The 59928-nt window shown below is 42.1% G+C and overlaps 11 protein-coding genes across 11 annotated transcripts; 5 read left to right on the forward strand and 6 right to left on the reverse strand.

The window, feature by feature from the left end:
• Window positions 1-1688: 1688 nt before the first annotated feature.
• On the reverse strand, window positions 1689-4611 carry LOC131267015 (zinc finger protein 771-like). The gene is made up of 5 exons (XM_058269757.1): window positions 4503-4611; window positions 4317-4443; window positions 4053-4236; window positions 2979-3989; window positions 1689-2897 (listed from the first exon to the last, which is right to left on the reverse strand). The coding sequence occupies exons 1-5, from the start codon at window positions 4532-4534 to the stop codon at window positions 2788-2790; spliced, it is 1464 nt and encodes a 487-aa protein (XP_058125740.1). The 5' UTR covers window positions 4535-4611; the 3' UTR covers window positions 1689-2787.
• A 547-nt stretch (window positions 4612-5158) lies between these two features.
• LOC131264673 (methyl farnesoate epoxidase-like) lies at window positions 5159-6823 on the reverse strand. Its single transcript, XM_058266943.1, has 3 exons — window positions 6736-6823; window positions 5978-6642; window positions 5159-5917 (listed from the first exon to the last, which is right to left on the reverse strand). Exons 1-3 carry the CDS (start codon window positions 6821-6823, stop codon window positions 5159-5161), a joined length of 1512 nt encoding a protein of 503 aa, XP_058122926.1.
• A 2512-nt stretch (window positions 6824-9335) lies between these two features.
• Window positions 9336-10996, forward strand: LOC131264674 (probable cytochrome P450 305a1). Its single transcript, XM_058266944.1, has 3 exons — window positions 9336-9426; window positions 9488-9740; window positions 9814-10996. The coding sequence occupies exons 1-3, from the start codon at window positions 9336-9338 to the stop codon at window positions 10994-10996; spliced, it is 1527 nt and encodes a 508-aa protein (XP_058122927.1).
• Window positions 10997-11776: 780 nt separating this feature from the next.
• On the forward strand, window positions 11777-15438 carry LOC131264675 (probable cytochrome P450 305a1). The gene is made up of 3 exons (XM_058266946.1): window positions 11777-11864; window positions 13925-14174; window positions 14262-15438. Exons 1-3 carry the CDS (start codon window positions 11777-11779, stop codon window positions 15436-15438), a joined length of 1515 nt encoding a protein of 504 aa, XP_058122929.1.
• An 864-nt stretch (window positions 15439-16302) lies between these two features.
• On the reverse strand, window positions 16303-24771 carry LOC131264676 (basic helix-loop-helix ARNT-like protein 1). The gene is made up of 11 exons (XM_058266947.1): window positions 24476-24771; window positions 22810-23037; window positions 20767-20838; window positions 20360-20690; window positions 20046-20163; window positions 19146-19331; window positions 18886-19063; window positions 18245-18723; window positions 18055-18171; window positions 16946-17203; window positions 16303-16873 (listed from the first exon to the last, which is right to left on the reverse strand). The coding sequence occupies exons 1-11, from the start codon at window positions 24769-24771 to the stop codon at window positions 16737-16739; spliced, it is 2400 nt and encodes a 799-aa protein (XP_058122930.1). The 3' UTR covers window positions 16303-16736.
• An 11270-nt stretch (window positions 24772-36041) lies between these two features.
• LOC131267020 (nitric oxide synthase-interacting protein homolog) lies at window positions 36042-37327 on the reverse strand. Its single transcript, XM_058269763.1, has 5 exons — window positions 37101-37327; window positions 36821-37035; window positions 36431-36740; window positions 36247-36355; window positions 36042-36180 (listed from the first exon to the last, which is right to left on the reverse strand). Exons 1-5 carry the CDS (start codon window positions 37274-37276, stop codon window positions 36109-36111), a joined length of 882 nt encoding a protein of 293 aa, XP_058125746.1. The 5' UTR covers window positions 37277-37327; the 3' UTR covers window positions 36042-36108.
• Window positions 37328-42509: 5182 nt separating this feature from the next.
• Window positions 42510-44234, forward strand: LOC131267016 (b(0,+)-type amino acid transporter 1-like). The gene is made up of 4 exons (XM_058269758.1): window positions 42510-42987; window positions 43075-43345; window positions 43409-44052; window positions 44134-44234. Exons 1-4 carry the CDS (start codon window positions 42510-42512, stop codon window positions 44196-44198), a joined length of 1458 nt encoding a protein of 485 aa, XP_058125741.1. The 3' UTR covers window positions 44199-44234.
• Window positions 44235-44521: 287 nt separating this feature from the next.
• Window positions 44522-52632, reverse strand: LOC131267012 (uncharacterized). Its single transcript, XM_058269755.1, has 4 exons — window positions 52528-52632; window positions 50822-52086; window positions 47058-47236; window positions 44522-46943 (listed from the first exon to the last, which is right to left on the reverse strand). Coding segments are annotated over exons 1-4 (2214 nt in total). The 5' UTR covers window positions 52530-52632; the 3' UTR covers window positions 44522-46175.
• Window positions 52633-53772: 1140 nt separating this feature from the next.
• LOC131267017 (cytoplasmic tRNA 2-thiolation protein 2) lies at window positions 53773-55119 on the forward strand. Its single transcript, XM_058269760.1, has 2 exons — window positions 53773-54766; window positions 54833-55119. The coding sequence occupies exons 1-2, from the start codon at window positions 53773-53775 to the stop codon at window positions 55099-55101; spliced, it is 1263 nt and encodes a 420-aa protein (XP_058125743.1). The 3' UTR covers window positions 55102-55119.
• A 157-nt stretch (window positions 55120-55276) lies between these two features.
• On the forward strand, window positions 55277-56559 carry LOC131267019 (probable malonyl-CoA-acyl carrier protein transacylase, mitochondrial). Its single transcript, XM_058269762.1, has one exon. It carries the CDS (start codon window positions 55300-55302, stop codon window positions 56488-56490), a length of 1191 nt encoding a protein of 396 aa, XP_058125745.1. The 5' UTR covers window positions 55277-55299; the 3' UTR covers window positions 56491-56559.
• Window positions 56560-57028: 469 nt separating this feature from the next.
• Window positions 57029-59579, reverse strand: LOC131267021 (leukocyte surface antigen CD53). Its single transcript, XM_058269764.1, has 3 exons — window positions 59481-59579; window positions 57400-57903; window positions 57029-57338 (listed from the first exon to the last, which is right to left on the reverse strand). Exons 1-3 carry the CDS (start codon window positions 59577-59579, stop codon window positions 57192-57194), a joined length of 750 nt encoding a protein of 249 aa, XP_058125747.1. The 3' UTR covers window positions 57029-57191.
• Window positions 59580-59928: the final 349 nt, after the last annotated feature.

Below are 59928 nucleotides of genomic sequence, written 5' to 3' on the forward strand. Positions count from 1 at the left end.
GTTTTCAGAAGATTCTTCTGTTTCTTATAGTTGTAAAACTTATTATTACTATTGTGTACTAGATTGTAGTTGTAAGATTTACTAAGTTAGTGTATACTTACTGCTCCTACAGCACAGCATCGCGAATATATTGTTCCGGCGTGTTTTTTCTCTTTTTTTGTTTTTACTCGATTAAAAATGGTCCACATACGTCCCCGGAGTACTCCTCGTACCGTCTATGTACTACTTAATAGCGTCCGGTGTTGTTTTGTTTAGTTTCCCTTACCAACTTTTGTTTTATTATTATATTCGCAATAAAGTCGTTAAAATAAATAACAGAAACCTTTAAACGCAATGGCACGGGTGGGATAATGGGCGGGATGGATGTTCGTACGGACATGTGGAAAGAACGTACCTTCAACAATCAATTGCACCATTGGAGAGTGTTTTGATGGACAACGGCAAATCGGGAAGGCGGAAAGCGGAAGAAGATAACAATAGCTTTAGAGAGTACGGGGAGAAACGCATTAACCGCACATCGAGTGGATGGAAGTATATTAATAAACCTAAGAAAACACAAACCCTTATCTAACGTTAAAGATATTTGTTGCATGCGAGCTCCTCCTAAAGTAGGTGGATGTATAAAATTGAGAATCCGTCACAAAAACATAGAAAAGAAGTATAGAACAGCAAAGTCAAGGGAGCGAAAGTGAAAAGAAAGAAAACAAAGTTCATCAATTACTTTCAAAAAGTATATAATTTTATTAACAAGGTTTTTTCGATGCGTGGGGGAATGGTTTAAGGTTGAGCACGATCGAGCGAAAAAAGTAGGTGAAAGTGTTTTAAAATTGGGTCGCCGGAACGTTCTCGGAGAAAAACGTAACGAATTCTCGTACAACTAGGTTGAAATCGAGCGGAACTATCGAAAAAGGTGACACAACCCGCAGTTTGCGGCTCTTTACATTGTACATTGGTTTTTCTTGCTTTCACTGTCCGTTTTTCGAGTAAGCTACCTGTTAAGTTTTGTGGTAATATTGCAGAGTATATATACAAACATAAATGAATATAGTATAACAAATCAGTTGTAGAAATTACGTGAAGAAGAAATATATATATATACATATACATATAGGTGAACTAAAAGGTAACATTGTAAAAGATTAACAGAGGCATACTGTAAACAAAAATCACTTTTTCGATGAACCGAAGGAAACGAAAAATCGTATAAAACAATGGAAAGATGTAACAGAATAACACAAACAAATAGTAACACAGAATGCAGTGAAAACATCTATGTAATCCATATACTTTCCTTTCGAGAAGAGATAACTTCAACTCAATGAATACATCACGAAACCCATAACAAAGAGCAAAAGAAAAATATATTTTAACAGAACCATGCAGAACAAACTAAAAATAGTCACCATGGCAGAGAAGAACGAACTACAGGACCTGCTAGAGAGTTAACTTTGTTTTCCTGTTTTCTTATTTTAGAAGAGAAGGATTAATGTGCAGTGAATGGTTGGGAAGCAAAACATCGTAAAAAACATACACACACACACACTTGTACACAACTGGAGATACCATCAATATACTTATTTTTAACTTCATGTATTTAAAATACAAAAGCAGACAAGGAAGTAATAAAGATGGAAAACAAATCAAATGGAAGCTTTTATGCATTGTTTATCTTACTGAATTAAGTCTCAAACAACACATCTACTAAGATTCAAATGAATATTCCATTATTTTACATAATTTTATGTCTCAAAAGAAATATTTACCGGTCAAGACTAGACTAGACTAAGACTAATACGATTCAAATCAAATGGTTCTTATTTATTTTTGATCAAACATTGATTGGCACAATATTTTAATCATTGTGTTTTAAATTCATAGTCCAAATAATCGTGTTAATTTTGTAAATGCCTTTTCAGAATTTTAATTACGTCCATTTAATCCTAAGGTCTACGACCGCATACTCGTATGTCGTTTGGAAATTAATAATCCGGTACGTTCGAGACATACGATTCTTGTGTTTAACGCAAAAACTCTGTACCGCATCACCTTTTTCATAAAATCTCTCTAGTATTTTCGAAGTATTATATCAATAATATTTGTTTAAAATAAAACAAGTGTTGTATTACAATTTTTATGCTTCGAAATAAGTCAACTAATATTTTTTTTATATTAAGTAATGATTTAATCTCTGTGTCTGTTATGCTCATCTGCATATCTGCTTCCAAACAGGTATTGATATTCCTTTTTTGAATTTATTTTATCAATTATTTTAGTACTGTATGTAACTCTTTGAACCTCTTAAGCGCTAGAGAAAGCAAAATTTTCAAATTTTGTCTCAATATTTTCATCAGAAAGCAACCCCATACGAATTCAACAGATGGGAATTTCGAAATCAGTACATAGTTGCAAAAGAACGTATTCCCGTGTATTATTATCCTCCATATTTGGAAGCAATAATGTAGGAACCATAATAATTCAGTTTTCAAAGGGCTATGAGTAACAGGTGTTTAGCTGGTCTTATACATCTTTTTTTTTTGAGTTTTTTGTTCGGCTTTATGTTTGAGATAATGCCTTTACAAATGTGGTTCATACGTTTTAATGCCTTTACTGATTGGTGTGATTGGATGATGTTTATTCGATCCTTTTCATTACGGAATTACTCCAGCCAGACATTTTTCAATTCTAGTAAATCGAACTGTATTTGATCATTTCGCTTGAAAATAGTATTTCATCAACATTATCGATTTAAAGACATACCTGCCGAAAATACGATAATTCCGTAAACTGCTAGTCAATTTTGAAAAACTTTTCCTCGATGTGGGTTTTAAGATGATCCATCAAGCCGTTCTGGCAATAGAACGCGTGTGAACAAACGTGACACATGTAGGGACGTTCGCCTAAAATTTAAGTAAACATAATTAACTCTAACATGTTGAAGCATCCAATATGTGCACAGATATAAATGCTATGCTTCCTACCCGTGTGCACCCGAATGTGCCGCTGAAGGTGGTGCACATCGACGAAACTTTTCGAACAATGGTCACACGTTAGTGGCCGTTCGTCCGAATGCAGCCGCGAGTGGTTGCGCAGATTCGATGTACTATTAAACCGCTTGCCACAAGTATCGCAACTGTAAGGCTTTTCTCCCGTGTGCACACGTAGATGTTTCTTCAGATTGCACTCCTGGTTGAAGCTCTTCGGACATACGTCGCACTGGAACAGACCCTGCGGGCCATGCACACGCATGTGCGACTTAAGGTGTGCCTCGCAGTAGAACTGTTTGTCGCATTGCTTGCACGAGTATGGCTTTTCGCCGAGATGCTTCCGAATGTGGTACTTTAGGTTGTTTGCCTGCACGAACGTCCGGTCACAGTGCGGACAGGGGTGCTGCTTTTCGATCCGATGCAGCCGCATGTGCTCGCGCATGTAGGACACGGTTTTTCCGCAAACCTCGCACTGCTCCGGAAGGCCTCCTTTTTTCTTGAGACCTTTTTGATGCGTCGCTGTGCGGCCGCTTCGGAGTACTTTTCGCCGTACCGTTGGGTTGCGTTCATCCTGCGAATCGCTATCGACACTGTCCTTACTTAACCGCTCATCGCCATCCGTAACATCCGGTTCGTCCATCTCCGACTCTTGTTCTTCATGTGGAAGTCTCTTAGCATCGTGCGAATCGAAGCCACCTTCTCCTGAGCTGTCCCCATCTAGGGATTTTCTCGTTTTCCGACATTCCCTATGTTTTAATCGATTTACTTTTTCCATAACTGTTTGCTCATTTGCCAACTCTTCTTGCTTCAACATGACAATCTCGGTAGAAAGCTCCACTGGTTTTTGCAATTCTAGTTTCACTTTCGGTGGTCTTCCTGGACGCCTTCGCGTTGGAAGGGTTTGTGGCATGCTCTTCACAATATTAATGGCTTTTCTGTTGATCTTTCGTTTATTTGGGCGTCTGCCATAGGTAATTTTTACATCTATATCATCTTCGGAATTATCTGAAACAAGAAATAATGCAATAAGCAGATCCAATCGAATTGTGTCCACTTCTTCACACTCACCTTCGATTGCCATTGGATCGGTCAGGTTGCCAACATTAAGTGGATCGTAGTCTAATGTGTCGTCGTCCAGTTCAGTCTTGATGACATATTCTATCACTTTCGGTTGCGCATGTTCGTCGTACTCATCTATCCGCCGATGGCACGCTTCACATATTGGAGAAATCAACCCACAAACCGGGGTAACCTGCAACAATACCAGATTTTAACGATATAATGGCATGTTCAAACTATAAACGATAAAATGGCGTGCATTTATCACATTACCTCAACACGTGTGGATTTATATATTTTGTTCAGCATGGCCGTATCTTCCGCGTTGCAGAAAATAGATTCCATTGGGCCATCGGTGGCACCACAGATTTTGCAGCATTTTTCCTTTTTTACAAACGGGCTAAAAAGACATGTTTTTTTTACAGAGCAAATTTTCGCAAAGGATACGGTTTCCTTTACCTATCGATGTCGGTTTCAGTCGTGCCACTCATGATCGAATTTGATCAATTATTGGTCAAACCTAAGTTAGACCGGGTCAGAAATCCTAACATTAACAAACTGTTTTGATTGCCAGTATAAAAGCATAATATTTACCTTTTGACGAAGGTTACTTTAGCAAAGCTACTTTGAACACCAAGGTTTACAACTTGAAGTTAAGTGGTGGAGTGTTAAGCAATCTTGGTCGTGGTCCTATTTTCTTGCACACAAGTATTTAAATGAACTGTTTGAGAATGCCGATGCAAAATAAATCATCTTCTTGATGCGAATAGTCAAAACTCCATTCAAAAACGAAAAATAGTTATTTTTAATAAGAAAACTGGTAACGAGTTATGGAAAAAAGTGATTTAAATTTTAATTTAATTTCATATATGATCTTAAACATATGAAAATCCATTTTGGGTGAATCTTTGAATGGATTATATAAAACAATTTGTTTTATTGTATTGAGCGGTTTATTTGAATACATGATTTTTTTATTCTACAACTATTTTCGTCTGAAAACGTGGCTCAAAAAAGTGTTCAGTATTGACGTTAAAAATAAAAGTGGATTTAGTTTAAATAATTGAAATGGCAATATTTTTGTAAAATTATAAGATGAGTACTCGTAAGCGATCTCAATAAATATATCTATGTTCTGTTGAACTTTTCGCGGTGATTCTGATATTATACGGCTGCGGTGAGAGCGTTATCCCATCAATCGGGTTTAGCGAAGGAAGCTCGTGGTCAGACGACTCGATCGTAAAGCAGTGCATAATGCTGGTAAAGAAAAGGAAAATCGCGGGTTTTGCTAGTGCCTCCCCGAGACAGCGTCTACGTCCTGCACCAAACGGAATGAAAAGATCATGCTGCACTATCCGTTCACCTCCTTCACTGAGAAACCGTTCCGGTCGGAACACGTCTGGATCAGTCCAATAGTCCTTATCCATCTGCAGCGAGTATAACAGTGGAAGGACGATCGAGTCCTTCGGAATGTGATACCCACAGAGCTCCACATCGTTCATGGCCCGGTGTACCAGTCCCGAAGGAACGACCGTAGCAATGCGTTCCACCTCCAATATCACCGCCTCGCAGTACGGAAGCAATGATCGATCGTCCGCTGTCGGCAGCCGATTCGGTCCAACGACCGAGTGTAGCTCTTTTTGTACTTTATGCATCACGTGTGGGTTGTGGAGCATATACAGAAAGGCAAACCCGAGCACACTGCTGATCGTCTCGATGCCGGCCTGAAACAGATCCAAGCATAAGCTGACGAGCTGAGCTTCGGAGAAGGAACTGTGGTGTTCTGCTCGAGACATTTCCACCAGGAAGGCCGAGATCAAGCAGTCACGGCGGTCGGCGCAGTGAGGATTTCTCCGAATCAACTCGATCGTTTCCTGTGAAGGTAGCGGTGATATATAACGTCATTTAGAAATACTTGGCCGAAGGAAACTTACTTCCAGGAAAGCCCACAAAGGTTTTAGCAGTCGCATCATCGGGCCATACCCAGAGCTTTCGGGGCACACGTGGCGAAGCCACGGAAACCGGTTCAGTGTGCCTCCGGAAATATCGATCACGTGGAACGTTTTATGGATGGTATCTGCGAGCCACTTTAATCGTGCATTTTCGAACTCATACCGCTGGCCGGCCATCATCACCCACACTACATTCAGCAGGGCAATGTCCAGTGAGCTACTCATCGGGAACACCTCTCCGGTGGCCGCACGCTGGCGGAAGTTCTCGACCAGCTCATGCACTTCACGCTCGATAACCCGCACGAACTCGTTTCGTCCCATGCCGAGCTGCTTCATCGTACGCACGGCAAACTTACGTTGCACCTCCCAGTTCGGACCGTCGGCAAGGGCCACACCGAGCCGCTGCCCGAACGAGCGCATCCGGAAGAAGAATCCATCCGGTCGACCATCGAACTGCACCATGGAATACATTGTCCGGATCGCTTCCCGTCCGGAAACGATGATGATCCGATCCTGGCCGAACCGAACGCCCACGATCTGTCCATACTGCCGACAAAGTGTCATCCACATTAGATGAAAGTACTTCAGGGAGCGCACCATCTTTACCACTACCAATCCACTACCCAACATTGGCCACCATGCTGGACCTAAAAGGGTAGAGTATACGGAGATAAACAAAATATCTATTAAACAAACTGCTTCCTACACTTCCAATTGGGTTTCCCTGGAGTCTAACTCACCGGGAGGAAATTTTTTCGGCTTTTGCACATCACAGGCACAATACACTGCCATCAGCAACACAAACATTACCAGAACGGGGATCCACATATCCTTTATCTTGGGAAGAAACTAAATGAAGACTAACACTGTAATAGTCACTGGCACAAAAGTGAGGCCAATGCAAGATTCTGAATGGGTGTAAAGCAAACGCAAAACACCACCACACAGTCCAACGGGAACTTCGGGAGTGAGACCGGATGTTTCATGACCTGGACGCTTTATACCTACCGAGACAGAGGCTGTCCAGCCGTCAGTGATCACTGATCATCCGGTACCTTATTGTTTGTCATGTAAATCTTAGTACAAAAACATACACACGATGGAATCTATTTTTACATGCACTTCCCCAAACGCCTTTTTTCATAATCTAAACAAAGTTACGTTTCCCGACAACAGTGTTTGTTCTTTTCCGGTAAGTCGTAATAGGGTGCTGCTTGTTGTTGCTTTGCACTTATAATAGGATATGAGTTCACTAAGCGAAAGATTAGGAAAATTTAAATTGGAGTAATGAAACTACCATGTGATGTTTTATCTTGCTTGCCAAAAATAGCTTGAAAGAACGAGACACCATGGGAAACGAGACTATGGGGTACCTTCGGAGGCCGCAAGGTTAGAATAAGACACAATGGACGAAGCTCCATTCAAGTCTAACACCGTCAGTCGTCCGTATATTCATTCACTAAACTACTGCGGTTTGAATACGAATCTAGTTCCTCAATAGATTTTTTAGGTAACGAAATAACTTAAAGTTACCTAGCGGCAAAAAAAAACTTCTAAACAACATTTTAACCAATATTCCTCAATAAACCTCAATAAAACGCTAAACAGTTTTCCAAATAAGCTGCTCTTAAACTAAAAATACCTGTACCGGACAGACTAGAGTCGCCATAACAGCGGCTAGTGACTAGAGTCGCCATAACGACTGTGGTGATTTCATTTGTCTATTTATTTATTCGTAGTGAGATCTAAACACAGTGATGCTGACCATAACCTTTCCCATTAAATATCTCGTTGGGAAAAGCCGGATGGGGTTCCGCTCATCAGTTTTTATCTCTTGAAAATGCTTTACCCTGGGTTGGGCCTAGAATGACTGTTTAGGAATTAGGCAGCACCGAGACAATGCTGCAAGAATGGTGGATACTGATCTGTTTATCATTTTACGACCCCACATGCAGCAAGCATTGTTTGGAAGATATTGAACAAGAAAGCGATAAATGAACACAATATCTGGTGAAATTGATAAACGGAATTTGAAGTAAAAACATGCATTTTAAAAATGTTTTTGATGCTACTCCTAGAAAAAAAATCTTGCTTTCCATTTTTTTAAGTGCAATATATTTTCCCAACATATAAAATACAGTAGATCCCTGCAGTACGCTATACTCGATATACACTATTTCACAATACGCGATTTTAAAAATATGACAGTTCATAGCATTTACCGTTGTTGGATGAGTTCTGTTTAGTAATTGTTGCTTTATTTTGGTAGAATGAAGATTTAAATACACAGTTTTAAACAGCCATGGCTACAACGGGCAGAATTTCTAAAAAAATGTTTTCACAACCATTACACGTTGGTTCTTGTTTCGTTAAGCTGGACTATAATTTTGAAGCGATTAATATGGCATCAAATAATAAAAATAGTCGGAAGAAGTATGCTATAACAATTTCAGAAAAGTTAAAAATAGTCAAGATGTTCGAAAAAGGAAAGAGTTATGTAGCAAAAGCCCGGCAAATAAAACGACTTCAATAAACAGTGCGGACCATCATTCAAAGCAAAGATAATCTGTGTAATTCTTTGAACGTAATTTCATTGGTCACTCGGAAAAGTAATGAGATAGTAGAAGAAATGAAACGCCTATAAGTGATTTGGATAGAAGAAATGTAAAATATGCGAATTCCTGTCAGTTTCAACACTTCAATATGAAGTATAAGCGATATGGCAGGGAAAATCTGCAATTCGCGAAAACTCGGTATACGCTATAGTGTTCGGTTCCAAACATTAGCGTAAAGCGGGGAGCTATTATACACTAAAATTGGTTACACTAATTTGGTTTTTTAGCTCAGATCATAAAATTTTAATCATTAAAACATATGTTAAAATCTTGATCTTGAAAGCCTTACTTTGTTAAATATATGAACTTTCGAAACGAGCAACAAGCCACGTTAACTCATTGACATATAAAACAAACATTGACAAAATTTGAGATATAAAGTTTAGTTTCAAACTAGATGATAATATTAACTTAGTATATTAAGTTCGCAGACATTCATACTGCTGGTTCTAGATACCCAAAGAACGGTCGTCACGCTTAGTACATGTTGCGTGATGAAACTGTCTGCATGCAACCCATGCGAAAGGGTATTGAACTGAGCGTGTCTTCCAGATTAACCCATACGAGACGAGCTTACACAACGTAGTTGGATATTTAAAGGCTTGTGTTCTGTGGGGGTTTTATCAGAGTTCAAGTTAGCTTAGTAGTGAATACAGCAACTAGCAGAACCGAAAACTATTCCGAACAACTTATTCACCGACATGATCATCGACTTATTCGACAACATGATCACCGTAGTGTTGGCAACAGTTGCGTTAATCTTGGTCGTCCTTTTCCTTGCAAAAGAACTCTATCGTCCGGCCAACTATCCTCCAGGTAAGGATCGGAAGCTCCGTAGCGAATTTACGCCTGACACAATACTTACCATTTTCTCCAGGTCCACGATGGCTTCCGATCGTAGGCAACACACCGTTGGTACGAAAAATGGTCGCTCAGAATGGCGGTATGCTTGCTAACGTCTGCGACAAGCTGGCCGAGTCCTATGGAAGCTCAGTTATTGGGATGAAGCTCGGCCGGGAGCGAATCGTAGTTTGTCTCGGGTACAACGAGGTGAAGGAGGTCCTCTTGAACGACGCATTTCAGGGAAGACCCGATAATTTCTTCATCCGATTGCGGACTCTTGGAACAAGGTAACAGAGACGAAGGGAGATTGTGTTCCCATGGAGATAATATTAACGAAAGGGTTATGTGATGTGTCTACAGGCTAGGGATCACTTGTACCGACGGGCAGTTCTGGAGTGAGCAAAGAAGCTGCGTAACACGCCACCTACGCCAGGCTGGTTACGGACGTCAGGCGATGCATGTGCAGATCCAGAAAGAATTGGAGGAACTAGTTGACGTTATTCAAGCACGCCAGGAAGAACCTCTCTGGCCTGACTCGATCCTTGCGATCAGTGTTATCAATGTTTTTTGGATGATCGTCACCGGGGAGCGAGTACCACGGGAAGATGACCGCCTGCATAGGTTAGTGAGTTTACTTCAGATGCGCTCGAAGGCCTTCGATATGTCCGGTGGAACGTTGAACCAGCTACCGTGGCTTCGTTTCATCGCGCCCGAATGGAGTGGATACAACCTGGTGCGTCGTTTCAACAAGCAACTGATCGAGTTCTTTACGCCTACCATTGAGGAGCATCACCGAAGCTTCAGCGAGGACAGTGCCAACGATGACCTCATATATGCCTACATCAAGGAGATGCGCGAACGAAAGGACGACGTGGGAACAAACTTCACCGACCTGCAGCTGACTATGATCATCCTGGATATCTTCATCGCCGGTGGTCAAACAACTAGCACCACGCTCGACCTGGCCTTCATGATGATGCTAGCGCATCCGGAAGTGCAAGCTAAAGTGCACGAAGAAATCGACTCTAACCTAGCGCTGGAGGCTACACCACATTACGATGACCGTTTGAAGCTTCCTTATAGCGAGGCGGTCCTGCTCGAGATCCAGCGATACTTCTCTATCGTTCCACTAAACGGACCGCGTCGTACAACTAGCGATTGCACCCTGGGAGGCTATCGTGTGCCGAAAGACACCACGGTATTAATGGGATTGAGGAACGTACACATGGACCCGGCGCACTGGGGTGACCCAGAAGTGTTCCGACCGGAACGCTTCCTGGACGAGAACCGGAACATCGTCAACACGGAACGCCTGTTGCCGTTTGGACAAGGAAAGCGGCGCTGCCTCGGGGAAACGTTGGCCCGATCTTGCTTGTTTACAATCTTCGTCGGTGTGATGAAGAACTTTTTTCTGCATAAACCGGAGCAGAGCTCGGAGTCGGACGACATGGCGCCATCGTTGTTGCTTAAGCCGGGAATAACTCTTTCACCCAAACCGTACCATGTCGTGTTTAAACCGAGACATACAACTACACCACATTGAATGGGTAATGCTTATCAGAACTATGCGCCTTTACGGACATTTTCTGTCAGTTGTTGGGAACCTCCCTTATTTTGGAATACGTTGAATAAAAAATGTATGTAGGCCTTTAGATGTCACTGTTGTGTTATTTAAATTCCAAATCAGTGGCCAACCGATCGCCGAATATTAAAGATCTTTTCCTTTACCAAAATCCACTTTAACATATCAAGGATCTCTACGGATCGTTGAAGATGATCAGCTGTTGCATAACTTCATGCAAATCATCTACCATTCATCCGAGGTATCAGAAGAACCATTCCTATCAGCAGCATCGCCTGACTACAGCCCTGTGTGGCTTCGGAACATTCATTATGAACACTTCGAGTTCGAGTAGTCGCGGCAAATCATCGTCGCCCTCATGTTCAGTCTGCGTTGTGCACTCGGAAAGTGCGGTCGGTTCTAGTCCTCGGTCCTTTTATTTTGTGTCCCGGTCGTTCGAATCCCGTAAGCCTCCGTTAGACAATAGAGAAGTGTCATTTTTGTATCAGATATTGAGGAAATTGTTGTTACCGGAAGTTTTAGGTGGGACGGGATCCATTTGGATCAAAGTGATTAAAAGTGCGCCACGTGTCTGGAAACGATTTACTTTCATAGACCAGGAAAGCAATAGTAATTCGTCTGCGAAATTGTGATCAGCGATCAATTTCATCGTTGCAGTTAGTTTTGTTATGCAATACCATCGATCGGTACAGGTACCATCAAGTTGCGTGAGAAAACCTACGTGTGTGTGTGTGATTGAGAATGCTCGCCATCCTTGTGGGCATTGCAGTGGCATTGTTCTGTACCTATCTCATCAATGAATTTCGTCGGCCGGCCAACTATCCACCGGGTAAGTGTAAGGCATCAGCAGTAGCAGTAGTGCACCTAGATACAGCGACTGCCATTACACAATATGCCGTCGTTGTTTTATTTCCGCCATCGATCACCCATCACCAAAGCTGCCACGAGAGCCGTCACAGACGCCGCCACGAGCCGCTCGTGACACATTAAGCGGGGAACACACCAGGAAGTGATAAGGGGTGCCGCAGTGGTTGCCTCCGTACACCACATTACACTGTTTTCAGGGCCAATTCGTCGGCATCAAGCTGCTCTTTGTTGGTAGTAGGCAGTCAATTGCACGCGCACGGTTTTTGTTTGGCATCGTTAGGAAACACTTTGGGCTTGTTAAGTTTAACTTTGCCATTATCGGTAGCAACATTGACGCGACGAGAAAAGGTCGCGTTGCTGTCGCGTTGCTGTCGCGTTGCTGTCGCGTCAATGTTGCTACCGATAATGGCAAAGTTAAACTTAACAAGCCCAAAGTGTTTCCTAACGATGCCAAACAAAAACCGTGCGCGTGCAATTGACTGCCTACTACCAACAAAAAACAGCTTGATGCCGACGAATTGGCCCTGAAAACAGTGTATCAAAGACGCACCACTATCATCGTCTCCGGACCACATCGCGTTCGCTGCGTTCGAGAAGCGTCATCAGATCGGTCGCTGTATTGCATCTTTTGGTGCTCCGACGTCTGGTGATAGTTTTCGCGCTTATCAAATCACCAACACTACCAAACCCTTCAGTCAACTAACTGCAACCCCCCATGCGATCCAATAAACGCTGGGGATCGCTTCCATTATTTATAGATGTAGAAAGGCGCAGAACGCAACACGCACCGTCGGCCGGCTTTCGAAACAGCTGACATTGCGCGTCCCATGTGTTGAGCGTAGCGCACGCGGCGTCTCCATTACAGCTACCAACGCGTTAAATTCAAATGGTTGCCCGCGTCAGGAAAAAAATGTTGGTCGCAGTGGTTCGAATTAACGCAAATTTTCCCACGCACGTGTACATGTTGTCAGAATGTTGCCATTGTTGCGATGGTGAATGAATTGTAGTCAATCTTTGCGTGATAAGATAATGTGTCACTCTGCGGAAAAGATTGCTATTCAAAACCAGTTTAAAAGTTTATTTATTATACAGTCTGATTTAAGGACATACGAGGCAATCAATTTAAGAAATTTTCTGTCCATCTGTAACTATGTTTATTGTCACGGATAGCCATAGCTGGGAGGTATTATAAATTTATTTTAAAAGGTTAATATTAATGCAGCGTAATGAAAACTAACATTGAACATTTATAAACAATTAACTGTTTTTCTGGTAGGCATAAGTTTGAAATTATTTTTACAAATTCCAATAAGATAAAACTCTAGTACTAGATTCTAATAAACCTGTACCTGTGGTATTTCTGTAGAAAACATCCGCTATGTATAGGTGATTGAATTATAATGGAAAAATTAATATTTTTTAAGTTCTTAATACTTAGCTCTTCAGCGTACAGAGCTGTTTGAAACTGAAAACTTACTAATGGGAAGTTTTACCTTGCTAATTATATCAATTGAATTATTTTTATCACGATATTAAATGGCAGATTTTATTAATTTATTCTTCGATTTAAACATTCAAATAATTTTGCTCATAATTTGTAATTGAACTTTGAACTGTTATGCAATACAATAATTACCCAAGAAAGTATTAAAGGGTGGTTAATATAATATCTAAGTTGTATTTATGCTTGCGAAGTGGATCGTATACGACCCAATTTATTCACGTAAATTTCATGTTATTATTTATTTTATTTTATTAAATTATAAAAGAGTCGTGTAATTCAGCCTTATGGTCTAGACTAGAATTTGAACGACTCTTTGCATCAATTTTGAGATTTTGTGAATGCGCAACATTGATGAAAAGCTTACAATTCCAATAAAAACTCAGATGAAGATCACATACGTGCATCGTATGCATAAATACAGGGTATATTCCGTATAATCTTAATTTATTTTGCCTAAACAATTGCATCGATCAATGCAAATAGAAGTTAACGGATGTTTTCTATAATTTTCACCTCAGGCCCACCCTGGCTTCCGGTAGTTGGAAATACGCCGTACATAAGGAAACTAGCACGCCAGTATGGAGGCCAACATAAGGTGTTCGAACTGCTCGGCAAGTCATACCAGAGTGATGTGATCGGATTGAAGCTGGGCCGTGAGTATGTCGTCGTCGCCCTCAACTACACCGCCGTAAATGAGGTGCACCGCAATGATGTCTTTGCCGGACGACCGGACAACTTCTTCATCCGGCTGCGAACAATGGGAACAAGGTTTGTGGAATTTCTCGTACGTCTTAATTAAAGTTATAAATTTACTGACTATCCATCTCGGATTTGTTTGACATTGTTTCACTGCAGACTTGGAGTGACATGCACGGATGGCGCGTTCTGGGCAGAACATAGAAGCTTCGTGACGCGCCATCTGCGACAAGCTGGTTACGGTCGTCAACCTATGCAAGTGCAGATTCAGAACGAGCTGAATGAACTGGTAGACGTAATTCGCGAACGTAGGGGCGCACCAATTTGGCCCGGATCGATCCTTTCGACAAGCGTCATCAATGTGCTGTGGACGTTTGTTACCGGAACACGCATCCCACGAGACGATGACCGACTGCAGCGCCTTCTGACGCTGCTGCAGGATCGTTCGAGGGCTTTCGACATGTCGGGCGGTGTGCTGAGTCAGCTTCCGTGGCTTCGTTTCATTGCGCCCGAGTGGAGCGGCTACAATTTGCTGCGAAGGTTCAACAAGCAACTGACCGAATTCTTCACCCCTACCATCGAAGAACACCATCGGAATTTTGGCGAGGAACGGGCAGGCGATGACCTGATTTATGCCTACATCAAGGAGATGCGAGAACGCAAGGACGATCCGGAGACAACCTTCACCGACCTGCAGCTGACGATGATCATCCTGGATATCTTCATCGCTGGTGGACAAACGACAAGCACCACGCTTGACTTGGCCTTCATGATGATGCGCTTGCGGCCCGACATTCAGGCTCGGGTGCGCCAAGAAATCGACGCTAAGTTACAGACGGAAGAACTACCCCAACAGACCGACCGATCCCAGCTGCCATACACCGACGCGTTCCTGCTGGAGGTTCAACGGTTTTTCCACATCGTCCCCGTGAGTGGACCACGTCGTACTCTGGCCGAATGTTCGCTCGGTGGCTATCGAATACCAAAGAACACCACCGTACTGATCGGCCTGAAGACGGTGCATATGGATCCGGAGTATTGGGGCGATCCGGAGGTGTTTCGACCGGAACGGTTTCTCGTCGAGTTCGGGAGCGACATGAAGACGCACCCACACACGGATCGATTGATGATCTTTGGCATCGGCAAGAGGCGCTGCCTTGGCGAGGTGCTGGCACGTGCATGTTTGTTCACGTTTTTCGTTGGAATTATGCAAAAATTTGAGCTTCTCGAGCCAACGAACTCGCAGCCCGGCATGGAACCATCAATCGTTCTGAGACCAGGCATTACGTTGTCTCCGAAACCGTATGACGTTGTTTTTAAGCCTCGCTTCTTGTAACGTATAGGTAGTTGTCTTAGAAAAAGTGTGTTTACGATATCTTTCAAAGCTATTCAAACAGTTCAAAGCAGAGATCAGCTGATTGCTAATGTTCTTCTTTCACACATAACAGTGAAACATGAAATACAACTTTTAAATAAAGCATAACATGAATAGCTTGCCCAGATTAAAGATTCGTATAAATTGTTTGAGAAACTTTTTATTTATTTCTTTTGATAAAATTAGTAAGATAAGCAACCCATAGTTTTGGGTATTATCTTCTTCAAATTCACAGCTGCAACTCATAATGCATTCTATAAACGATCAAAACCTGTGTGTTAAGCAAAAGGAGCTACTAACAATTTGTAGAGTTCATTTTATAACAACACCTTTAAAACTTGATTATATAATTTGGTGGAAAATGATATGATGTGCATTTTTCGGGATGGACAGTCTTTTGAAAGGCTTGAAACAAGTGAAAATTCGTTCTTTAAGAGAAGCAAATATAATAAGTTTACATTTGTACTATTTTTTTAGCAAAATAGTTTTATATATAATATACGTAGCATGAAAAAGAAAGAGAATCAGCAAAAGGTTGAACAATAAGCTATTTGGGCGTAGAAAGGAATGAGAAAGGATGAAAAATTAATAATAAATATAAACTATACATTAATCATTAAATACAATATTCAAAACATTTCAAATTAGATCACTAAGATTTTCAAAGTTGATTGACCTAAAAAAGTTTCTTGAGGTAATCAGTTTGCGTTTTATTTTTTCATTTCGGCCCTACTCTAGTAGGACTCTAGTTCTTTTAATGTTGGGTGAGACATTTGGGCAGAATGAACAACATATTTTCTCGAGTTGGCATTGAATTAAACTAGGTAATTATTGTCAAATCATACACAGTTTTATTCTTTACCATAACGACCTATATTATTAACCCATCACAGTACACCTTAGGAAACGTTTTTCTCTATCTTTAGGCTATTATCCACTAATTTATCCCTTACAATCTAACACCTAGTTTTGTCTAAATTTAGCCGCATCGTTGTTAGGTAAGGTGGATCATACTAAGATGGATCATCTTTTTGACCTCCGTTGAATGTAACTAAATGCAACTATACAGTACTAGTATGGGTATGTACAAGGAGCTTAAACTGTAGCCTATGCCTCTTAAACTTTAGCCTACCTCTAGACGCACTAGTTTTTGGTAACATTCGGTACTGCGTTCTTCGCTCGATCACGATCATAGCCTTGATGAAGTGCTGCTTGTTTCCCTCCTTCTCTTTATTTTATTTTAAGCGAACTCTTCCCGTTCACGGCAGCGGCCACGGGAGGCCAGAAAAGTCCACCGGACCGCCCAGTCCGGCATCCGCTTCCAGCAGGCTCATGATGACGGCCATGGCCGCCTCGTCATTCCCGTCAGTGCTACTTGCTTGTCCCTGAGCTACATCTGCAATGGGATGAAAGTGTTATAAAAGTATGTTATGACACCAAAGGAAACATTTCAATAGTCTCATCTTACCATGCTCCGGACTAATGATAGTGCTTGCCTGCACATGTCCGTAGCCGGGCAGAGTTCCGTTGATTCGCGGGACAACCGGAGCGGAAGAAACGGATGACGCCGTCGTTGGCACGATTGGGACGGACGAGGGTGACACGCCCGTCGAGGTAACCATACTATGCTCCCCGGAAGACATTGCATCGTTCGAGTGAGCCGCCTCAGACAAGGCCGAACTGAACGCGGAATGTAGGGCCGGCTCGTTCGGATTGGGACTGCTTTCTGGAAGGGAGAAAAACATTAACAAATTATTTGTGCTGTATTTCGTGGAAGTCTTGAATGTATGATACAATTGTCATGTTCGTTCATTTCTTTTGTTGAGTAATTTGGAAGTTTCTGTTAGTTAGTTAGCAGAACGATGAGACGACAATGCTATCGAATAAAATACAACTCAATTGTTGAAGTTTACTTGAAACTGGAGTGAAATTGTGGTTATTATATTTGACTAAAACGAATGAAACACATTAAAACTAAGAATTATTATTTAAGCTATAAAAACTAAAATGTTGGGCGTTAGGGACCGATAAATAAGGCAATTAAAAAAAAAATTTGGATAATTTTGCTCATTTGCTGTTTCATAGATGATGCATGAACGCCACTGCTGTTGATAAAAATTAAATACAAAACGAAATAACTGGATTGTTTGAGTCACATTATACGTGCTCAATGTGAGAAAAAACGATTACATTTTTGAATTATATTATTGAAAATGGTATACCAAATAAACGCAATATTGCACATATTTTGCATCCATTTTAATTAACGAGTGATTGTTTGGCGTTGAAAACAAATTACTTTTAATTTTTTACTAGTCGAAAAGAATGGTCTTAAAAATCTGAATTTTAGTAACAAATCAACAATTTGGATGTTGTGTTGATATGTTTTGTTACTGGTTATGTAATAGAATCGCTTATTTACGCTGAAGTAGTGCATATCTTCTTGCCTTTCCCTGGCGTACGTGAACAAAGGAAGTCAAGTCTTCAACTATGTAGGAGATTTACAGAAACATCACGATGATTTCGGTTTTAACAGTTGTTAGCCGTTTTCAAAATAAATATTGACAAAAATCATACCCGATGAAGAATCACCCATACGCCGCTGATGGTCCAAGACCTGCTCCGCAATCTGACGTCCGATTTTGCTTGCTTCCACGTGCGAGTTGATCATGCGCTGAATTTCGCGGCCATTCGCTGGAAAAAGGAGGTGAAAAATAGGATGTACATAAGACTACATCCGGTCCAAATGTTTTTGTTATTGTCATACAGTGATTGAAAAACTCATAGCCGACTCCGGGTTGCCCCGGAGCCCCCGCCGGTCGTCCTTCTTTCGTGCCGTCCAGTTCCGACGCCGTCAGTCCTGCACTTCCGTAACCGCCGTTCCGCACCGTACCGTCGCCGAACTCCGACAGGATCACGTTGTTCTTCGCGATCAGGTACTCGATCTCCTTCGTCCAGGGGTTGCGGAACGACTTCCACTCGCTCTGCAGCCGCACGAAGCCGGCCTCCTTCGTGCGCAGCCGGTACACCGACGTGGTGACACACTGCGTGCTTTGAAGTGCGGCCTTATGCAGTTCCGCCAGCGCCGGAATGTCCTCGTGGTGGTAGTACTCGTACATGCTCGTCCCGAGCAGCTCCTGCGGCAGAAAACCAAGCACCAGCGTGGCCCGCTGGTCCACAAACAGGAACTTGCCGTCCATGGCGTGACGCGAGATGAACTGCACGTTTCGCAGGTTCGGAATGTTACTACGTAGTCCCAGTGTCTTTCCTACGCCATTACTGTTACTGGCCCCCGTCGACGCACCACCACTCCCACCCCCTCCACTACCACCAGGGCCGGAAGCAGTGGTTCCGTTGCCGGACGCCGAACGTACTCCTCCGTTACTGCCTCCAACGCCGTTACTGTGCGCCAGGGCGCCCTGGGACGCCAAGCTGCTGAGGTTGGGTTGGACTCGCCCGACCGCCACTAGGCACGACAGATTGCATGATTCTCCCTCGCCGTCCGTTTCGTTCTCTTCCAGCCCGATCTTGGCCGGGGCCCACGACTTCAGGTATCCGGTGCACTGTATCACGGAATATTTCTTATCTAAAACAGGTGAAACATTTAAAATTCACCCTATTCGTATCTTCTTCCCTCCGTCTCTGTATTCTCACAAATTTCTACTCACCGGAGTTGACCTGTTTTTTGCGTCGATGACAGACGGTGGAGGCGCTTGCAACACTACTCGTCTGTTCCGCTTCCTCTTTAATCTGGACGCTCGCCTTGCACTTCATGCGACAGAAGAATGAGCGTCGAGCGCCGGGACAAAGCCGCGTGGCTCCCTGCGGAACATCCGTTTTGACCGGCAGCATGGCTAGAAATATGACAAAAGTAGCATTCGACGTGAATACATTTTTAATAATGAAACAAAAACTTCTACTACATACAAGTTCCATTTTGTTTTATATGCTCTTGATCAATTAAATTCAATTAGAGTATAATATTTAATGCGTGCTCTATGTAAATTATGCATAGCTCATTAAGCCTGCTGCCAGGGGAATTCACGGGATATTTCTCTAGTTGTTTTATTAACTTAACCTTTTGATTACAACATTGGTTTTCACTCCTTTTTTTGTTTTCTTTGATGAACATAATAATGTTTTCCACTTCGTCATAGAAATTAATTTCATTTTCGATTTTGTTTACTTTTGTAACTTTCTAAACTGAAAATGAAAATCCTTCATCATTTAAGTTCTACTTTTTCTATCCGAATCATGATGTACATTAGATGTTGGATGTACATTGTTATATCAAGGATGTATATTCTTATAACGCGTTGGTCGTGCCATTTTTAAATGGCTATTTATGCTGCTTTTAAATACCTCTTTTTTTTAATCATGATTTATATGATTTATATGATTTACCAACTATTTTGATATAGATCATTTAATGTTTTGATTTACTCTTTAAACACATTTTTTCTCATAAAAGCTTGGTGAGCACAATTTAAACCCCCGATTTTCCACACACATTGTTCAGGTCTTTGAAAGTAATTTAATTAGTTTTTTTTTATTGTTGCAGTACTTACTTTTCGCATCGATCAATCGTTCCCTTGGGGCCAAATCGGACGAAGACAGTTGTTCCTTTACCTTGGCAACATCTTTCGGGTGAAGAATATCAAACCAACTCTGCCCAAGCAAATCCCCCTGCGGATCGGGACGGAACATGAAACCGAGTTCGATCACTTATGGCCTTATCACACTGGTCACCAATGGTGGCTTGGCGAAGGCACTGGACTGTCACCAGCGGCCCCCTCGTTTGACAGTCCAGTGCTTTTTCCATGCCACCATTGGTGACCAGTGTGATAAGGCCATCAAAGCGGCACGGAATAAACCCACGTACCTGAGAGTAGTTTAGAATGTGCGACACGGATTCCGACACGTACAAAATTCGGCCTCGATCACATCCGACCACAAACAGGAAGCCCTCGGCCGCCTGTAGGATCAGCATCTTCAGCTCCTGATCGGACAGGAAGGCCGGCTTGTAGTGACCCTCGGTGTACGAATGTACCGCCCCCCGGATCGTCTTGAGGTGCTGTACGGCCATCCGCAGCACGGTCAGTTTGTCTAGCTTGCGTGACATCGCATGGCACATTGGTATCATAGCGGATAGCTCCGTGATGTAGGTGTTCATTTTATCCCGCCGACGTTTCTCGATTTCGCTATGGTTTTGTCTAAAGAACGGAGAACGAAGAAATGACATGAATCAAGGAATTTGCACCCGTATTTTCATGCCACAATTTCACTTACTTTTTGCTCTCGTCGGCCGTCCTGACAGACTTCGAGTCGTCGCAGGTGTCATCTTCGATATCGCTAGTATCACTAGCACAGATAGAAAAATTAAAAAAGTAACATAAAACGAAATTAAAAAACACACATACAAACCCCTTTTAGACAACATATGTAGTGACAAATATAAACTCGAAGTAGAAAATTAAAAATGGAAATTAAATTTTCTAACCAATTGCAATTTTGAAATAACTCTAATTTGAAAAAGAAAGCACCATTTTTAAGAAACAAGTTTCAAATATTTTCCAAGTAAATCAAAATGCTACAAGTATTGTAAAATGCGGATAAAAAACATTACTTTACTAACAGTAATGTAAAATGCAGAAAAAAAAATTCCCCTGATTATTAAACAGTGCCAAGTTTTTAAGTATCCAGTACGAGAATCTTCAGAATCTAGTAAAAAAATCATTTTAGTTAAATACCATTTTCTTTTTTAAAATTTCCATAGCTTTTATATGGTTTAATTCGAGAGATTAAGAAAGAGATTAAAAAAAGATTACGACAATCTACACTAACCATAAGAAACTTGAGATCGCTATTTTTGGTCACCGGAACGTCAAAATTATTACATGCCACGCGCAAGTAAACCATATAGCTATATAATGCTTAGTTTTCAAATACATTGACGGCATAAAAAGGCCTGACAACGTTTCAATAACCCTCTTCAAACCTTTCTTCGTTCTTTTACGGTCGTAGTAGAGGTATCAAATTATTGGTTGACGAGGGATCAGACAATTGAAAACCATGTCATTTCATGTCACGTTCTTACGTAAATCATTAAAATCAAAAGCTCTTACACAACACAATACTTAATGATGACGAAAACGATCCCCGAAAAGATTTAAAAAAATCCCTTTTAAGAAATCAACTGTGTACTAAAAATATAGATACCTTTGAACACTCTCTTCGTTTTATTTCGTTTAACCCCCCAGGGTTGGTTATTTCGACAAAACGAGAAAACCATTCGACTGTACGATAACTCACGACAAATTTTCCAACCATAAGCTAGACGACATAGCACTTCCCGATTGGGTGGCAAGATTTACCATCACGAGATTCGTAGTGCCGAGGTAACGCCGGTTGTAACACATCGCACGACCTCGACGAAAGAATCCTTACCAATGCTCGCGGGCACGCCATAAATTACAATTACGTCAGCAGCAGAAAACGCGCGAAATAAAACAAAACAACAACTAACGAAAAAACAAAGGTGAGCTGCCAATGTTTTCCCTTCCTCTACACCAGCTACCACAAGTCCTTTCGTTCTAGGAAACATCGCATAGGATGGCTTCACTCCTTACGGCACCTCTGCAACACCCAAGGGTTGAAACATTCAACCAAGAAAGCGCCAGTAAACTTCCACCCAAGAACGGAAGCCTTTACATAATCATTAACCTAGCGTTAACCACCTTCGTTACCCTCGAGCAATGGGACAAATGTTACCAAGTGGCTGGAGAAAACCGGTGCTTAAAAACTGAATTCACAATTCAGTGATTGAGTAATGCGTCCATTTCATCCAATCTCTACCCGTCGCTAAGGCGAACGGGTGGAAAAAGTATTTCCACTCCTACCCATCCTTCCTTAGGTGGGTGTATTTTTCTTCAACCCTTTTCAAATCATTTACGGTGGCCGCTACCCCACGAACAATAACATCAAACGACACCAAGGCGCTACAGGGCAAGGACATTCTGATCGAGAGCGGCCAGTTTTGCCAGAGAAGCAACTTCTTTCAAACACCCGGGTTCTTTGGCTTGCGTTTCTTCGTGGTTGAAAACTTACCAGCACAGAAAGTTACTACTCGACTAGCCTTTACGAGGCTAGAGGCAGTCGTAGGATTTCCTCAATGCCCTTTTGTCTGATACGAAAGTTTAGGAAATTACATTCAACACCACATCCAGTGATGGCGACGAATGACGTAGGTTGCGTACTTACACAACCCCAAGCGACATTACCCTTTTGACAGTGTTACTAGGTGGTCACCTGCCTGCCTAAGATTACACTTACTTGAAGGAAAACTTTCGCTTCCGTTGCCCACCCGACGGGACATGCTGGTGGCCATGGTGGGAGTGACTGTGTTCGGTGGGGAGGTGCAGATGGTGACTGCCACTTCCGGCCGTCGAGAGGGCGCTCAGGTTGCTCACCGCGGACATTGTGCCGGTAAGCGAGGACTCCAGCGCAAGGGACGCATCCGCTCCACCACCAGTCAGGTGCTCGATGGGCGTTGTGCTGGCACTGCAGAAGAAGAGAAGGGTGGGGATGGTTAGTGTTTTTATCAGACGACTAAACTCCAACCTCAAGGTTGGAAGATCATGAAAAGATCATCTTTATTCATTAAAGCGAGTGGTAAATTTAAAGTCGAGCAATAGCGACTGATCATTTTACATAGTATAAGGATAAAGAGGATTCAAATTTTAATTTCGGTTTGTATTATACCAGCTCCAAGGTAAGGAATACCTTATGCTCTAAGTTATTATGAATAAAAAGTATATTTTCAAAATTATGCCCATTGTTTGATCACATAAATTGTACTTGTCAGTCTGAAAGCATGCATTATAATATCGAATCAAAGAAGGATTGAGGATAATGACTGAGAGAAATACTGAAAAAGTAATTCTTACAACGTTATGGCAGTCTTGTCCATCCATTAAGAGTATATCACGCACCAGGATAGTTAGGTCTCTTGTTAACCACCGCCAACGATCAAGATTAATTAGTTATTTATTAAGTAACTTCAACTGTTTTTTTTTACTTTCAAGCCTAATTGATCATTTCAGTTCATAAAATTTGATTTTACATTTAAATGATACAATCTATTTACAGACACAATGTCGTTTACTCTAAATCTATCCTAGCCGTCCAAAATATTTTTTTTTCAAGAATGATGTCGTGACAAGGTAAATTATGGTGAATACTGAGAACAATAAACATTTTGCACTTTAAAATAAATAGTACGTAACTCAAGTATACCGTTTTTTTTATTTGGTTATCTAATTGCATATCTGAATCTAAGAGAGTGGGCTCTGAAGAAATGCATTAGGTGATAAGAAAATCATGTATAGATTTTATGATGTCAGCTCCAACGATTGAGTAATTTAAAACTAAACGTCAATCTTGTACGTCTCGAAGTATTCAAACAGCTATCACATAAGGTATCATCATAAAAAATCATTTAAAATAGTAAAAAAAAAGTATAAAAGGAAAAAAGTAAAACTGACAAATTTAAAAACTATACAATGAATATTACACTGAGATCTTCTTGTTTGTTTTCTCGAGCTAAATAGAATTATTCAATATATGTAGAATAGAATACAAAATATGTAACATAATACAATACACCATGTGAAACAAATGCCAACTGTGCCTCAACACCAATCTGAAGATTTTCAACAGGAATTTTAATCTGTGCTTTTTAATGCCTGCGATCTTTGGTGTACATTAGACGGCCCTGTATGGACTATCCAGCTACTTCGTTAACGGGTGCCCTAGGTGCATTTGCCAAGTATTGTGGCCTGACAGCTGGATTTCGAACGATGAAACACGAGCAAGCACTTTATAAACCCCAGATTTTTTCATGTAAGCACATAATTTGTTCGATATTGGGTGCAATATTCAACCTTTCGACAGGATCTAACACTAAATCCAACATAGAAATATAATTACACATATTTACTTGGAAGACGAGTGCGTGGGGCCAAGCTCGTAGAAAACGTTATGGTGGTGATAGTTTTGCAGCAAGCCGCCGGTGCTAAGGACCGGATGAGATACCGCAACGCCGGCCCCGATCGGAAGGCCCCTGTGAGGTTGCTGGTGCTGAGGGTGCGTGGACGAGGAAGCCACCGACACGCCCAGTTCCGTTAGCTGGTGCGGTTTCAGCTCGTCCAGCGTCAGAAACTCGCGCTCCTCGTCCGGGACCTGCAGGACGCGATTGTAGGGCAGATCTTGGAACGAGAAGTTCCGGGCAACCATGCTCGCTTCGCTCGAACCGTTCGATCACGCACTTGATGAATCACATCACGAGGACAAGGATCATACCGTTTCGATGAAACCACACATTTGTCAAACAACTTTTTTCAAATTTAAACTATCAGTTTGTTAGGTCATTTATGTCAGGTGCGTAAAATCTAGACAAAATATAATTGATCAAATAATTTTCAATTATGCCTATGAAGAAAGTTTGCACTGATACAAAATTACGACATGTGTTTTGACTTCGAAACAATATTTATTAAACACAATTCACAAGAACACCATCGAATCAACACAGGGCGAAAGGTTTAACATTATTGGAAAAATCCATTTTGTTGGAACGTTTATGGTAAACTATTTTGTCTAACTAATCGACCCTTTGAGCTCTAGTATTATTATGTAAGCACATTCAGAATTTTCTTTTCTCTCACTTTGCTTATTCATCAAATTACGCGGATTTTGAATCCATAGTGTGCACATAGAAACCAGAATTTAAATTAGTTAAATCATAACACATGATCATATGCAGACTGAAAGATACACAAAATCTGAGTTTTCACTATAAGGATGCAATTTAAAATTCTATTTCAAAGCACCATTATGCACTGTAGAAAATTTAAATCATCGAAAAGCCACAAAGACCAATTGCATAAGTTACACTAGTCGTTCCAACATCCGCCAAATAAGCGCCTGCGAAGGTCGATGTCACGAAGCGGAAATGCGCTTCTGGACGGGCGTGTTCTAAGTAATCGTCTTTAGCCAACCCCGCGGCCAACGACGAACTTCGCCCACAACTTAAGCGCGATAATAGTATTACCCACTGACGGATGATTTTTTCCACCGCTTCAATGGCCCTCTAATTAGATTACACAATTTCTCGGCCAAGCAGGCCGCCGCGAGTCGTCAGAGGCAACCACCGAAATAAAACTTGCACTATCACTGTCAATGACACTTGTGGATGATCACCCGAGTGTAGCGATTCTCTCGTCGTCGTCGTCGTCGAAAATACCCAGATTCACATCGTGGATGTATTCCTCGAATATTTATACATGCAAAATACCGTCGGGATGAATTCCCTCCGAACGGTAGACTTCAACGACGCTGCAGCAGCGAACTCCGATTGCGACCGGATTGGATGGGCTTTCGAGGAGCACTGTTGCGGTTTTCTCCCCGTTCCGGTGGTCGTGGTTGTGCGTACTCGAAACCACGCCACGACGCGTTTTCGATTCGTCCGCGAGGACTTCCACCGAGCGACTGGGCGGACCGAGCTCGGCCACTGTAATATTTATAAGCCGAAGGGAACCTTCACTCGTCGTAATCTGCGACGAACACGACGACGACGAGGCGATCCGAGTACCGCTGACGCAAACTCACCGGAAGCTTCGGAATCCGTGGTGGTGTTAGAATTCCAATAGTTTTGTTTTTTGTTTATAAAATAAAATCAGGACATTAGGAGAAACGAATACAACCCAGAGTGACTACGAAGGTATACCACCAGTTGCTGCTAGACTAAAATCTAATACAATTATTCGGTTTATCTGAAAATCAATGCTTAAAAATAAAGGCAAATAGAAGAATTTTTTATTTCTCTTACATTTTTCTCGCTACTGTATTATATTAAGGCAAAACAACAAATAAATAAAATTGGGTTTACGATACAGGATTCTTGATCTTCGATCATCGCTCATGTTTAATCATTGAAGATCGTTGATCATTCCACATGTTTAATGCCTTTGACTTAAGTTGAATAAATTGCTTATTCTTTCAAGTATGGGAGAAGAGGTAGAAATATAAAACAGGACAGGAAAACCAAATGAATAGCAAACGTTCCACGTTTTGACTAGGAAAAGAAACTACTAGGAAGGAAATAAAAGGCAAAGTCTTATCGACTCTCAGGCGCATGTTCAAACGAACTGTTTGTAGAAAGAGGGGCAAAGCTTTTCCGCTTCGGCACCAGTCTGTGCTGCGGAGGAAATGTCTGCGGTTCGATTACAGCACATTGACACGAGCAACAGGTAGCACAGCAAGCGGCTCAAAAAGGGGCAGGACCTTCTCGGGCTAGGATACAGGGACTGAGCAGCCACTGTAACTAGTGGAAAAGGAAATCCTACCACGTTTACTCGTGTTGCTGGCCGACTGCAGAGAATTGCTCTCATGTTTCGAAGTAACGCTTACGCAACCGGTCACCAAACCGGATCAAGCCTACTGATTTGACCGGCGGGATGCCGCTGAGGATGATGATGAACGGTAGAGTGATGTAATAATCTGCACCACAAGCGCCTTTCCTCTAGATCTGTTTTTTCCCGCCTGGCCTTACCTGCTTTCGAGTTCTTTTTGTGCCTCCTCCCTGAAATCCGTCCCTCTGCTGGCGCTTACTCCTAAGGACTCATTCGGGACACCGGTGGGAAACTACGGATGAATCGTGGGAGGAATGCGAGACATTGCAATTGACAGCTGAATGTCGGTTGCAAGATTATAGGGATTCGTCACTGGTGTACTTGTGTGTGTGTGTGTGTTTGTGGCTTTGTATGTATTTTTAATCGAAAAACAAAACTGCCACAGGAGCTGGAACAAAGTTGAGCAATAGGTTTACAATTGAAAATGTAACGAACGAACGAACATCGATAAATTTAACAATTGAACATTCTGTTGCATGGAACACTGTCCAATAAGCTTTTGTTGTGTTGGTTGTGATAATAGGAGGGATGTATAATTTATGAACAGTTAGTTTGAAAAATTAATTATAAAAGAAAATTAAAATTTTTTGCGACCCAATAGAATCAAGTTGAACTCAAGCATTCAGTACACACTAAATTATATTTTTATTTATATCACTGATAGAAAATATTAATTTTAAATATTTCTAGAACCTGTGCAAATGCGTATTGCATAACTAAACAATAAAAGATAAGTAAACCCGATGCTGCGAATGCAATCTTTTATTGCAATACCTTTTAATTTGACACTTCTGTTGAAAATGACAATCATTGCAAAAACAAAAATGGTTTACCTGAAGATAATATTATTTAATCATAGATGATAGTGGCTGCTAATTTTAAACTAATGAGAGCATCAATTGGGCTACAAGAAGGGCGAACAATAATAAGCAATTTTTTGCTGAATTTTTAGCAAATAAACTGATTAAAGACTGAATAAACACGTCTATAAAAAGAAAAATTGTAACAACCATCAATATGAATCGGGCATGGGTTTAAAGGGTATTCTGTTAACGCGCAAATATTCGTCATACCCATCTCGATGTAAAACAAACAATTTAATCTGTTTGATCGCAACATCAACGATGACCCTACCGATGCTGATACGATTAACGCCGTCCCGGCCCAGACTACCCTCGCTCGTACCACTTGGGCTGGAACTGCCGGAATGGCGATTACCAACCCCTCCCAAGTCTTACGCTGTCGACTTCGTTGACCATTATTTTGGAATTAAAATCAACCGAAACGCGACTTCGAACAACATCGGACTACCGTTTGGCAATTCCGATTAGGAAATGCGAGCCGATTCTGACCGAGTCGGTGATGTTTAATGGATGTCCGGAACCGGGAGAAGCAGAGCGAACTGATGCTAATCCGTCGTGTGGAAATCTCGCTGACCGGTCGTTAAACCGACGGATGACGGAGAAGACGCTTGATATTGTTTTCTAATGACGACCGAGACATAGGTGTGGCCCGCGAAATCAACCATTAAAATTAATACAAAATGGAAACCCCCTTCCTAAAAGTAAATACCAGTTCACTGGACCAGAGAGTATGGTAAATGAATCAACTAAATTTCAAGACACGCCGCGTCGTCGTAGGGACTAATGTCTTTCTAGATAAATCAAAATGTATACGTCAGCATCGAGAAGCGATAGGGAAATAAAAAAACATACAATACAACGCGGTAGGTTAACTACATTCGATAGGTGCGACAGGGTTTCAGGTTTCGGCCAGAAATTACGTCTTACCTATTTTCCACCCATTGCAGCAACCGGAACTGCTACTTCAGGAGTACTAATTAGGAATTACGGGATTGACACCAAAGATTATTTTTCGTTTCAATTATCTCACAATGGTGAACGGTATTGCGATGTCCAATATAATTGATGAACCATCTCTGAAAAAATGTTTGTCGTAGCCAATAAGAATAATAAAACAAATTAAGTTATATCAATATATTTTAATGTATTTTCAAGCACATTTTACATGTCACGAAACAAATGGAATAGTTTAAAGACAATATTTGGTTATTTTTAGCAACTCTCTGTTGTAGATGGAATACAAATGTGTATGGAAGAATACTTTTACCGATTGGTTTGAAACAATCCAAAATTTAAATAATAACACATTTATTGTGAATAGAACCCCAGATTGGTATCATTGAATAGCATGTCAAATATTTGTCAAAAACAGGCACTTTCCTCCAAAACAGAATAGACGAAAGGGATAAAATCTTACAAACAGCTGTTCAGGTTTTTTTTTCTGTAAATCGATCACGAACAGGATTGCATTCATTCCAGTTTCGCTACAATTCAAACCTTTTCTTGTCAGGCAGCCCGTGAAGGAGGGAGGGAGGAGGGGACGGATGAAGAAACGTCCCACTGCTTTATTGTAGTTCTTTTCCCGCTGGAAGTTTTTCACAGTTCCCACCGGGAGCCTGCCTTTCCGAGGGATGGAATTGAGGAGCAGACCGACTACAACAGGTAGCTCCAGTTTCACCCTTCTGAAACAGAAGGTAGAAAAAAAGTTACATAACACGCTCCGTAAGGATTCCGTTACCCTCGGCATCCTTTGGCACAAAACTGTACGCAGGAATCATGTTCCCTCTGTTTCCACCGTGCCCACTGGAGGATGTTAATTTATTTGTTTTCCTCTCGAACGACCTCTCCATGGAGTTTGGGAAAGCCAGCAAATTATTACTGAATGCTGCTGAACTAAAGAAACAGAATGAAGGATGTAAATAATGAACCTACTAGTTCACTATTGCGATGCTAACGATGTACCCGATGTTAGGGTAACTGTCTGTTTGAAAATGTATATTGGTCCCTTCACAACTGTAACTACCACCAGTAATTGCTGACGAGAATGGAAAAAAAACTTGTGACTTTTTCGTCTTCATGTTTGTTACACGAATAATTGGCTCAACAGGTGCATTCGGTCGTGTTACAAAGACGATCGACTTTCTTGACTTGACTCGAACTGATACGAATAGAAAAGCATCAGGTGCTGGAAAATGGTGTGAGATTGTTCATAGAATGCAATTTTTCCATTTCAGTTGGCTTGTAGCAGCTGCTTTATAATGCATTGTAAAACATACGAAAAGTAATGGTACAGAATAACGCTTTAAGCATAGTTTCTAGTTGGACAGGAAACCTAACATTGTATCAATAATTTTTCTCATTTATTTTTTTGTGTGTGTCATTCTGTTTTCAAATAATAACTTCTTATCTAAAATAACAAACTTCAATTCAGAACATCAACATACATCAAGCATTCTAATTAACATTATTTACAAGATAGAACCGACAAATGATCGAAATGTGTTCATTTTATCTTAGATCCTAATGACCGGGAAATATTACGGTGTTAAACTACAAAATGTACAATTTTTCTTATTGTTCATTCCATTAAAATAATCGACAATCCAATTTTATAAACAGTTCTCTTTTGACTCGTTCAAACATTCCCGAATGTCGTGATTCCTTTCAATTATGCACTACGAGTGTTGGAAATAATAAAACAAAAACTTGTATTTTTTTCGCCTCCTGTTTTTCCCACGAATAATTGGCTCAATACATACACTCGGAGATAATCGAATATAAATATGCTTTTCAAATTGAAAATACTTGTAACAAACACTATAACTCCTGTATGATCAAACTTAACGATCTGCATTTACGCGATCTACCCAAACTAAACCGCCCTCCCATACGGCCACTGACCGTGGCCTTTCGGGGACAAGTTCAAAGTTAAGGTCCCGACGTTCACTACACCGTTCGGGGCGTTTTAATAAACTGTACATACTAGTGCCCAAAGCGGGAGGTCTTCAAAGTGCAACGGTGCATTAGTCCCGGAAACATTCCGTTGTGCAGTGTGTGTTGGTATGTGCGGTTAGATGATTTATAGGTATCATCGTTACTGGACGATTTTATGACAACAACCACAACAACAACGACGACGACCGCAAAACGTCCACTATTACGTGATCGTTTTGTGCGAGAAACTGTAAGGTAGGTGAGGGTTAAGCGATGGGTGGATCAGCGAGAGGGAGGCGCGCACGCTTTGTTTACAGTTTGCATTTGTTTGTATACAAACAATTCGCCACACTTTTATGAGCAGCGGACAGGAATCCGATAACTAGATAGGGAAAAAAAGCAAGCAAACACGCACACACAACCGCGCCACGAAGCTCGCGAGAACTGCATTACAGCATACCAGATGCACTTCCAGCCAGGCGAAATCAAATAAGCGAGTAACGCGTAACGCCTGCCTGCCATGCGCTCGCTTCACCTGCCGTGCATTCCGTTCCACCGACCGGGCGTCTCCATCGGCGCTGGAAATGTACTCCCCGCGATGCAAAGAACAACAACGAATGGCGCACTCGAGCGAATAAGAAGCCGAAGCCTGCCGCCAACTAGCGTCCTTCGCCCAGGGGCACTGATAATACGCCGCACGCGAACATCTTTTTGCGCGGTGCGAATACTGGAGGCAACTTGTTGATGAATCGTAGGAAAACAACGACCACGACTACTTGTAGAGGAGCTACTACTTCTGCTACTAACATCACCACTACTATTTCCTCATTCTCTAACACTACTAACTGTTCTAATGGCACCGCTACCACACAGACCCATATTTGTGGACTAATTGATTTGATTCCATTGCGGGCGATTGTGTAATAAGTTTTATGGGCTTTACACTTCATCGGTGTTCCTCTTTTTCTCGCTCACTCTCTCTCTATCTGTTTTTCTCTGTTCCTCTTTTGTGACTTTTTGCTGTAAAAGTGTGTTTGTTGCACTCTCCAAGTGCTTGAAAAAAATATTCCTACGTGGCAGCTTTGCACTAACCAAGCTGGAAAGTGGACAAAATTTATTATTCTCTTCAATCAATAGGCAATTTGTGTTTAAAAATCGTACAATTTTAGCGAGAATCAATTTATTTTATTTTCATTTAAAAAAAAAGTTTCCGTTTATGATAAACCCAATTTAATTCAAATTCAAAATGGCTTAATATTAACAGAAGAGAAGTTAAGAACACGTTTGTTATAGAATTGTAAAATTCAGATTCAGATTCATGATTCTGAATGATTCTTTGCGGTTTAGACATTCATGAATCTTTCGATGAGAGATTCATGAATTCCAAAGAAACATGGAACTGATGAAAAGTGATGAGCTTAAAATGGGTTAAGGGTTTCCCATTTTTGGTCGCATGATCCAAGCCTATGGAGGAATCGTGGAGATTTATGACAGATCCATGAAAGATTCATGACGATTCATTAAGGTTTGAAGATTCGAAGGTAAAAAAATCATATGAAAGAATCTAGCCAAAAGATTCTTTAAGCATAACACTAGCTTATTGTAGTACTTTTTCCCCCCTGTTTCAAACATTCACGTTAAAGCACTTTTGCATTTCTCGTCTCATAGACCCTGAAGAAATTTTACTTATAACATTCTTTTATAGAACAAAACAAACAACAACCACAAAGCTCAACTGTCCGCGAGGAAATGCACTAAAAATGTAAATCCCAGCTGGGTGATGATGCAAACTGAGTTAATATTCATGAAACCGGAATTGATCACCCCGTCGGGGATGATTAAATAATTTTCCATGCAAATCGGGCCAGCCGCTGCTAACTGGCGCGATCCTTCCGCGTGGACCGTAGGAAGGGAACGATGAGTTCCTCTCCAAAAGCTCGCACGGATAAACCAACGATCGAATGCGGGCTGCACCATTAATAGACCATCGTACGCAGCGTCTCGTAGCCCCGTTTGTAAATCAGAACGCCATTGCATAACACGGTGTATCGTGTTCGTACGTCATGAGAACCTTTAGTTAGTCGTGGCTGACAAAGTTCGTTACGAGATGCTGGACACACTTACCTATAAGGGCCGTAGAATAGGTTGAAATGCTTTTTCTGATTCTTACTATCGAATCAAATTGTTGAAAGTTGTTTTGTTGAATAATTTCATCCCTACTAACGAAAACACCAACTTCTGAGTCACAACGAATTGTCGCTTGATGTAACAACACGACGAGCGTTTACTCTGCAGCTCCTGTAGAATAATTGCGTGTCACCTCTCGCTCGATGGGGAAACAAGCTTAATCTTCCACTGCTGTTAGGTTTTGTCGATGCAAAATTTATCACGCAAAGGATGGTAGTTAACCTGAAATTATTATTCATTTCACCATCCAACGGTGAATTCGTTGAAAACAATTCATTTCACTTCACACGAGACTACGAGATGAGAAACATTCCAAACAAAAACAAACTTTTTCTTGCACTACGGACACAAGACAAGTTGGAAAAATAATGCTGTTTTTCTTTCAGCCTATTTATCATGAGATAACCGTTGCTAGTCGATAATCGACAGGCTGTTTTGCAAATCCACTCAACCCATTGGATGGGCGTACACTTTTCTTCACCAACTTTTACTTTTTTTACACCAACTTATAACTATTTCTTCATATTTTGTATAATTGAACGTTGGAAAAAAAATCTTAGCAAAAAAACATACTCTATCTCGCGATTCTAGTGAAACTGCGTCACTTATTATTTATGCGACTAATCAACGATGAAGCGAACTCTAGAACTGAAAAAGGTGTGTCGAGTAGTTCCTTTCTAATCATAGCCGTTTTTTTATTTTATACATTTATTGTTTATGTCGTTTCACTTTACACGCCAATAAAACCGAGCCACAGTTGGTCAGTTAGTAATTCTAAACCGCTTGTTATCGTCAGCAGTTTGCATCCATTCATACAGGGAACGCCACATCTCTGCAATGGAATGTGCAGAGTTTCAAGTTCAAGTTTACCGAATGCCAAGGTGCCGCGACATGCGTGTCACGCGAGAAGGTGGTCGGATTTGTAGGTTAATGTCAAGCGCACAACACACGCCTCGACGTTTCGAGCTTTTCACCAACGCAGCACTTATTGCAATTTTCACCCTTTACCGGATAGATAGAAAACGGCCCATCGTAGTCGGATTATTTAGCGCCATCAGGTGACATCGGATGACGACAGAAACGGCACCCACATCCGCGTACACGATCAGTGGTATTGTGGTGTCCACAGCCCGCGACCGACGACGAGGCAATCAACCGACATCAAAACACGGCCAACGAAGCGAGTTTCGCGCGGAAACTAAACTGCCGCTTTTATCAGTCCTAAGCCAACGGACCAGCCCTAGAGAAACACTATCAACGGCAAACTGCACTCGAGAACCAGCCTCTCTATCTGTGTGTTCGTTACGATCACGCTGGGAGTGTGGGGTTCAATGAGTCTAACCAGGCGGATTTCACTAAACACCCACAGGCAAGGGAAAATTATTGATCCATTCAATTATCATGGACTATAGAGGTAATTCTAAATAGTAAAATAAAACTAGCGAGATATATGCACGAAGCGTCAATCCAAAGCCACATCAGGTCGGAATGAGAAAAATAGTCGGAATAGCAGAAATATGTATACATATTGTTGAGAAGGTTTTTAACGTAAACCGATCATCAACACAACAACAGCACGTTCACGAGATACGGAACAGTTGCACGTGGCAGTCGGGTTTTAAATTATAAAATAACGCGACGTTTTCTTTGCCATGTAATAGAAACACATTCTGAGGAAAGGAACTAACACTTTCCATAGCTTATGCTTTGTAGCACATTTTACGTATTGTAAGAGTGTTGTTGAGTTTTTAAAAATTTCAAAGTAGTACTAATAACATTATTGTCTTCTTCTTGGCGCAACGAACAGCTTGGTCATGCCTGCCCGTTAAGGGCTTACTAGAATTTTTCAAACGTTATCAACTGATAGAGTCTATAACGCCTCAGTCTCTCGATCGTGAATAGGCTGAATTGTAATTGCTCGAGCTTAGACAACTAGTAGTACATTGAATTTTTTTATGTATGCCAGTCATCTTTCTACGACTACTATCAAATCAAACAAGCTCTACCCGTCGTAGTCGTCGATCTCGCGCTTGTCCAGTATGGCGCATGGTAGGCACACTGCACTCCTCCTATCCGTTCCCCATGAAACGTTAACTATCGCCGAAGGTCGCACACACTTACTCTGCGGCTTGGCTCGGTAGTCACGGTCATCACCGTCAACGTCATCTCGACATGCATTAGGTGCAACGGGACAGCCTTCAACTTCAAAAACACCCATAGCGCATCCCAGCAAGCTCTCGGGATGAAATGGGGAATCGTAGGAAACAGAAACAGACACTGACGTTTCCTCAAAAATATTAGCCGGTGTTCGAGATGTTGAAAAATTTATCTTCATGTTTCAATTGTGATCAGATCTAATTCCGACCTCGAATGACTTAGTTTGTAACCACAAAATAGCCCACAATCTCATGCAACACCACAACCGCAAACGCTTTACGTTTAGCGGGTTTCCGTAAACATGTCATAGCAAACATTTACTTCCTGTTTTGATAACATTTTCATTTTCTCTCTACAATTGCATCTCGTCGTGCGATGCAGTTTTAGCGCACGCATACACTAACCCTTTCCCACCAATATTCTTCGATAGCGCCCTCGGAACACGTTCTCGCAAGGCCATATCGTTTGAATAGCCCTTGCACGTGTGCTCATAATAATGAAGGTTACGGTTAGATAAAAAAAAACACTCACATACAAATCCACTAGCATTCTACATAGATATCGTACTACAATTACATTGCAGCATTGACCAGTATGCAGCCGCTTATCATTACGGCCACTTATAAACCGTAGGATGCATCATTTGTTCATTGCCATGTGCTCCTTACGACCAATGGCAACGATGGCGGATTGGACCGTTCCCAGCAAGGGTGCTTGACCGGAATGATATAATTCCGTGGAAGCTAATGCAGATGACCTCAAATTGGCTTTAGTTTTCCATTAGCCAAGCATAACTGTTTTTAATTTAAATTTTCTATTGGAGTGGGATTGAATATCTCGTAAAACGGGCAACCAATAAGTAATTCCATTCTCAATTTAAGGTAAGATTAAGGTAAGAAATTTCTTTACCACAAGTCCACAACAATTAAAACTGCTTCATCGTTTGCTAGTGATTGATTCATAGTATTTTATTTAAATTTTCCAGGTAAAATAATTGGGTTATATTAAACACGTATTAGCTAAACTTGTAGACATGGTTTCTGCTCTTTTGCTTCCAATTTTTCGTTCGTGGTGGCGAATCCCGTTCCACCCTGTTGGGAAAAATATAATTCGCTATCAATAAAATGCATGTTATAAGCGATGGGCTAGGAAATTACCCGTTGCAGGGGAATGATATCTGCTTCGGTGAGTTTTTCATTTGTTAGAGGGTGTATCATGTCCTTCTTAATGATCTTTTCGATACACTCCATAGTGACGACATCTCCTCTGAAAGATACATAAATACACAAATATATTACCAAATGTATATTCAATATACGTTATCGTCGATATTGATCGTACGTTGGTTTCAACACCGCACATGGCACGGCGTTGTTCAGGATGTCATGTGTCACGGCGCACATGTATCGGTTTTCCTTCGCTATCAGTGACTTTTTGTCTGATGGATCCTTCACCAGCGTGAACTTCACCTCGATCAGATCCTTCGCTTTCAACGGCTTATTCGAGACGGGACAGTACACTTTACTGTCCGGTTTCTCGATACGGGATACCTTTGCAGCCGGAGCTTGCGAAGGCAACCAGAAGCTGGGAAGTTCCTTTCGCTTGCCGAGCGACACGTTAGAGATCGCTCCACTGGTGCTCGGTTGTTCGGCTGCAATAACATAAAAAGTGAATGAGAGAAACAATTCACGCCTGACCCAAACGTTCGTTGAATGTCGCTGTGGTCCATACCAATCGTGCTTGCAGTGGCAGTACTGACAATGTTCTTTTCGGTACAGATGAACTTGTGTAGTTTCTTCTGCTCTTCTGCGTTAGCTTTGGCGGCCTGATCATCCTCGTCCTGTTTTACCTGCTTCTCGTACTCCTTCATTTTGCGAGTGTATTCATTTTTCTTCGCAATGATGTATGTCAAAATAGCTTCCTTGTCGAAGAGAAAGCCATCTTTACTGCAATGGAAAGAACAATCGTGTTTATTGCCACAAGCCTATACTGCTATGCGTCGGGAACTTACGTTATGACCGGGTTTCGACAGGGCTGCAAAGTAAGCGAACAGCAGTCGAAGCTTTTCACCGAATCTTTACCGATACGGCGTGATGTCGTTCCAAAACCGGAATTCGCTGCATCTTTCTTCTTTTCGTGGTACGTATATACTGCTCCTGCGGTACAATTTCTGGCGTGGCGAGTCATTTTTCAACGATTTTTTAACAAATTTTGCGATCGGGAGCGTAAAACACAGCAGTGCTTCTAGAACTTTGTTTACAAACAGATGTCACTTCACAGCTGGCAGTGCTGCCAAATTTACTGAAATAAAATCAAATAACAATTTAGATCGTATTAGATTCCAAGGGAAGCTTCTACCTTTTTCGCCTGGTTAATCTTTACCTGTGTTACATACGCAAACGTTCAACCAACTTACCCAGGTAGCCCATACAATTTGTATGGGAGATTCTGTTTTCCTGTACTTCAGACCAAATATCTTTTTATTGAAAAGTTCATGATTATGACAATCTGTGCCATTGAAGCCCTAACTGCGGCCGATAATGCGGTAATAGCTGCCTCTTTTCGCCAAACGTAGCTATAGACATGCGATGCAATGCACTCTTTCTAGCACACCGTTTTCTCAGACATTTGGCAGGCATATTTGAATACCCCCAATGGTATGCAATGGATCGAACACTGGATAATTTTACAGTCTTTTCTCAGTTCACTCGGTACCAGTGTTCGATCAATTGCATAACTTTGGGAGTATTCCGATATGCTTGCAAATGCCTGAAGATATGCAGTGTTAGAAAAAGAGCATCGACACTGATTTTTAAAGCCACTTCTGCGGAAAAGAAGCAGCTATTACCGCATTACCCGCCGCAGTTAGGGCTTCAAAGGAAGAAGGCGCGGGCTGGATACTTTAAACGATGCTTTAATGTTTTCAAACCCTTTGTAATGGAGAGAGGAACTTTCTAAATAGCAATGTTACATAAAAAGTGGGAAAAGATAAAGTATTTAAAATGTTATCGATAAACATATAACAGGAACACCTCGTTAAACAATTTTCATCTTCATTGTTGGGAAGAAAACAAACCTGGCAAATCCGATAAAAATTGGGATGGGTTTTTTTGTATGAAGCACTAAAATATTCTTACGGGCCGGATAAAATCATTTGGTGAGCCGGATTTGGCCCGCGGGCCGCACTTTGCCGACCCCTGGAATAGACTGCTATAATCATGGCACATCTTCTCGTGTGCCGAGGCAAACGTTGTAAATGGGGGTTTGCTTTTATGAAGTTTTGTTAGTCAATAGACATTTGTAAAAAAATACACTGATTTAATTTTTCATGAAATACGTTTTTTATAAAAATTGAACATTTCTAAAAAGAATATGGTAGATAAACAAATTATAAAAAAATTGTTAAAAATTGATTTAAAAAATTGTTTTATGTACAAAAGTCATATACATAAAGATCACCATCGCATAATTCCTTCCATTATATACCCGGTTACAAAATAATAATAATAATAATGAGCAGGAAATCATAACCAACACAATTTACACCAGCATTCAGAGAAGGGTCGCCTGGAACAAAGTTACGCTAGCACACCATCTTAAACTGGTCGCGAAATATGAAGAAAGGATTCTTGAGCCTCTTAGAAGGCATACGAACGTATAAGAAAGGGGGAACTGATGCACAAACGAGCAAACATGTACTGCTACCATGTGCTTTTGTGCCATTGCCAGACAATTTCTTTTATTATGCTTTTGCTTTTGTTTGCGAAGCGTTATGCTAGGCGCTTCATCAAATCCTTTTCCATTGTCCATATGATGGCATAGAAAATGCTAAAATTTCTTATTTCTAAATTAATTTTCTTCTGGTCTTTTCACTTCTAAAAAATTTTCTATCAAAAATCCACGTTCAAACGGAAGCTAACCATCAAACCTCCATATAAATCTCAACATTCCAATCCAAAATCTCCAACCATGGGAAAAAAGAGAGTCTTAATAGAAAGAAAAATCCGTCTCCTCATATCAGTCTCATGCTGGATGGCCACTCTTGTCCAGACGGAGAAGAAATAGATGCTTCCGATTTAAATTGAACAACAAAAGCCTGCTCAAATGATAAGAAATGCTCACGACTTGGACCAAGATTGCCCACCGTTTGCACCGCTGCCAAAAAAGAAAAAAAAAAATGCTACAGATTTAATCGGTCAGCATAACTCATTCAACCTTAGTCAATTACCGTTTCCTCCGAGATGATGGACAGATTCAGTCGGAGATGCGGAATACTTCCACCGGCGGGACATTTAACCACGCAAAAAAAAATGTTCGCCGTTGTGAATGAAGAAGTTTTCGCTCTAGAGCAATTTCCTCTCCTGGAATCAGCCTCTTCATATCGCACATGTTCCATCGCGTACCAGAGGGTCGTAAGGCGCAATTGCCGCAGTATCAAGCTGACCCTCACCGGAGGTGGATCGCTCAGCGAGAAGTAAGGCCGTTACCATCGAGCCAATCGACAGATTGATGCCATCTGCCCAACACCGGGAAGTAAGAACCGCTCGGAAGTCAAGCCCTCCGCGGGTTTAGGTACATTAGACGAAATAAAAACCGCTATTATTCCTGCATTACCGAACTGAGGACATTAGTGTAGAAAAAACCAAAACGGACTGTTCGAAGATTATGCCAAACGACGAGGGTTCACATGTCAGCGATCGTTAATGAAAGTGTTATCAGTGCCCAATTTACACGCAAACAATTCGAAGCAAAAACGATCGAAAAATGTTAAATCTTCAATGAAGGCCGATAGGCTCTATCAGTATTTCGGACCTATCACTATTTGATGGAGTACATTATAATGCCCAGCTGCAGTATGGAAATTTCCTGTTTCATAGCTTCTTCTTCAGCGAACAACCATATTTGCGTGTAATGTCAATTCTAGCAGAAGTGCAAATTACATCGAAATTGGAAACCTTGTGTTTGTACTAAAATAAATGAAGTGCAACAGGCATTGACTACTTTCGTATACAGTGTGGTTCTCAATAGGAAATTGATTCCAATCTAATCCCATTAAACCGGGATAGTGCCAACAAAAAGAGTCGGAATACAGTACGAACGGGTGCTTTGCACGTGTTCCTAGCCTACCGGCGGCAATGGCGGACTCCACTTCACTAAAGCCGGCGTTTGATACATTTAAACGATTTCAACTCTACCACCCCGGTCGAATTCAATTACGTTCCTGTCCCTACGCTGTGGTCCGCGGAGTAGCGGGACGGAATAAAATCAATATCAGTGTATGGTTGTCGTCATCGAACTCTCCTCCATCTTGCCGACCGGCAGCCCCGGCCAACGGTGTTATCTTGCTACTAGTCTTGCCAAAAGGCCCCCGGAATGTGACTGATTCAATGCCATAAGCAGGTCAATGTGAACGAACACATGTCACGGATTGACCCGAAGCAAACGCAGGAATGATGGACTATGGCAATTTGGCTGAATTAATGATTACCCAGGCTAACAGTCCTGGCTGTGGTCTGATCGAGCAGGACAAGGCACTCGTCCGTCGCTTATCGTATCCGACAAGAGACGGCAATGCAAATGCCACGAGCCAAAACTCTTAGCACTAACAAGAAACTCGTTAGCACCTTTCTGTTTGCATATGACCATCCTATTTTATTTTCGACTAAAAAGCGTATGAAAGCAGGAAAAATAAATGTTTCTACACAAACTGGCATTGGCCTATTATGAGGTTGACTGGTTGAAGTCCATTCCAAAAGTGTGCCCATGAAGTTTACTTACTGTTGATTCTAATGAAAAAACTAACACTTAGGCTGGAGCCTCACCATATTGGGAGTTACTGGATAAAACGGATTCCTGAAGATCTTCTTTATTGTATGGTTTATGCATTTAACGATTTGAACTCCATTAATGAACGAATTGATATACAATCATTAAGCAATTGTTGTATGATACAACATTTTCTTCCATGGTTCAACGATGTTAAATGAAATGGCTTTACCGAATGACGACATAACACCGCAATGACGAGCGCATTAAGCCCAGACAGACTGAGTATCTGTTAGGCGCTAGGTGTTAGTAGATAGTGCAAACGAACAGGTAGTAGAGTAGGTTGGGTGGGAAAAGTTCTTTGATTATCCATCGGTATACCGTCAAAATCCGTATGAATGGCAAACATGGATAAATTAACACCTTGCGGTCGTTAGGTGTGCCAGTTTTCCCCCGACCATTACTACAAACATAATGGTGTCTTCACCATGCTGAATCGTAATGAAGCTAATCGTGTGGAACATTGCCTAGCGGCTAATAAGTGGACAGATGCAAATACCACGAGGAATGTTGTTGTTGTTGTTGTTGACTGATTGGAAGCGACAAGGAGAGGCAAAACAGGAAAAGCTGATTGATTTGGCCTCAGATTGAATTTGAAGCTATGTTTCACTCTCCAGTCGAACATTAGAGAAGATCATAATTCCGATATTCAAAAAAGTGAACTCTTTTGCGACGGCAAATAAGGTTTTTCTTGTGATTATCAAATCAAAATTGAGTAATGAAAGCGTATAATGTTAAATTTGGTGTCTGTATAGCGGTTCTTCTTCAATAACATGAGTCCTACACCAGCATGCCTCCTACATTCGTTCAGCTGATATAAACAATCCAATGAAGATAAGCACGTGGGCCATTTAACCCTCAAACAATCGATCAAAGCCAATCGCCTATCATCTACGGCATCGACCTCCAAAAATTTGACGTTAAAGATACAGCAATTCGTAGTCCCGGATTGTCCTCAGATAACGCGTTTAAGAAATGTATACGTATTTGAATGGTACAGGAAATCCTTTCAGTGTGCTGGAAACGGAGAGTATTCACCGCATCTAACCCGATAAGAGGGTACTCGAGAGCAGAGAATCTTGGCGATAAGCATTTCAAAAAGGTTTGTTGCCATTGGTTCGATTGGTTATTGGTCCGAACTCGATGCTGCAGCCCGATGCATTCGCTTCCTCTGTGACGCAGTGATGTGGTAGCACGTGGGAAAAGATGATAAGAGGATTCCCTAGGTTAAGGACTCCATTAAGTTAAGGCGTCATCTGGATGTCACTGTTGTCAACGTGTCATCGCTCGGTATTCGTCTCATATACAATGAGTCTACAGACACTCCGAGTGATAGCGGGAGCACATGCACTTTGAATGTGATAACAAACATGCCTCATTGTTCCATTTCTGCAGATCTGCTTCGTGTTTTCCTCTACTGCGGCACGGCACCCCCCACACCGTGGAAGCGATGTACCAGCAGCCATCTGGCATGTGCACGACCGTCTGAGCGAAGTACCCTATTGAAGTAGTTCTGTTTCCGCCCATTGTCCGATAACGTCCACCGCACGGTGAAAGTAATCCATCCCGGAGGACCCAGTGATCCGTTGCCAAAATGACGGCTATAGCGGAACCGAAGGCCGGCGGCTTGAAGCGCGAGATGGGCCTCATGTCGGCCATCAATGTGATCATCAGCGTCATGATCGGCTCGGGCATATTCGTGTCACCCACGGCAGCCCTCAAGTATTCCGGCAGTGTCGGCTTCTGTCTGGTCGTGTGGACCGTTTGCGGTGGCATCTCGCTGCTGGGAGCGCTCTGTTTCGCCGAGCTGGGCACGGTGGTGCCACGGTCCGGCGCCGAGTATGCTTACCTGATCGAGGCGTTCAAAAAGTCACACTCCTTCTGGGGCCCGCTGCCGTCGTTCATCTGCGCCTGGGTGTACGTGATGATTCTGCGGCCGGCCGAAATTGCCGTCATCATCTTGACATTCGCCGAATACTCAATACTTCCCTTCCGGCATTTGCTGGGCCTGGAGAATCTACCGGCGGACGATCTACACCTGCTGATTAAGCTTATCGGCATCCTAGGGTTAGGTAAGCAGTGCATTAACAGATTTGTCTCAGCGACGAGAAGCGCCTCATTAAGCATGGAATAATACAGACCGTTGCCCTCGACCCTAGGCATAATCACGTACATCAATCTCAGCAGCGTGAAGCTGTACGTCACGATCAACAATGTATTTGGGTTCTGCAAAGTGTTCGCATGTCTGGTGGTCATCTTCGGTGGGATCTACCAGTTGGCGATTGGCAACACGGAGAACTTGGCCGGAGGGTTCGAGGGAACCCATAGCAGTCCCGGTTACATTGCGCTCGCCTTCTACAACGGTCTCTGGGCGTACGACGGCTGGTCAAGCGTGACCACCATTACGGAGGAGATCAAGAATCCGGAGGTGTAAGTTTACGACCCGAGGCAAGCCGCTCGAATTCGAGTATAACGCTCTCAATTCATCCACAGTAACATTCCCCGCTCGATCATGATCGCCGTACCGATCATCACCGGGCTGTATGTTTTCATGAACCTCGCCTACATGACCGTTCTCTCGATGGGTGAGATGATCGCCTCGGAGGCGGTCGGAATCGACTTTGGGGATCGCGCACTTGGTTCGTTCTCCTTCCTGATCCCACTCGGGGTAGCGCTGGCTACGTTCGGCTGTGCCCTCAGCATCCAGTTCGGTGTGACACGACTCTGCTACGTCGCCAGCCAGGAGGGTCAGATGTTGGAACCGTTGTCGTACATTCACGTGCGTCGCGCAACGCCGGCTCCAGCCGTTGCCATGCAGGGCGTACTAGCACTCGCCTTCATCCTGGTCGGCAACATCGAGACGTTGATCGAGTTTGCTTCGTTTCTGATCTGGTTCTTCTACGGAGCGGCCGTCGTGGCGCTGCTCGCCCTGCGCCGTTTCCAACCTAACGTGCACCGACCGTACAAAGTGCCACTGATCGTGCCGTACATCACGTTAGCCGTATCCGTCTTTCTGTCGATCGTGCCGGTCGTCAGCGACCCGTCACCCAAGTACCTGTTCGCGGTGGGCTTCATCCTCAGCGGAGTGCTGGTCTACACGCCGTTCGTTTATTACAAAGTGCGGCCCTCGTGGATTAGTAAGTATTTGGCGCGAAAATTGGATTCTGCGGGAGAAGCTTTGTGCAAGACTAAATGTCAATTTCTCTCTCTTCTTTTAGATAAACTAACTTACCTCATTCAAGTGCTCTTCGAAGTTGTGCCTTCTTCCAGTAAAGTAGATTAATGATTTTTTTTTAAATAAAAAGGAAACGTTTTGCAATTGTTGTGATTGTTTTTTCAGGCACATGAAAGAAATATTTTATATTGATATTGAAACTGAAAAGTTGCACAGCGAGAGCTAATAAAACACGACAAAAAAAGAATTCAAAGAAGCAAAAATAAAACTGATTTTAGCAATAACTAATCTAAGAAACAAACTAATAAGTTGCAATAAGTAATAAGGGGAATCTGTTTATCTGATAAAAACACATGGGGGTGAAAAGGGTCTAGTTTCTCAAGATTGGTAATAAATGTACCGGGTTTACCAAGGGATATTTCAATGGTATATTTTGCTCAAATTAAACACCCTTTTATTGCAGGCTAAAACGAACCACACTCCGGTCCAAAGTCCCCAAATGATTCAGGAAAATTGGTCCACGGTACAATCAAGTACATACACATCTAGTGTAAGGTGAAGGAGCTCTAGTTTCATTTAGTTTGACAATGCGAGAGAATCCAATATTCTAATCTATTTTGTTTGAATTACGCTTGTTATTCTCTATGGATTACTAGAAAAATTCACAGTAATTTTAATTAGGTTTTTTTTATTTTTTGTTCAAAATGAAAACGAAATTCGGAGCGTTCTTTCTTTGCGCTCAAACACTGACCCATAAATTGTACGAGAGATACACATTTTAAACACTCTATACACATTAGCCGTTTCCGTTTTGTTTTACTTGGTTTGTATGAGTTCTATACATCACCAATAATGAATTCAAGACATGCACATAGTGGTTGGGTTTAACACTGTGCTTTACATTTTTATCGTTTTCTTTTCTTTTTCTAAAAGTCTCTTAATATGAAACATACAGATAGTAAAACATCTCTACGTATTCTGTATATTGAATAATTTCCTACGCTCTATTTCTTGGATCAGCTTTTTATCGGTTCTTTTCAATTCATTTGTTAGTACCTGCAAAGAGAAAATTTACTGGTGACATACTTTTTCTTATATACACTTTTAAAATCGCCCATGCGCAATTCTTAAATCTGTTTATATAAATTTTTGTTTTGTTAAATTGTGGAATTTGATAAGCTATTCTGCTTTGTGTCTTAAACTAGACAGTATTTCAAATCAGAATCGTGGGAGGGTGGTGAAACGCACAAATGATTTTTTTGTTCTTATCTTCACATTTGTTGCTTTACTGTTCGATTTTCTGTCTACGAACCATTGAGCAGTTATTCTGTTGTAATAAACTTTTTAATAAAGTATAACTAATTTATTGGGTGCGCCGCCCCATAGATCATTTAAATTCTCCATAAAATAAGCCTACGGGAATTGTGCCTAATAACTCATCCTGGCGTCAGACGATTCGCATTATTTGTCAGAAAAGGGGATGGTGGAAGGAGGAATAGTTTGTTACACGAGACCAACGGAACATTTCGAAAGCTTTGCGCCTTCAAACGTTTTCTAAATAAAGCCTGCACATCTAACATCCCACTTCCAATCTAAACTACCCTCTGTTTTCCATTCGCATACGAACCGGGAGTTATAAATAAAGGAATACTCTTACATCAATCATGTGTAGAAGAAAAACAAAACAAAATATATCACGCATATTTGAATCCATGGTGCACTTATTTAGACAGGCGATTTGCATGCGCCAGTGGATGTGATCCATATCCAGGCTGCATCGCTGTTCTAATGCTAGAATGCTGTCCCGCCGAGGCACGCGTGCCACGGTCGTTACCTGTTTTGGTGGATCTCTAAATTAAACGCATCTTAAAATAAAACACGCAGCGGCTAAAAGACAACCTACGTCATAAGAAGTTTGTTAGTTCGAATTGAAGATCGAATGTTTTAGTAATTCTAATGTTTATAATGTGAAACGAGCCTTTCATAGTGGATAGATGTGAATCAATAATATAAAATGAAATGTCTAAATGAAGCTGTTAGCTACGAACATGGAAGGGGCGGCTGGGTGTGTACGACGCTGTGAGCTTAGTTGAGCACAACTTGCGGTGGAGGGTACGCGAAAGCAGGGGTGGCTCCGTTCGCCGCATACTGGTATGCGGCGGCCGCGACAGCTGCTGCCGCTGCCGACGACGTAGGGATTCCACTGCCTGGTTGCGATCTCGCGGCCGTATAGCCGGCGCTACTACCGTACAGATGGGCGGCTTCACTGCCTGCCGACGGTGGTTTGTAGGAGGAAGCGGCCGCTCCGTACGCAGCCGCAGCAGGACCTCCGGCGGACGGGTGCGCTCCCACTAGACCGGCAGCCCCACCCGCATACTTGCCTTGCTGGTGATAGCTGGAGACAAATGCAGCCGCCGCAGCGGCAGCAGCTACCGATGCCGGGGTTACGGGTGCAGAGAAGCGACTCTGTCTCTGGCCGACACCACCAGCCGCACCCGCCGCTCCATTCATGCCAGGTGGTTTTGCTCCACCCATAGCGACCGCCATGCCACCAAGCGACTGGGGCGGCATGCCTGCGCCGTACATCGCCGCCATTCCACGGTTGTCGGCACCGCCGCGTGGAGGACCGTACTTGTCACCACCCTCGACCCGGTTCATGCTGCCATACTTAGGTGCACCGCCGTCAGCACGCTGGCCTCCGAATCGTCCCCCACCGTCATGCCGGGGTCCGCCGCCATACGGACCATCCCGGGGAGGACGGTTTTGCTGTCCACCGAAGCGATTGTTATTGTACCGCTGGCGACCCTTGCCCATGTTCGGCTTGGCAAGCTCAACGAGACGGGGATTAATAACCTGCGAACAATGCGAAAAACGTAAGAAGAAGCAAATCAAAATTAATGCTGTACACTCTAAAATGCAGCCAATCTGAAACAAGAAACATCGTTCATGTGCCGTGCCGTTACTTACCTGATTTGCTTCGCGCAACACGTTGATCAGGTCGTTAGCTTTGTTGGCGTTTGAGTTGGTGAACAGAGTGTAGGCGGTGCCGGTATTATTCGAACGTCCCGTTCGGCCAATCCGGTGCACGTAATCTTCCGAATTCGACGGATAGTCGTAATTGATTACGAACTTTACGTCTTCCACATCTGGAGGCATGTGACACACGGGGAAGCTTGTGTTATTGCTTATTGGTTTCAAGTAGTTTTAATGGTGGAAAGAACGTGGGTTGGTCAAAAGGAGACATTTTCGCCATCTCTCACATACACGAAGAGTAGTGTACAACAACACACAATCGTAAAAGCTGATACTGAGTTCAAAAATAAGTTATTTTATCTCAAACAGAAACTATGGGAGAATCATCAATGGATAACGGAAAAGTGAAGTTTGGGTGGTGAAGGAGGAAAAGAGACTATAGAGGGGTTGGCTGCTCAACCTGCAGTTCATTGTAACTGCCATAGACCAGAGGATGGTATCCTCGAGTCATAAGAGCGCATCAACTGAGGCAAAAGTAAACCACGTATGGGAAAACAAGTTTTTAACGGAAGAATGTAGCAACGTGGGATAACATTATTCTTTTTCTTCAGTCAACATCTCACAAATCATCCATTGCATCTGCACGAACGGGAGTTTGGTTGGTTGGTTGGTGTGCAGAGGACAAACAACGATAAACCACAGATGTTCATAGCACACAGGTTCGATGATAAAATGTACAACAGTACTAGGTAACATCTTATCAAACACCACACGCAGCACTTTCGTTAGGAGAAATCTGAAGTAATCGTAATAGTTTGTTCCTGTCCGCAACCCAACGAAGGTAATTTGAAAAAGTCTTGTATTAATTTTCTTAACAATTTGTCCTTGTAACACCAATCTAATCAACACAATTTTGAAACACTTGGAAGCATGCTAATTGTTATGCTTACTTAGGCGTATCGCATGAGAAAGTAAAATACCATCCAAATGCTTTGAATAATATTTCGTCGTTTCGCACAAGTACACAAAAAACCGATTTCATCCTTTGTACAGTCAAACCAATGGCGGCCAGAAGATCACACTTGTATTGAAATGTAGTTCCTAATCTAATCGCGATTCACTCACGCAAATAAAAACAAAGCTATTGTCTTCTAGGTAATATAAATTGCACAGCATACTTGAAGGTGCTGGACATGTAAGATGATGTTATACAACGCTTTGCGAACAAAACAAGACAGAATACAGGTTCATTATTTTTGAGGTGCATGAAACAATCACATATTGGAGAAGTTACCTGGTGACAGACTTCTGACCGAACTTTAGAACAGAAAATCAATTAGGATAACTTCACTTGACTATTTATTTCCTCTGAAGATAGTATACCGTACTTAGACCGGATTTATTACTTGAAAATAGGTACATTAACGCAGGACAATAGCAACAACGTTTTAATTAAAAATGTTAAAATAACGAACAAATAACTAGTTAAAAGTAGCTAATTGCATCGGTACGAGTACGGAGCTTATTTTGCATATTATAAAATTGCAATTCTTTCCCTATGTCACCATAACCATATCGTAGCATCTTGAAAAGATGTAATTAGAGCTTATCTGGTGAGTGAAGAAATATCCATTAATATAGCAATAAAAATAAATTATAACTAAGGTTTCAGCAGAGTGGCCAGGTTAGTTTTACAAGCGCAATCGAGTCTCTTCCCCGGATCCCCTATCGGACCGCAAATGACACAACGACAACGATAAAGGACGGGTATGAGAAAACCGATATAACGCAACTGAATGAGGGAACCAAAGACAAACATTAATACACGTTCATATGTCCATCGATACCTCAGATGGGGAAGACTAGTGCCATAGCTACACCTCGCTAAAGTTTCCGCAAAATCTACCGACATAATTGCCGACAGACCTTGACACACACACATCGCTGTGTTTCACGCATTAGGAAATGGTAAGTGAGGACGCTATATCATAGATGAGAGTCCATTCCCGACCCTATGAGCTTATGATATATCGAATCTTAAAGCCTAGTGAATTTTAATTTAAAAAAAAGCAAAGCACACTGCTCGCGTTCAACTGCATCCATATTTGTTTCGCCTACTATTTTTAAGGTTTTGGCTACACCATGCACGCGAAGCCGCGTGATAGTATTTTCGGCCCTAAACCGTCATCTAGATGAACCGCCAAGAACCATGCGAATTTAAACGGACTTAATTTTATATTTTTCCTGGTATTCACGATTATGATAAGTAGAAATTATTAATGTTAATTTACCCGAACCTCGCTCCAAATGCTTCCACAGTGCAACTGCATTGAACCAAGCTGAGCGGAACAATGGGAAGTAACTGCAAGAAATATTGTTTAGAGCACCCATAAAAGCATACTTACCTGCTCCAACGATGACGATCGGCGCTCTGGGAGATAGACGCTGTACTGAATACGCGTACTGATTGCTGTAAATCTTACGTTTAAGGGATTGGTATCGTGATTGGGTTGTGAATACAGGAAATACATAAAACCGTATCTTTGGATTTTCTCCTCCTATCCCACTCCTTGGACGGAACAACGAACGGAAACAAATGCTCTAAACAAATACAGAAGAATATCCCTATAAGCAGGTGTGACTTGCCGCGTGCGTGCTTATCTTGTGACACACTCTTCAGCTGCTGCGCCACAACTAAGAGAATCTTTTTGTCACGGAGATAGCACATCATTACATTTTTAAATGTCTGTTTTGGCTCCACCACTTCATTACCTAACCATAATGCACTCTTAATTTTTCCATCATGTTTTGAACGTATCGTAACTACTGCTGTTAAATATAGAGATCTCGGCCAGTTATCAATTGACTGACAAGGTTTGCCATTCGCTTTTTCGCTCATCCAATGTTCGCCTCTCTTTCGATTTGTTTATTTTTTTTGTGGGTTTTTAGCGTTTACAACGCACGTATGCCCATTAGTATTGCGCTTTGTAAGATATTTAGTTGAAGAAGGTGATGCATGACAAACAATTGCAGATGATGTAAGATTGCTAGCGAGAAATAGAGTGGTCCATTGCCAATGCAAGGCGTTGAACGCAGAATAACTATCCCAACAGTACAGATGTATTGTACGAATAATGTAGAACAACAAATTCGGAACGTGTGTTTTGGTGTGAGGTTTGAAACAGAATTTATCAATTACTATTAACAGATCTAACTGGTAAACATGCAGACTGACATCTCGGTGGCCCGGTTCGCAGCATAAGCATCGAAATCGGCAAGGTGATACTATTAATCACTCTTTTAACAGTAACTACTACATAGAGAATGTGTCCCTAATTGAATGCTTACGATCTTACTTGACTTGAAAAGAAATGATTCAACTTTTGCTCAAATAACATCTCAACAACTTCCATTTTAACTGTTGTATCCTGGAAATTAGACAATTGAAACGTTTGGATGTGAGAATTCGATTCCTTCTTAATCGATGCCAAATCCTTCCTTAATCGATGCCAAATCCTTCCTATTTTTTGCTCTAATATGGCTGCATGCGTGCATTCCGGGGCAAACCCTGTATCCAATACAGGACAGCAGACTAGACGTCGGTCTCTACATTTACCATTTGTTATGTTTTGGAGCATCTTTTTTTCTCGCTTTTAACCATTGTTAATTTGTAACGACATATTCTTGGAGGGTGAAAGTAGATCATCGGATACCTGGTGAAATATAATGCCGGTCGTTACCGGAGCGTAAACACTTACCCAAGCCTCGCGCAGCAACGTCCGTGGCCACCAGGATACCCTGGCGCCCGTTGCGGAAGGTGCTAAGCACGTAATCCCGTTCCTGTTGCGATTTGTCCCCATGAATGGCCACCGCACGCCATCCGTTGCGGTTCACAACGCGTGTAATGTCGTCCACGCGACGCTTCGTTTCCACGAAGATGATTGTCTTGGTGTCGGGCTCCGCTGAAATCTCAGTCAGAAGCTTCATCAACTTCTGATCCTTTTCGTAGTCCTCGCACACATCCACAATCTGCAGGATGTTGTGGTTTGCCGACAGGTTCAGCGAGCCGATATTAATCTGTATGTAGTCGGTCAAAAACTCCTCGGCCAGATTGCGCACCTCCTTCGGCCAGGTGGCGGACCACATCAGCACCTGCCGATCGGGACGGATCTGCCCCATAATCTTGCGAATCTGCGGCTCGAATCCCATGTCTAGCATACGATCCGCTTCGTCAAGCACCAAATAGGTGCAGCGGCGCAGATTAGTAATACCACGCTCGAGAAAATCAATCAATCGTCCTGGGGTGGCAATCACAATTTCGGCACCTCGCTCGAGATCCCGAATTTGTGGTCCCTTCGGGGCACCACCAAAAACGCAAGTATTGTTCGCACTGACGCGCGAACCAAAGTCGGTCGCCACTTGCTGGATCTGCTGAGCCAGCTCGCGAGTGGGTGCGAGAATAAGCGCGATCGGTCCATCGCCTCGCCGAATGCTCGTCTGGTGCTGAATGTGCACCAGCGACGGCACAACGTACGCTAGCGTTTTGCCCGAGCCGGTTTGAGCAATTCCCACCATGTCGCGGCCACTCAATGCAATCGGCATGCCCTGGGCCTGGATGGCCGTGGGCTTGCTGAAGCCTTGTCGCTTCAGTTCTTCCATGATGTAGACCGGTAGACCGCCGTCCTCAAAATCTATGCTGGGACGCGGCACCTCACGACCCTTCAGGGTGACCTGGTGCTTGTTCAAATAACCTTCAATCTCCGACGTGGCCATGCCTACAAGCGCAGCGGAGGGTTGGTAAAAATTCTTCTCGAACGGCGTAAGATCCTCCGGTTCCCATTTCAGTGTTCGAAGGTTCTTGCCATTCTGGGACTGACGGTCGAACGATCCCCCGTTGCCTCCACCGTATCCAGCAGCTCCACCCTCACGACGGAATCCACCACCCATCGGACCACCTGGACGGCCACCCTGCATTCCACCACGGCTGTATCCACCGCTTCCAATTTGTGGGCGATTTCCGTACCTGCGCGAACGTGAAAAAGCTAATTAGCAAGAGTCGAACAGTGAAACACAAACTCCAATCATAGTGCGCCGACTCATTCTCAAACAAAAAAATTTCAGCAAGCCAGGTTGCTATGGCATGTTGAAAAAAAAAAAATCAATACATCATAATGCACTTGAACTATTCAGAATTTCTTTTAAATTCTTCTATATGAGGGTTGAAAATAAGAAGTTTCCTTAAAATAGGGAGATATTTCAATACAAATAGCCAATGAAAACTATCGTCCATAATTAGGGTTAGGCAAACGCAAAAGAAACTAGTTTTTTCTATCGCCGCCATCTTGGAAATTACTTTGCGGAGCCCCCACCGAATGATGAAATTTTCAATGCCATTTAAAAAGATGAATAACTCGTTTCGTGCGTGTTGTGTGATGTAAAAAGGTTAAAAAGCTAAGTTACTTACATTATAAACAAGCACTGAAGGTTTCTGTTGCTGATAACGAAGCAAAATCGGGCTAATAAAATTCGTGATGCGATAAGCACGAACTTTCACTTCACAAGTATTGGCTTCGACTGAAAATTTTCAGAACTAGTGTTGCACGAATCGGGATTCCGAAGATTTCAAGATTCATTTCCTTGACGAATTCCAAAGGATCCAAATCTCATTTTTCGTGCAACACTAGATTGGAATCAGTTTTGATGCTCTTTGGATTTGAATCAGTTTTTTTCTGTTTCTGACATAATTTGGTTCAGATTTGATTTGAATCTATTTAAATTTAATATGACCCAATTCAGACTCGAGGTGAGTGAAATAAGTAATGTGGTGAGTCGATATGATTGATGATGATTCAGTTTACTCGAAACGAACGCTGGATAGCGTAGTTTCAGATTCTGACTAAAACCTGATTCACATTTTAACCGTATTTTTATTAAAAGTAAGACTCTACATTGAGAAAGTTATTTGGACACTATTACAAATCACTGTCTCCGGTCATCATGATGCATGTTTCCAAGTTAGTTGGGCTTCATTACGAAATAAAAACGAGCCACACATTTCCGAAGTGAGAACTACGTACAACGCTTATCCTCACTTCGGAAATGTGCGGCTCGTTTTTATTACGGAAAAAGCAAGTTATCAGTTGTGGTTTGATCGGAATTCAAAACTGGATATTCAATTACTAGACCGGCATAGGTTGGTTTACATCGTCTCGCGACTGTTTGATTGAATGGGAATCGGATTTGGCGATTCGAGTGCGTAGTAGGAATTCGAACTTTTCATCACTAGTCTGGACTGAGATTGTTGTGAAACGGTTTTTTACCGTCAATAACCGCAAATAACCGGTTGACGATTTGACATATTTACTAGTGGTGGTTAAAAGATGTGCACTGCCGAATTCATAATTTTTATCTCAGATTGCATAATTCACCAATAAAATCATAATTTTGAAGCTTAAAAATATTCTGAAATCATTTACTACATTCCCGTTTTGTTCGTAATTAAATCTATCATTCCTTTGGATAATTTTCTCGTTTTAGATAGACGGAGTCGGAGTCGATTCGTAAATCCTTTCCTGCGTTTTCACCACTAAACGCTTCGTTTGTAGGTTGTCAAAACACCAACCAACAATTTAGCATGGTGTTGTGAAATTTTCAAAACAAAACAACAGAATTTAGAATCCCCATTTCTAATTTTCTCTTCCAGTTGATAATGTGCAGTATTGTAGAGGATGATTTTGGTGATGATGGCGGAGAGCACGCTATGAAGGAAAACACCCCTCAACTCGAGTTGGCAGGGAACGAGATATGCCGGAAGTGCAATTCAGAACCTGCGGTTTTAAAGCTGAATTTGAAGGATCCACAGTGCCGGCAATGCTTTCTCAACTATGTGCGACACAAATTCCGAGCATCGCTGGGCTCATCGAAGATAGTCCGTCGAGGATCGCGTGTACTTGTGATATATACCGGGACGGCGGAAAATGTTACGCTTCTGGATATGATAAGGTTTGGTTTGGAGCAGGATTCGTTCAAGCAGCTTCGCATAGTGCCGGTGCTGCTTTTTGTGGACGACAGCTTCGTGACCCAAACACCGGAACGAAGGCAAGAACAATTATCGAGGCGGTTAAGCGTTCTAAGGCAATTCAACTTCCCATCATATTACACCACAAGTGGATCCGGAAAGTACATTGAATTGCCACAGAATGATAGCTTTTCCTCAACTGATTTCGACCAGGAGGAAGCACAACTTATACACACTATCAACGCAGTTCGCTCTGTTACATCGAAACAGGATCTTCTACAACAAATACGTATGCAAACGTATAGAAAAATAGCTAAAGAGCTTAGCTGCGCCTACGTGTTTCTATCGGACATTGGAGTCGATTTGGCGAAAACTCTTCTCTCGAACGTGGTGCTGGGACGCGGCTGTACCCTGGCTCAAGACGTTGCCTTTTGTGATGATCGTGATGATACGGTTAAGATCATACGACCAGTACGTGACATCAATCCCGATGAAATCCAAAACTATTTGCAGTACAGCGAAATGAAGTTGGATTATCTTCCGAACGTGGATCATTTTGGAGATAAGCCAAGCCTGCAAAACCTAACCGCTGCGTTCATTGATAACCTACAGCAAAGTTTTCCATCGACCGTCTCAACCGTGTTTCGCACTGGCGATAAACTTGATGCTCCCAAATCATCAGACGGTTCGAATAACCGAATGTTAAACGATAGCTTTCTGGCATTGTTTGACAAAAACCTAACCATACAAGAGCAGGATCATGTTCATGGTAAATGTTGTTTCTGTGGAGCTTTACTCGACTACCGTGGATCGAAAACTTTGTTCGCAACGGAATACTCGCGGCTTGTGTCGTCGAGAATAAATGCTTCCTGTAACCATGATGAAATATTAGAAAAGTCCAAACGGATGGAGGTCGACGCAGAGCGTGCCGTTAATGGCGAGGCGGGAGAGAAGCATGATGATCTAATGAAAAATTTGTGCCACGGTTGTCGTAATATATTTGTAGATATTGACAAATAAATGGAATATTTTCATGCATGCATAGCTGTTTGGTTTAAAATTATGTGAAATAACTTCTGGCCTTCTTGGCAATTCCTCTAATTTGTATTTACTCCTTTGTTGACCGTTGATGTTTGAAGCTTCTCGGATGACAACTCAGATGACAACCGTTTACGTCAGAGACGCATGCCGGGAGAGTGTTTAATTGTAAACAGTACAATGTTGTTTCGAGTTTTCCATCGCAAGCTGCACCGTTCATTACGCCTTCTTGGCACGGACGCTAAAATACCACCAGTATCAAGTGGGAGCGAAAAAGTGAAGGAACTGCTAGACAATGCCGCCACATTCGAAGACATCCAATCTCCAAGCGATGCCAACGATTGGGCAACTCTCCCGTACGTTGCCGGCACATATATCACGCGCGACCAGTCGAAAAAAGCTGTACGGCCAAAGATCGATCCTAGGGAAACGAATGTTATCCTGTTCCCCGGACAAGGTGCCCAGTACGTGGGAATGGGCTCGAAACTACTGAAGTTCCCAGGGGCACGCGATATTTTTGCCCTCGCTAACGAAGTGCTGGGGTACGATCTGCTGAAGATCTGCATCGAAGGCCCCAAGAGTAAGCTCGACCAGACAAAGTACTGCCAACCGGCCGTAATGGTCACATCCCTGGCCGCGTTGGAGCAGCTGCGCGAAGAAAGACCAAATGCGATCGAAAACTGCTTCGCAACGGCCGGCTTCAGTTTAGGGGAGCTGACGGCACTCGTTTTCGCCGGTGCCATTCCCTTCGACAAGGGTCTTCGATTGGTGCAGATTCGCGCGGAAGCGATGCAGCTGGCGAGCCAGCAAACGAAAAGTGGAATGGCCACGGTCCTCTTCGGGGCGGACGGACGTATCGGGGATGCGTGCAAGGAGGCGAAAAATTGGTGCATCGAAAAAGGAATCGAAAATCCAGACTGCCGGGTTGCGAACTATCTCTACCCAGGCTGTAAGGTGTTGGCGGGGAATGAGGAAGCGCTACGGTTTCTGGAAGCGAATGCGAAACGTTTCAACATTCGGCGCCTCAAGCGGTTGCCCGTCAGTGGGGCTTTTCATACCGAACTCATGCAATCGGCTGTGGAACCTTTTGCTACCGCCCTGCGCAAGATTAAGGTGGAGGATCCCATCATCAGCGTGCACTCGAATGTCGATGGTAAGACGTACAAAAATGCTGGTCACATCGTAGGCCAGCTGCCGAAACAGATTGTTCGGCCGGTCAAGTGGGAGCAGTTGCTGCACATTATGTACGAAAGGAAACAGGGGGAGTATTTTCCTCGGACATTCGAATGTGGTCCCGGTAAGGGTCTAAAAGCTATCTTAAAACAGGTTAATGCAAAGGCGTGGGACTCTGCGTTGAATGTGGAAGCGTAGAAGTGTTGTTCTTAAAACGGGGCAATGAAAGTAGAATAAGATGTTAGGCGAATAAATTCTTTAACCAACAAATAATATTTTGCTTCCCGAATGTAAATAAAACTAATCCGAATTTGCATACGAAAGGGATGACTATAAATATTTTCTTTTTTTTTAGATCACATACATCAAATGACAATTCATAACTCACTTATAATTAAATTTAATTATTTTTAGTTTATTTAAGCAAAGTGTGTAAAAGTAATCGAGTTATAATGAATCTCTTATTAGAAAATTTTCATAACAAAACACTACACATGCACATGATTTGAAACGAATCTTTATTATCTATAATGCTATTTTTTGTGTGATTCCTTCTTATTGCTTTGATTGAAAATAGCTATACATGAAGGTTCCACATGGTTATTGGGCCGCCAGCAGAACTATCCTATGACTTTCCGATGCGTGATAAGCGATACAACGTCTCTTAGCAAGCTTATAAGATAATTATCATGAAATATATAATGTGTTCTCAACTAAAGTACAGGAGGGTAACAGTATTAGACTACATTAGGTAACTTTTTCCAAGTAACTGTTGTGTTATTCCATCATGTTATATGTTAGTCTGCTTGTTTGTTTAGAGCTTTGCTATGGGAAAAAGGTTGGATTTTTACATTGATTTAAGGCTGCTACAGTATTTTTCCTCACACCAGGTCGTTTCATTAGGCGTGGCTTCTCTTGATAGCAGTCGATAACCAGCAGGCGAAAAATACCCCCAAGAGTTGGAAAATGGCAATTGCGAACCCAACGGCAATCAAAACTACTGCATTTTTGTGGAAATGATCTTCCAGTTTCATGAGACAGCCATCCTGTAGTGAAATTTATACAAGGTTATTTCCATCCAAGCTCCTCTCCAGTTTGTCTAAGTACCTGATAGTAACGATCCATGAATAGTGGTGGTGCATTTTTGCAATCGTTTGTTTCCGGTTCGATCAGGTCTGGTTTGCAGCAGCTGGCGGGCATAGTTTTGTTGAGGTTGTCGTACCAATCCTTCGGTCCCTGGATACCGCAGCACATCATCTGCTTGTGGACGCTGTCCCAGGCCGCCATGTCAGCACTGTTGTGGCGAGCGATCGATTTGTCCAACTGTTTGCGAAGTGCATCCTGCAGATCGGCCTTGAAAGCGATCGCCGCCACCGCCACGGCCACCTCGATCAAGAACACTATCAACAGGAAGACGGCAAACGCATTCAACAGCTTTGGAGACTCTTTGATTGCGCCATAGCAACCGAGGGAAGCAACCAGAAACACGAAGGATCCAACCACGATCAAGACCACAGGTGGGGCCATTAGGCGGTCCTGCACGAAATGCTGATAGTCGTTGACATCTACCAGCACGATGATGCCTGCCACAAGCAGGATCAGTCCAGAAATCTACATTTGAAAATGCCATGAAGTAAAAGAATTAGTCATTAGATGCCACGGAACATGTAAATGGATGTCTAATCGATCTAAACATGAAGCCCTATAACGCACTTCCGGTCGACCAAACGCCTTTCATTCATTATGCATGGCGCTGACGTGAAGGCCAAAAAGAGCTCTTGTTCGGTAACTTTCGCCGTTCGATTTTTTTTGGAAATAAAGGCTTCAAGCTACAACGTACTTGAAGTACTTGTTAGCGTGGGGTCCTGTTACCTATTAATACGGGCTCCTCGACAAGCCATTATCTATTGATCGTTGTAAATGGACACAAACCTACGATGGCTATTTTACCTTCTAACATCATTCTTTGCACGGTAACGTTAAGGTAATCCTTGTTTCTTGCCTATTTCAGATTATATAATATTGCATTTCAAAGAATTTGATTAAATAAGCAATTCAAAGTGTACAATCATATTTCAATTAATTAATTTGATATAACTTTTCTTTTCAGTTTTATCCAAACGCTAAGTTTTATCCATGTTTAAAGCTGATAAATTAACAAATAAAAGGAAGGTAAGTTTTTCAAGCTCAGTTTAAATAAAGCTAAGCTAAGTAAACTTATTCCATTGAAGCAAAATTTTATGGACGCCGTTCCAGCAAATTAACTCAGAATGAGTATCATAATGCAAATAGAAACAATTGTAAACATTTTCTATCAATATACTTATGCTATCAATTAAATTCTCTAAAATACACTTTCATCGTTTATTTGGTTTATTCTTACTAGTTTATTTCCACAAAGATCGAAAACAAGAATATATCTTTTGATATTATACCAATTTGTTTTATATGATTTGTGTTAGATATGCATTTTATTAAATGTTCTGATACTGTCATTTAACATTTTTTAAATCAATTGCTATAGAACTGAGAGAACCTGATAAACATACACCGTGGGCTCTTGCGACCCGCGTGTTGGCTAACCACGTGTTAATCAATCTCCGTCAAAATAATGGGATATAGCTTTTTGATGAACATTAAAACAAATAAAATAGTTGACTTTGTCACAAACAGCATAACATTTAATTTTGTTTTTTTAACAAAACTTAAGAATGCGATAGGCGATCAATCTTAAAGGTTAGTGAGTGCTAAAGGTTGCCCGGGCGCTGAGGTTACTCATTCTGACCTATTTTATTATCTCATTCACCTACTTTATGCACTTTACGACAATTGAATTGCTAATCGTAACCCCTTTCCTGGTAGGTCGAATGCCATATCACCGCAAAGTGGTAACAAAGCATATTTTTATCAACCACTGAGAATCAAGGACCAATCCCAGCCCGACCATACAATTATACAACATCACTTATTATTGGGGTTTAGCATGCGATAAACAAAATACTTCGGAAAACGGTTATAATATTATTCTGTGCTTTCTTTGAAGCAATGACCCCCACAAACGTACGCACAAACACATAAAATACATAGCCTCGCGTGGTCCTTCACGTTTTTGTAGAACAAACCACATTTGAGAGTCCTCGAGGTTTAAAATTGCGTATGAGAAACACTGGAGCACGTTAAGAACTTACCGCAAAAATTAGATTAAACACAAATAGTAAATATTTGATAGTCTTGGTCCCACAGGAATCCAATCGCTCGCGAATGTTGTCCATCAGCTTGGATTTCATCGTGGAAAGTAGAAAAACGTCTTTAAGAAACTCTTAAAACTTCTTGTAGTTGGTAACTTTCGGACGCAAATCCAAGAACTGGACAGCGATTTAAGAAACTGAAATTTTTATATCCTTTTATCCTTTAATCACTGTACACTGTGAATTCGGTTTGGATACAGGCTTCCTTGCTCGTAAAGGGTGTGATTTTTCCCAGGAGAATGTGCTTTGGCCAACAAATCCTTTCGACCGCCAGAACGATACTGACCCGACGGTGGCCCGTGGTCATTAGAATATAGCTGTTTACTTCGGGCCCTATGTACACTCGGTTCCGTTTGTCCCGAAGGGCCCTACAGCACGCACGTTCCTA

Source organism: Anopheles coustani, chromosome 2, assembly GCF_943734705.1.
Source record: "Anopheles coustani chromosome 2, idAnoCousDA_361_x.2, whole genome shotgun sequence".
In the NCBI taxonomy this organism is placed as follows: Eukaryota; Metazoa; Arthropoda; class Insecta; order Diptera; family Culicidae; genus Anopheles; species Anopheles coustani.

Coding starts and splice junctions, on each gene's coding strand:
- LOC131267017 (XM_058269760.1), top strand. CDS start 53,773: ATGTGCAGTATTGTAGAGGATGATTTTGGTGATGATGGCGGAGAGCAC. Junction 54,767..54,832: donor TGCTCCCAAATCATCAGACG/GTTCGAATAACC, acceptor TAACCATACAAG/AGCAGGATCATGTTCATGGT.
- LOC131264676 (XM_058266947.1), bottom strand. CDS start 24,771: ATGGTTGCCCGGAACTTCTCGTTCCAAGATCTGCCCTACAATCGCGTC. Junction 20,164..20,359: donor ACATTCTAAACTACTCTCAG/GTACGTGGGTTT, acceptor CCCGATCCGCAG/GGGGATTTGCTTGGGCAGAG. Junction 19,064..19,145: donor CAAAAAACAGGTCAACTCCG/GTGAGTAGAAAT, acceptor CACCTGTTTTAG/ATAAGAAATATTCCGTGATA.
- LOC131267012 (XM_058269755.1), bottom strand. Junction 47,237..50,821: donor CGTTGCTGCGCGAGGCTTGG/GTAAGTGTTTAC, acceptor ACATGCCTCCAG/ATGTGGAAGACGTAAAGTTC. Junction 46,944..47,057: donor TGTTGCGCGAAGCAAATCAG/GTAAGTAACGGC, acceptor CATTGTTCGCAG/GTTATTAATCCCCGTCTCGT.
- LOC131267021 (XM_058269764.1), bottom strand. CDS start 59,579: ATGAAATCCAAGCTGATGGACAACATTCGCGAGCGATTGGATTCCTGT. Junction 57,904..59,480: donor TGTTTAATCTAATTTTTGCG/GTAAGTTCTTAA, acceptor TTTCAAATGTAG/ATTTCTGGACTGATCCTGCT. Junction 57,339..57,399: donor TCATGGATCGTTACTATCAG/GTACTTAGACAA, acceptor ATTTCACTACAG/GATGGCTGTCTCATGAAACT.
- LOC131267020 (XM_058269763.1), bottom strand. CDS start 37,276: ATGACTCGCCACGCCAGAAATTGTACCGCAGGAGCAGTATATACGTAC. Junction 36,741..36,820: donor TGCCACTGCAAGCACGATTG/GTATGGACCACA, acceptor ATGTTATTGCAG/CCGAACAACCGAGCACCAGT. Junction 36,181..36,246: donor ATATCATTCCCCTGCAACGG/GTAATTTCCTAG, acceptor TTTTCCCAACAG/GGTGGAACGGGATTCGCCAC.
- LOC131264675 (XM_058266946.1), top strand. CDS start 11,777: ATGCTCGCCATCCTTGTGGGCATTGCAGTGGCATTGTTCTGTACCTAT. Junction 11,865..13,924: donor GCCGGCCAACTATCCACCGG/GTAAGTGTAAGG, acceptor TTTTCACCTCAG/GCCCACCCTGGCTTCCGGTA. Junction 14,175..14,261: donor CTGCGAACAATGGGAACAAG/GTTTGTGGAATT, acceptor GTTTCACTGCAG/ACTTGGAGTGACATGCACGG.
- LOC131264673 (XM_058266943.1), bottom strand. CDS start 6,823: ATGTGGATCCCCGTTCTGGTAATGTTTGTGTTGCTGATGGCAGTGTAT. Junction 6,643..6,735: donor GCCGAAAAAATTTCCTCCCG/GTGAGTTAGACT, acceptor CTACCCTTTTAG/GTCCAGCATGGTGGCCAATG. Junction 5,918..5,977: donor CTTTGTGGGCTTTCCTGGAA/GTAAGTTTCCTT, acceptor CTACCTTCACAG/GAAACGATCGAGTTGATTCG.
- LOC131267015 (XM_058269757.1), bottom strand. CDS start 4,534: ATGAGTGGCACGACTGAAACCGACATCGATAG. Junction 4,444..4,502: donor ACTGAAACCGACATCGATAG/GTAAAGGAAACC, acceptor ATGTCTTTTTAG/CCCGTTTGTAAAAAAGGAAA. Junction 2,898..2,978: donor GCACATTCGGGTGCACACGG/GTAGGAAGCATA, acceptor CTTAAATTTTAG/GCGAACGTCCCTACATGTGT.
- LOC131267019 (XM_058269762.1), top strand. CDS start 55,300: ATGTTGTTTCGAGTTTTCCATCGCAAGCTGCACCGTTCATTACGCCTT.
- LOC131264674 (XM_058266944.1), top strand. CDS start 9,336: ATGATCACCGTAGTGTTGGCAACAGTTGCGTTAATCTTGGTCGTCCTT. Junction 9,427..9,487: donor TCCGGCCAACTATCCTCCAG/GTAAGGATCGGA, acceptor CATTTTCTCCAG/GTCCACGATGGCTTCCGATC. Junction 9,741..9,813: donor TTGCGGACTCTTGGAACAAG/GTAACAGAGACG, acceptor ATGTGTCTACAG/GCTAGGGATCACTTGTACCG.
- LOC131267016 (XM_058269758.1), top strand. CDS start 42,510: ATGACGGCTATAGCGGAACCGAAGGCCGGCGGCTTGAAGCGCGAGATG. Junction 43,346..43,408: donor GAGATCAAGAATCCGGAGGT/GTAAGTTTACGA, acceptor ATTCATCCACAG/TAACATTCCCCGCTCGATCA. Junction 44,053..44,133: donor AGTGCGGCCCTCGTGGATTA/GTAAGTATTTGG, acceptor CTCTTCTTTTAG/ATAAACTAACTTACCTCATT.